At 39.5% G+C, this 72089-nt stretch overlaps 1 protein-coding gene and 1 long non-coding RNA gene across 2 annotated transcripts; one reads left to right on the top strand and one right to left on the bottom strand.

The window, feature by feature from the left end:
- Nucleotides 1-160: 160 nt before the first annotated feature.
- On the bottom strand, nucleotides 161-6603 carry LOC133831259 (uncharacterized). The gene is made up of 4 exons (XM_062261502.1): nucleotides 6219-6603; nucleotides 801-2629; nucleotides 392-720; nucleotides 161-212 (listed from the first exon to the last, which is right to left on the bottom strand). Exons 1-4 carry the CDS (start codon nucleotides 6601-6603, stop codon nucleotides 161-163), a joined length of 2595 nt encoding a protein of 864 aa, XP_062117486.1.
- Nucleotides 6604-58800: 52197 nt separating this feature from the next.
- On the top strand, nucleotides 58801-60051 carry LOC133829944 (uncharacterized). The gene is made up of 2 exons (XR_009891904.1): nucleotides 58801-59233; nucleotides 59424-60051. It is a non-coding gene; the product is annotated as an uncharacterized LOC133829944 (long non-coding RNA).
- The last annotated feature ends 12038 nt before the right edge of the window (nucleotides 60052-72089 follow it).

Genomic DNA, 72089 nt, shown 5'->3' with positions numbered 1-72089 from the left:
AACAATTATGTAACAAAATGTTACATTAATATTCATTTCAGATATATCTGTATCAAATATGTAACAAAAATTTACAGATAACGCCCTGAACATTAATTCTGATATATTGATGCAAATTTTTTCCTAAGTTTTTATAATATTGCATATATTCAATAAAATTTCATAATTCTTTATCACAAGTAATAGTGATAAGTAATGTTCCAATCACCGTACTGAAACATACAAAGTTTCAAAATTCAAATAAAAAGTATTTTCAATCTATAAGCTTTGAGTGCTTTTTTGTTTTTTTGTTCTCAATAGAGGCTGGTTTGTGCAGGTTTTTCGGTTGTGCCCAAGCTCTCCACACCTTCCACATTTAAGCTGATAAGACCCTTCTCTTGCTAAAACAAACCTTTTTTTCCTTGGCCTTCCACTTTTTCTGTTTCCCTTTGGAGGTAGTACTTCTATTTCCTCAACATCAGGCGGAACTCTCCATGTTTTTGGATCTCCCAATGGATGTATTGATGCATTATAGGTGTTCAACATGGCTTGTTTTGTGAAATAATATGAGCAATATTTTTTATACTGAAGGTTCATCTTTCTAATGACTGCCATGGCATGTTCACAAGGTAATTCATCCAAATCAAACTTGTTACAAGAGCAAGATTTCTTTGCAATGTCAACAATGTTTGTTGTTAAACCATTGTGCACACTGTAAATGAGTGTGCTAGCTGGTTCTACCTGCAATGAAATTATAATAATGAACAAGGAAGTATATTAATACAGAGGTATTTATAAATAAAGGAAATAGTTGTACTTACAGTCATTCTTAATGACTTGACAAAGTTCTTTCTTAAGTATTCCTCTTGTTTCTTTGGCAATTCTGTAAATGTTGCTTCTGCTTCTTTTTTGTTGTTGTAGCTCCATTTTTGAATCAGGTTTCTAAGGCACTCGAGTAATGTTGTTACTGGAAGCTCTCTCATTTCTTTTAGTGCTGCATTAATGGATTCAGCTATGTTTGAAGTCATAGCTGCATATCTACGACTTTTGGAGTGGATTCTTGCCCACTTTTCATATTTAACCTCATTGGCCAAAAAAGGATGGATTCCTTCATGTAAACTGTCCAAGTCCTTCATGTATTTTTCAAAATCTTCCATGTTATAAGCTTTTGCAGCAGCATGAAATGCAATACTGGTTGCCTCTGCATTTGTTTTAAACTTGGTCTTTATGTTGCAGAAAAGATGGTAGGAGCACACTCCATGAGTTACATTTGGAAAGACATTTTTTATAGCATTCTCTATGCTTTCGTGTCTATCTGAAACTATACACAACTCTTCTCTTTCTCCATAACATTCTTTTATTTTTCTGAAGAACCACTCCCATGAATCATTGTTTTCCGAATCTGTTATAGCAAAAGCCAATGGGAAGATGTGTCTATTTGCATCTTGTGTTGAAGCTGTGAGAAGTGTACCGCCAAATGCAGCTTTTAGGAATGTTCCATCAACAACAATTACTGGAATGCAATGTTTCCAACCTAGAATTGATTGTCCCATAGCCATATAAAGATATTTAAATATGTTTAGATTATCAATTTGCAAATCTGTTACAGTACCTGGATTTTTGTGCTTCAAAATGTGCAGATATCGTTGAATGTCTCGGTAGGAATCTTGACTTGAACCATGTACATAATTAACTGCTTTTTCCTTAGATCGCCATGCTTTTTGGTAACTCATGGAAACTCCATATCTGTCCAACATGTTTTTAGCTATATCTTTAGGTCTATAATTTGTTTTTGGATCTGTGAACTTGGTCTTCACAACATTCCCAACCATACTACTTGAAGCTTGTCGGTGATCTCCAAGAATAATGCCCAAGGAACATGTGTGGGCACGATTGAACTTCCTAAGTTGGAACATATCTGTCTTTCCATATCTTGCAGCACGAAATGACCATGTACATTCTGAATCAAGGCACTTCAACTGATATTCTTTTTTGCAAGATTTGTGGACCTTGAACTGAAAATTGTTTTTTATGGCATAGAGACCAATTGTTGTTGTAAGAACCTCTTTGTTTTTGTATACCTGTTTTTCTCTTATTCCATCAGAAATTGCATGAGTTATAATTGTAGTTTCTGTTCCGATATGTTCAGGAATTGATTCATGTCGTTCCTTCTCCAAAATCAAATCTGTAATTTGATCTGCCAACTGAATAAAATTTGGTAGTCCTTGAGGTTCATCTATAGAGAATGTCGATGTGTCCGAAATATCATTCTCTATATTATTACTACTTGAAGCAACAATAGAACTCATCTTTTGAAGTGCTCCACAGGTAATTGTTTGGTTGTTCTCTGTTACAGAAACTATCAAAGGGTATTTTGTGAGTGTTTTGTCATTTCTTTTGCACTCCAAGTAGAATTGTATAGAGCTATCACTATTGATCTTCAATGGAGGCAATGTTTCTGCAATCTGGTACTCAATTGTTGCATTTTCTGTTGACAGAATGGTAGACAACTCTGTAGACAAGATATTCATTAGTGTTGTAAATGAGCAATCTAATGGTATTAACACTCCCAGCATTTTGAAATCCTCATACACATTATTTTCATTCCAATGACCATCATAATATACCAAAGATGTTATTGGATTCATGTCTGCAGATGAATAAAAAGAAAAATTAGATTGATATGTAGAAATTTTATATTTTCATTATAAAACAAAATAGGATCATCACAGATTTAGCAAAGACAAATACCTTATGGGTTATAAACTACCCAATCCAGCACAAGCTATTCAATAACACATCCCCCAACAAAATGAGAATTTAGCATATAAACTCATCCCTTTATTGGTTTTTAAATGACCAAATTCTGCACAAGGAAGAGCAAATAACTTAAAGATGAGACAATCTAAGAAACATCTTTATAATATTGTAACAGTTTCTTTTTTTATAAAAGGTTTTCAGGATTTTCAAATGTTTCTATGGTAAAATTTGTATATGATTCTGTGGAGATATGTGTTAAAATATATGTTTTTGCTATAATTATCTTAATGATTTCCGAAAGCTATAAATTATGTTCCAAGAACAAAATAGAAGACCCATCGATTCAAGGAAACTTACCACAAAACAGATATCGTGTAATTGTTTTTGTAGACCCATCGATTCAAAAATTTTGCAGTAGATTGCAGAAGAAAATTTCTCATTTTTTCCCAGTTTTCTCGGTTTTGTAAGCTGAAATCCATGGAAATGTTGAGTACAGCATGTTACAAAAACTTTGGCTGAGTTGTGATGGTTGGGTTGGGTCTTCGGTATATAATGGTGGGAAATGTTGGGTCTTCTGTATTGGGTTGGGTCTTCCGTGAATTGTGGGCTTCACTTTTACCGTAATATTGTAAGAAATATGGATTACCGTATTTTTCGAATTCTTTTGGTGAAATGCCGTATATATAAAAATTTCCCTTTATTCATTACCATATAACATTTATTGCTGAATCAATTACTAAATAAAATTATAACTAAAATGATATTGATTATTTTTTCACATTTGTATTGTCAGATCATAGGGTACCGGCACCATAGGTGCGGATTAGCAATACTCTAAGAGAGAGAGAGATGTACTAAATAGGTAAAAAAAAGTACTTAAAAGAAAATAGAGCATATTTGTTTCCACTAAAAGACATTTGTCTACCCACCATCACCTCTTTTATAATACTACTATAAAAGTCTCAATTTTAAAATGAAATTGAGAATGGATCTTCATTCGAATTCCAATGTGTCATTTTCTTACCTACCATGAATTTTGTTTTAGGGAAATGTACAAAAATACATGTAGTTCATAATATATATATATTTGTTTACAAAATATGGTTGGAAAAATTAATTACAAAAATATGAAGTAGCAATTTTATAACAAACATTTATAGAAAAAAATAGTTACACATTCTAAACAATATTTATAGACTAATTTTTAACTAAAATACACATATTTTGTATCAAAGATTTACAAAACTAATTTCAAACTAAAAAAATACTTTTGTAACTAATATTATTAAGCAAATTTGTGGATTTAACTAAACATTTTTGTAGCTGAAGTTTACAGAAATGCTAGAATGCATAAAACAACTAAATCTATAATGAAAGTTTACAAAAAAAAAAATATATACAAATTTCAAATAAAATCTTTATCTTCTCCACCTATAGTGACTGGAAGTGAGTGGGCGATAGGACTTGAGCGTTGGAGTTTTCAGCAACTGACAAATACATTTGGGTGACATGGAAAGATGGGTAAGAGATAGATGGTCGAGAAGAAGAAGAAGAAAAGAAAAGGAGGAGAGAGAAAGAAAGGTGAACCTATAATATTTTTACTTATTGTTTATTACAAAAAAATTATTTTAGTTTGGATTATGTACTTTTTTCCATTTTTTATTGATATAAAAGTAATATAGAGAAAAATAATTACATAAATACCTATCTTTTCTACAACCAATTTATAAATAATTAATTATATCTATATGCTTTTTTTAGGAGAAAAACTATCTAAACTTTTTAAAATACAATCATTCCCATAACATATCTCACAAATTGTTAGTAAATCCCCCCAAAAGTGGGCATTTACTAGCTTAGTGCGCAAAAGATGGTAAGATTTTGACGCCCGAAGTTTCCATTTATTTTGGAATATTTAAATTACATTTTGTCTACCTTTTAAATTGTTAAAATTTATAGTAGTTACTGAAAATATGACTTAATTTTTAATTATATTATGGTAATTTATTATTGTGGTACTATTTAGTAGCTTATTATTACAGTTACTATTTTGTTGTAATTAATAATTGGTAAATATATTGTTGTAGTTACTTTTTTACCAATTTATTTAATTTTAATAAGTTATCTTTTAGTTACCTTAAAATCTATTAAATAATAACTTATTGTTGGGAAAGTGAGTAGTCACCATTCTAATTTTACAACTCCAAACCATAAGTACAATGTAAATATCAAAAGTAATAACATAAAAGAACATGGAAAACTAAAAAATGAAATCAAAACTTCCTATATTAGAGATACCAAAATCCTTGCAACAAAGCTTGCCACGACGAGAATTGTTGTCCTAATTCTCTATTACAAGTCTATCCCATGTTGCTTGAAGCTTCTACTATAGTGAAATGAGAATTGAGATTTTTTATACAAAAAATTCGGCACTTCCATGTGGCGGCCTACAAAGTGATGACGTGTCAAGACACAACAGCCACCACCAGCTGCCGCGAGGAGTGGCCCCCCCACTCTCCCAATACTATAGAAGAGGCAGGACTCGCCAAAGCCAACCTACTTCTCCCAAAGCATGAAGTCAAATGATTCCTAGATGGCCACACCAACACCAATTGTAAGAAGAAAAGCGCCCAAGCCAATCACCCTAGCCAGATGCACAAGTTAAACTAACACACATCACAAGGACAAGCTAAATTATCATCAGCCATAGCTGGTCACCCGAGGCCTTTGCCGGTCGCCAACTGTGCTCGAAGTTCGTCGAGGGTGCTCCCCGCTCGCCAGTGGCCCTCGCCACCTGAGCCTTCATACTAGAGTGTGCCATCAACCTTTAAATGAATAAGACATGTCAAATTACCATTTTTGGTGAGACAGAAACCTATCTTAAGCGAAGTGTACAAAAATGTAGCCTAATCGGGAAACAAGTTGCTACCGTCAGCTCTTCCAGTCTCCATGACTATAAATAATGCAAGTCAAAATGTAACAAGGGTTGAAAAACAAGTCAGTAACTGCCCCAAGAACTCCTACTCTCCTACTCTCCAGTAACTACCCCAAGAACAAGATCAAACTCAGCTTATTCTTGAGGGTTTAAAGTTCGTCATAAATAATGCTGACTAAAGTGGATGCATGCATCTTTTTTGGGCCAAAACACTCTAAATCTTTGTTTCATTCATTTATTATGACATTTATTTCTCTCTTCTTTGGCTCATTGTTCATCATTAAGTTTCGCTTTGAGATTTTACACACAAAACAACTCTTCATTTATTGCTCTGTGCAAGTTAACGAAATCATGAGTCAACATTTTGGTGCTTTCATTGAGAATGTGATTTTAAGAGTGTGATCTTCTTACCTACCACCCAAGGTGACCCACCCCCTTGTTGGTCGTGGCACCTAGGTGTGTTCTAGCCAAAGAAAACGACCCTATGGATCCACCAAATCCTCCTCCTCCTTCGAGAAACGTTTAGGGTGACCCTCATTAGTACCTGGATGAAGGCAATGGCGACCATATCCCCCAATAGCTTGAGGTGGCCCTGGGGGACGTCGCAAACCTGAGAGAAGAGATGGCACGGTTGCACGCCATGAACGCCGGCGCAATTGTTGAGATGGCTGCCCAATGATGGGACATGGAGCAGCAATAGAGAGAGGTGACCCTCGCCTTCGAAACGACAGTACGCATGGCGGTGAGGCATCGCCAAGTTCCTTCAAGACAACCCCATGCCTTGGACGAAGAAGGAGTGGAGTAGTTGACTGCTTGTCACTCCAAGAACACTGCAAATCCTGAGATATCTTGGTCCCAAGTGAGGCAACCCACTCAGCCTCCACACTAGGGAGAACAACGACCACCCCAAGAGCCCAGACTGGTAGCATTTTCACGCGTCTTGGAGAAAGAGTAAGACCACCCCATGGTGAAGGTTCGATTAGCCACTCACTTCATAGCTGACCACATAGGTGAGAAGAGGACACCAATAGCGCCCAAACTGGTAGCATTTTCACGCGTCTTGGAGAAAGAGTAAGACCCAGGAATGAACCTGACATGCGCGAAATCCTTAACGACCGATGAGGTGGCACCTAGGGTTAGAACGTGGAGATCCAAGGTGACTTGCAAGATCATCTGAACACTCAAATGGAAGATCAAGGAGACCACCATGGGCGACCCCAGTCACCAACGATCAAGGGGTCCTGGTCGCCAATGGTCGAGAGGTCCCGGTCGTCAATTCTTACCTAAATTGAGGAATTGAGAAGGGTGATCAGGGAAATGTGCGGGACCAAGAATGTCTAGCCGGCTTTGAATCCATGAAAGGAAAACCTCTTCTCTCCTGCCATCGCCGATGCATAAGTACCCGACAACTTTAGGATGTCGCTGATGGCGACCTACGGCGACAAGGGAGATCCCTTGGATCTCATCAACAACTTTGAGATTCAGATGGAGATTCACAAGGTATCAGACAACGTATGATGCAAGGTTTTCCCAGCCATGTTGGTTGGGGCCACGAAGTAGTGGTTTTGGAAATATCATCCTAGATCCATTGTCTATTGGGAACAACTCACTCAAGACTTTTACCAGCAGTTCTATGCCGCTTGTGTCCACCCCCGTGAGGCTAACCACCTCAACAACCTAAAGCAAGGCGAGAATGAGACTTTGAAGGACTATATCACGAGGTTCCAGGAGGAAGGCACTCGCACCAAGACAGTTACCGACGAGGGATGACTACTGGCGATAATGTTGGGCATCAGAGTCCAGAGCCCTCTGTGGAACAACTTGACCAAGGAGGCAGCCAATTTGATGCGTGATTTCTTGGACAGTGGAGATAAGTTCATCAAGCTAGATGAGGCGGTGAAGAATGTGGACCCGATTAAGACTGACAACCATGGACCGCAAGGGTAACGAGAACAACGGTAACGTGGAGAGAGCGATCAGTCACCAAGTGTCCCACAAGCAAGGGCAAGACTACAAGAACCCCAAGCAGGAGGGAAGACAACCTGCGTATGAGCCACACTTCACAAACTACACCGACTTGGCCCATACACATGAAGACATCTTCGTAGCGATCGAGAACCAAGCGCCATATAGAAAGCCAATTCCAATATAGAAGGATTTGAGCAGTCACAACCAGACCAAGTGGTATCGCTACCACAAGGACCATGGTCATGACACTAATGAATGTCATCAATTTAAAGAAAAGAGAGAGATCCTGGCCAGAAAGGAACATATGGCTCGTTTTGCCGATCATTGCTAACGCCAGAACCAAAATGATGGTTGAAACGACATAAGGCAAAGGTAGCGGTCGCTGCCAAACTGGCTGTAGTCGCCAGCCTACGTAGGAGAGGTGCCAGAGGTGATAGCTAGCATCGTCACAATTTGTGGAGGACCACAACTCGCAGGGGATGGTAACACGTGTCAGGAGAGGTATCCATGTGAGCTGCGACATCAGGAAGAAGAAGTGATGACGAATGAAGAGAGTCCAAGAAAGGTCTCATGCATGGAAGACCAAGACACTGCCTTCACGAGTGAAGACTCAAGACACGTTCACTACCCGGATAATGACCCCATGGTCATCGCAGGTCAAATCGCTAACCTAAAGGTTCTAAGAGTTCTAGTTTACAGCGAGAGTTTTGTCAATATCCTGTACAAGTCATGCATGGATAAAATAAAAATCTTCATTCGCAACCTCACACCATGCTCAACCATGATCTATGGGTTCAACGGTAAGGGCTTGACCCATATTGGATCCATCAAGCTCCTAGTGACTCTAGGCGATCACCCTCGAAGAGTCACTTGCACAGCGACGTTCATGGTTGTCAATTTCCCATCGGCGTACAACGTCATGCTAGGATGTTTTGTGATCATCGATCTGTGTGCCATAACGTCCATTTGGCACGTCACCATCAAGTTCCCCACGAGTGAAGGTATTTGCTGTGTGAGAAGAAACCAGCGAGAGGATCGCGAATGTTACAATGCGTCGATCAACAAATCTAGGAAATGAGGCACCGATTGCGCTAACATGATCTTTGACGACCAAGGAGTTCAAGGTATAAAGGAGTTATTCAACAAGAAGACCACTGCGAAGACAGAGAAATTTGATAGACGAGGCCTTGATGGTCGAGGCCGAGGTAGGTGAGGCCGTGATGGGCGAGGCCACAAAAGTAGGTGCTGTGGGAGGTGAGTCCCCGACTAGTGAGGCCACCCCTGGATTGATCTCCAATGGTGACCATAAGGACAACATCACACCCAATTACAAATGTAGGGATAGCATTGCCACCAACAACGACCTAAGTCCACACACTTTATGAAATGAGTCCCAAAGCAAGGAGGCCTTCTATCCCCAAGGACTGCTTTCTGCTTCCTTGGATTGACCAACTCATTGATGCCACCTCCGGATACAAGCTATTGTCATTCATGGATGCCTACTCTGGGTACAACCAGATAGTGATGCATCCCCTGGACCAAGAGCACACGTCATTCATTACAAACATGTGCATGTAATGCTATAGGGTTTTGCCCTTCGACTTAAAGAATGCTGGAGCCACCTACCGGCGAATAGTCAATAAGAATCGCAATGAACAAATCGGAAGGAACATGGAGGTTTACGTCAATGATATGCTAGTAAAATCCAAGAAGGTTGGGGGGCACATAGCTAATCTAGATGAGGCTTTCTCCATTCCGCGCTGGTAAAACATGAAGTTGAACCTGCAGAAGTGTTCATTCGGGGTCGCTTCTGGGAAGTTCCTGAGGTACATCGTCAATTCTAGAGGAATCGAACAAACCCTGACAAGATCAAGGCACTCATCGATATGAAGTCTCCTAAAACCAAAGACGTATAAATCCTGTCTAGGAGGGTCGCTACCCTCAGTCACTTCATTTCAAAGTCCACCCATAAATGCATTTATTTCTTCAACCTTCTTAGGGGAAGTAAGAAATTCGGATGGACAGAGGAATGTGAGCATGCCTTTTAGGCAATAAAACAACATTTGGCACAGCCACCCGTCCTGTCCAAACCCGTCAATGGTGAGGACTTGTATCTATATTTAGACGTTTCTAACCATACATTGAGTGCACCATTTTTTCGAAAGGAGGGTAACATACAACATCTCGTCTATTATGTCAGGAAGCGACTGATAGACGTAGAGACACGATACCCCGAAATGGAGAAGATTGCTTACTGTTTGGTTGTAGCTCCCAGGAAACTGCAATTGCACTTTCAAGCTCATCTGATCAAGGTACTGACAGACTAACCCCTCAGACAAGTCTTGCAGCGACTCAATGCCTCAGGTCACCTACCAGCCAAGGACAAAAATAAAGGGTCAGGCCTTCATTGACTTCATTGTCAAATACAATCGATGACCAAAGTTGATGGATGACGACCAGCGACCGAGGGAAGATTATTGGTAGGTTTATGCGGATGGCACCTTAAACGAACACAACGTTGGGGTTGACCTAATCTTAGTAACCCTGAAAGGCCACCGTATCCATTTCACACCGAGGTTTGGTTTCGTTGCCATAAACAATGAAGCCGAGTATGAGGCCCTATTAGCGGGATTGTGCATGGGGAAGGAATTGAAAGCTAAGTGCCTAAAGATCAGCCTGAACTTCCATGCTACCCATCGAGGTAGACATCCCGTCACACAGAATAATGAACTACGATCAGGAGAGGAATGAGGCACTACTTGCCGAGTCCCTAGATCTTTATGAAGAAAGGCGGGAGCAAGCTAACTTGCAACTGGTAGCCTACCAGCAGAAGGTTACTTGCTACATCAATGCTCGGGTCAAGGATAAAATGTTCTCCATTGGTGACCTCGTCCTGCGCCATGTCTTCTTTAACACACGAGACCCATATGTCAGGGTATTAGGTTTGAATTGGGAGGGTCCCTACTTGGTAGAGGGAGTCATTCTACCAGGAACGTACAAGCTAGTGAGGCTCAATGGCGAGGTTGTCCTGACGAATTGGAACAGAGAGAACCTAAAGAAATACTACCAGTAACAGGGTCGATTCGAAACTTTTGTAATCAAAGACCAGTCTTCAGGTGGTTGCTCTTAATATTATTAATTTTTGAGTTTTTGATGTCACTTTTGGTGACCTCTATGTGATGGCCTGTAGGCCACAATTAATGGGAATCAAAATAGACATCCTCAGGACAATATTGATTTCTCTAAGTCCCTTATAAGGTCTAATATTGAATGGAGACATCCGTTGAGTTAGGCCAATTAACCAAGAGAAAGTGACATTTACAAAGGACCTAAGGGGTCGTGACTCGATCTCAGGTTTGGTCGCGGAAACCTGAGAGCCATTGCAGGCGATTAGGTGAACACAAGCAACTTTCCCTCCGTGCTAGCCACTACAAGTAACCGGGAAAAAAAAGAAGTTCGCTCGAGATTCACGACACCGATCACAGGAGCGGGAGGGACCCCTCACATGTCGCCTCGTCAATCAGAGGCCTGGTCGCATCACAAGTGACTAGGTGCCCTCTCTCTCCTAGTCACTTGGGAGGCATAAGGGATATCATGCACATGGAACACAACAGACTACGTATAGAACACGTTAGAGTGCATGTAAAGTTCATGCAAGGCGCATACAAAATGAAGCGTGCAAACAAACAACAACAAAAGAGTGAAATTCAGAAACTTTTGCAAAGAACCATCATGCATGGATGCGAAAAGTAAGTGGAAGCCATCATCAACATACATAAAAAGGCAGTCTAGGTATGGCCAATGTTCATATAGACAGGAGCAAAGCTCAATGTAAAGAACAACAAAATAAAGAAAAAATAGCGATGAGAGCCTATGCAGGATCATTGGGGTTGTCGCCGTTGCCGAGACCTCCCTCGGCAATGGCGCCCTAACTAAGGGCCACCTCGCTGACACGATCCTCACCAGAAGTGACCCCCTCAGCACCACCTCACTCTGAAGCATCCTCATCAACGATCTCAATAACGACGTTCCCCAGACCCTCAGCGAAGCCATCAACAACCTCGCCCTCGCCCGTCCCCTCGGTTAGACTAATCTTGCAATATGCCAAGATGTTTATGGTAGCTGGCTCACCCATGAAGCTGAAGTCAAGACTACAGTTGAACCGTTAGAGAGAAAACAACATGTTGTTAGTCTTCTCGCTACCGCCCCTATGAGCTGCCTCAACCTCGCAATGGAACTTGCCACGATCCTCCACGAGGATCACGTCGTGCTAACTTCCAAGTATCAACATCCTACTGGGAACACTCTGCAGCTCAGGTGGTGTCCTCGCAGGCATAACGAGCCTTCACAAGCTCCTGCTCCGAGGACAACTCGATATGTGTTGGGCGTCACTTGAAAGGGCACCACCTAGAAGTAGTTGGCGATGCTGATCAAGTAATCATGTAGTGGAAGGATATCCCCATGATTACAATGTCAGGGGATCCACATCTGCCAGTCTTGTAACGACCCAAAATGCTAAAAAAGGTTTAGTGCCTTGATTAGCGTGCCGGGAGGGCATAATTGGATATATGTGTGATTTATTGATTAAATGCATGACTATGTTGCATGCATGATATATGTGATGATATGAATTTATATGCATATGAATACAAAATTGCCCTTTGTGGCACTTGAGGATTTAGATAGACCTAAGGGCCAATTTGGTCTTTTGGTTATGGGATAATGTTAATTGAAATCAAGGGAACAACCAGAATACTCTCAGTGCACTTAAACTCTCTCTCTCTCACTCATACGCGATCTCTCTCTCTCCCTCTCTTGAACCTAAGGGACTTTGAAGGAGGAAACTCAAGGATTTAGGCTGGGAAATCTGGAGAATTGAGGCCAGGCTAGACAAGGAACAACTAGGGAAATTCAAGTCACAAACAGAGGTAAGGTTTCAGGTCTTGTTGAATTCTGCTTAAGTTTGGACATGTTTGGGGATAATTGAGTTAGTTTCTGAGTTTAGAATTTTAGGGAAATTGAGCTGATGTTTTAGGTTATATATGTTGCTTCTAAAGTGATATTAGGAATTCTGGACTTGGTATGGGTTTGGGTGTATAATTAGGTTGGGTTTTAGGCCTTTGAGTTAGGAAAAAAACATTGGAAATCCAGGGATTTCTGGGTTCATGGGGGCACGTGCGACCTAGTTCATGGGCGCCGCGGCCCGCGTGCCCAGAATGCCTTGAGAGGGCTTGCTGACTTTAGGGCGCGCTGCAACCCTAGGGGGCAAGTCGCGGCCCACCTCCCACCCCCCCCCCCCCCAAGAAGCAAGAGGCTACGCCTCTAACTTGAGGCGAGCCGTGACCCTCAGGGCCAGGTCGCAGCCCGCCTAGATAGTTATGGCCTAGGTTTGTTTTTAGACTCAGGAAGGCTTGGGGATTTAAACCTAAGCACTCGGGATGAATTCTACTACCCAGTTTATTATGAGGTTTCACAGGCTAGTATTTGTTTCCAATACATTTAATGCGATTAGAATTTGATGGTTATCCATTGTTGCTTATGACTAGGGTTACCGTTAAGGCTCAGGACTGAGGATCGTGCTCGGGACCACTCATAATCCATCGCTTGAGATTCAAGGTAAGAAAACTTCACCCATGTGGTTGTGAACGGGACTGAGATTCCCTGAATTGAATGTATGTGTGTCCTATAACTTATATGACTGCTATGTGTAATGTAAAAGTACGACCTAAGGGAGCCGGGGCTGTTGATAAGCGTATCGAACGTAGCTCGGCCTAAGCGAGCCAGGATCAGCTAAATAACCAGAGGGCTCGGCCTAAGGGCGCCGACACCTAAATATTTGTATTACAGATTAGGTTATATGCTTGAAAGTATATGTTTATCATCGTCTAGTTTAATACTTGTATTCTGTTGCTATTGAACTGATTGATATGAGGTTTGCTATGTATGCTCTGTTACTACCTATGTTTTGTTGAATTTAGTGTTCTTGTTGGGCCTTGGCTCATAGGTGCTACGTGGTGTAGGTAAAGGCAAAGGAAAGTTGGACCAGCCATGAGTTGGAGAGCTTTGGGGGCGGAGTGTACATCGACAGCTGCTTGACTGCATACGGCCGAGGGAATTATAGGGACTAGAGCTCAAACTTGTATTTTGTCATTTAGACTGGCTACAACTGTATTAATTTTTTATAGCTGTTTCCGCTATGTAAACCTTATTTTTGGGATCCCATGTATAAAACTTTTATCATAATGAAAGTCAATCATTTTTCAATCAAAATCCTTTAACCCTAACTTGTCAAATGACTTTAGAAACACATTTATGTATAAACGACTTGATTAACATGTCTTGAACTATTTTAAACACACAGTGTAACGGTCTAGGCTACCCAGGCGTTGACGCCATTTTTCGTCAACTTAAAAAGGAGAGCAATTAAATAAGAATATATCAGAGGAAATGAAATAAAAAGATGAAAACCGGATCTTTTTACGTGGTTCAACAGTTAAAATCTGCCTAGTCCACGGGTTTGTGTTATTAGCACTTGGGAGTCTTCTGGAAACTTTCAAAGAATAGTGGCCTAGAGTTTTCTCTCAAGATCTCAAAAATTCCTCCCCTTACAAATGGAGCTTCCTTGTCTATTTATAGAGATGGTTTCAGAATTCATTCCCACATATTTCAGGAAGATATTATGTGAATCAAATAATATAATGCTAATTAATGCATTATTTTCTACGTGCATGATAATATCCCATAGAATGTGGGATCGGATAACTAATTACATTATATCCCTTAAAGATAGGGATTTTACAAAAATAAACACATTCACACACAACCGACTAGCTTAGATACTGGATTCATTACGCCTTCGAGACCATTTGTCTATCACGAGCTCGTCATCTTGCTTCGCCGATACTCCCAACAAGTAACCTTTGACGAAGTCATCACATTCAAGCTTACATTTCTCAAGCTCGAACCATCTTGTCTAAGGGCAAGTGTTGAACCCTTGCTATTGCGAGTTGCAAGCCTATCTCATAAGCTCAGTGAATCTTCGAGGCTACACACTGCTCGAGCTCACATGGTCGTCATTTACAGTGAAATTGTCTCTAACTAGTGGATCAAATGATGACTGTGCTTATTTTGAGCTTACACCTAATGAGCCTAGATTTCGGGATCATAATTCCTCATGCTCAAAATTTGGCTATAACATTTTCCCCCCTCAAAAGTATCAGTTCGAATCCTATGAGAAGGAAACTTTTGAACTGCCCTCCTTGGAAACTGAACCATCTAATGTACTCAAGAATGGACATGCGTCAGCCGGGGGTTGCTCAACTAGAGTACTTGAGTGCTTTTGTACCATGCCCACTTCTATTCATCTGCCACCTTTATGCCACCATCATCACATCCGATCAAATACTGAATTCGGCCAACGGTCCAGATCAGTTCGACGTTTGACATTCTTTAGAGCCTATAAATATGTCCATATCATCTTTTTCCCTTCACTTTTGCATTTTGAACTTTTAGAGAAAAAAGGAGAAAAGACCAGAACCCAAACTTTGTTTTGTTCTTGCATGTTTTCTAAACCGAGAAAGCAAAATAATTTTGGCTTGTTCGACTTTGTGAGATCATTTTTGCAACCACTCCTCCATTCGTCAATCTCTCTGTATCCGCAAGCTACTATGTGTAAGTTTCTGTTATTGATCCCATATGTTTATATATATTTTGTTTTTACATTTGTGTGTTCCTGTTGCACCGTGAGCATATTTACTAGTTTTGTACTAGGATATTTGTAGCGATTAGTAACTTCAACCATATAGTTTAGCTGATATTGCGCAGACTTTGGGTTCCAAAAATTTCTAAAATCATGGGTTTCAAACCCAAATTCAGTGTAAAGGATGCAAATGTAGCTTTTTTATTGTTATTTTTTGTTTATGGGTAATGTACCGTGTAGACCATGAAATGGGGTATTGATTTAGGGTTTTAAATTGCACGTTTCCCAAATTATCACCTTTTTTTTTAGTAACTGTCAAATTTTTCCCTGAAAATCCAGGATTCTTAAAATGAATCCACTTTCCCTTCTCTGCGTCAAATACACGCTCGAAGCCCGAGCCTTACAATGGCTCGGGGTTTTCCTCGAGTTAGACCCATTCTTTTGAGATTTCAATCTTGATCGAGCTTGTCCCACGATTTCGAGCCTTCGAGCTCGAACTGCTTAGAATTTTACTCTTATTTCTTGTGTGCCTAGCCCTCACCCTTTTCTTTCTTGCTAGATGTCGTAGAATCTTGAAAAACAGTGGGGGTCTGTGCTTGCAATTCCTTATTCTCTGACAACTCCAAGCCCTGAATTGCCCTTCACCCGAAATCAGCAGCTAGTTCGCGGGCATAAAGTGAGGTGTGAGCAAGAAGATATTCGAGCTCATTTCTGACGCCAAATCAACGAGGTTGAGGAGAGGAAAAGGAAAAAACTTTGGATCGCTATCCATCCAAACCCAAACCCCCGGCTTAGACCGATCCCTCTCGACCCTACACTCAAAGTAACTATTTCCTTCAAGCCTGGTGATCTTGTATTCTCGCTGATGGAGGAGTCATCAAATCGTCCGTCCACCTCGCAATCAACTACCATTCCTACCTCAAGGGGAGAATTTTTTGAGCTCAAGCATTGCTGGAGCTCAGTTTCTTCATTAGGACAAATCACCAACATTCTGGCTCATCATGGCCTAGGATTATCAGGCTTGCTGAGGTGTTGAGCTCCTACCTCCAACGAGCAAAGCTGCTACGCTCCGGGCGATGGCCGCCCCAACAATAAACTTAAACTCGTGGCCTGGATTCGCGAGCATATGAAGGTAGGGGATCTATTACCCTTGAAATCCTTTTTTTAAGACTTTTTGGATTTTTTTGGGCTCGCACCCTTCCAACTCCATACCAATTCATACACGGTCTTGTCAGCCCTGAGGTCACTATACTACGAACTGAAGTGGAATGGACCTGCGCCAAGAGAGATCCTATATCTCGTTTGCCTGAAGAGCAACCCCTCTTGAGCTCGGGTTGGAGATGGCTTCTATTACTTGTTGAGCTATCCCCAGGCAAAGAAGATCTTTGAGGACATTCCCAACCATCCCCCCAACTTCAAGCTAGCCTTCTTTTGGATAGATGGCCTGGCTCCTTCAAAGTTCTATTCGTTTTAATGAATTCGTAAGTATAAATTCTTCTTTCTTTTCGTGCTCGATTAATGTTTAGGCTCAAACTAATTATTATACATTCGATTCTACAGCCAATTACCACCTTCCTACCCCTATGGACACAATGAAGGAGCACAAGGAGGCACTGCTCTAGCCGCCCTACGGTAGGCGTTCCCTATCTTACCTTCTCCACGAAGATAAACTCCGAGCCTACGGCCTTTTGGAGAAGAATCAAACAACGGATGACGCCACTTACCGAAAATATATCATGTGGGAGCATGTACCACTCCCCACTGATAAACTTCCTCTGAGGCAGAGGTCAACGAGCTTGAGGGCCCGATCCCCAGCTCATCGCCACATGAGTCGTGTTCGGGGAATGATGCAAATGACGAGGCTTCAAGCTCGAGTGATAGAGATAAAGTCATCCTCGGCTCAGCCTTGTGGTCTCCTTCCCTTCTAAAATATAGACCCGACACCCTGATCCTATTCCCAAATTATAGGGATAATTTCCATGTATGGTCTTGGGTAGACGATAGGGTCCATAGATTTGATAGCTGGCTGGGGAAATACCAAACCATGTATAGTCTGAATGAAGTTTGGGAATAGCCGTTCAATATGGAACAAATGATTATAGAGACCTTTCGAGGTTAACTTCCATGTATAGGGAAGGGACTACCCCAACTTCTTTTGAAGATAAGGGGATAACTTGGTCGCCGAGCACGAGCTCAGGGGAGAGTTCCAGTTAGTCTTCTCATCACTTGTCCCTTTGTTTCCATTAGATGTTTGCTTCACATTTACTTTAGTATTTTTAAACTCGTACACTAATGCATGACTTGATTATGTAGGCAACATGGATTCTAACCTTGAAAACGTGCACAACAGCTGCTTGGGAGCCAAGCAGAGCAAGCACCCGAGAGCGTCAACAAAAGTAGGACGGCCTGCTAAAGTCCCCAAAAAGACCAAGGTGACAACTCCTTTTCTGAACCCCCAGGTCCCGAGCCAAGTTCCTGCAGAAGTTGTTCCTTCCCTGCCTCCTGCCACCCAAACCCTTCAAACGGCCACACCAGCTCCAAAGACGCCAGTTCCCACTTGGGAGCGCCTGCTGTCGATTTCGACTCATTCTGATGAGTATGTCATCGACAGAGCTATGGGGACTCACAGAGCCACTCTCGACTTGGATGTCCTGTCTCGAGTGGGCCAAAGCTTCAGCAATCTTGGGGCTCCTTAGTGGTAGTTTCTGATCAAAACTCGGGACTCCAATGTCCTTTACGACAATAGTACCGAGCTCATCTCCTCAATAATTTTTCTTACTCTGTTATTCGTTCGAGCTTTACTTGGAACATGTTCTGACTTAATTTGTTGTGTATTAGGCTCTTGCTGCAGTTGCTCACTTGAATTACAAGCTGAATAATGAGGTTCATGCGAGCATGTCTTATGTTCAGGAGTTGAAGAATCTTCAGCTTAAGCTCGCTGACGAGTTCGAAGCTGCCAAGTTGAAGTTGGTGGTTGAGCTTGAAGAGAAGAACTCAAGGATCAGGGAGCTCGAGGAGAAGAACTCAAGGGTCAAGAAGCTTGAAAAACTAAACGCCAAGCTCGAGGAGGAGAAAAAGGCCACCTTCGACATAATGGAGGGTGGCCCGACTCCTTGAAAAATTCAAGCAAAGGAAGGATCGAGTAGTGGACATGGCCATGTATAGGATCTGGGCCAACAATGCCGATCTCGACACAAGCTTCTTGGGTACCCTGGAAGACGAGCTCCTGGCTAAGTGGCAAGCTCAGCTAGTGGCCGAGGAAGTTGAGGAGGAGGCTGAGAAGGCTAAAGAGGGGTTGAATGCTGCCAAGGGGAGTGCTCTTGCTTCCTAGAAACTCGATCATGGGCTGTGTCCCATTTAAAATTTTTGTAATAGTTAGAACTTTTCTTTTTTATGCCCTCGGGGCAGAAATAATTTACAGCTCGTAAAAGAGCTATTTTTTTGTTTAGCCAAGCTTACACTTGATATTTTTAATGTAATGCTTGACTTTACTTTAATATTTTTGCCTCACATTTCATAAATCAAAATATTTTAAGCAATTTATATTAAAATTTTGTAGCCTCGATCTCGACTTAACTCGAAGTAGGTTTATCTTTTTCCCAACTTGTGTCGATTAGTTTTAGCTGGTTTGTTCCAAACCTATTCAGGTCGTGTTTGGTTTGTAATCCATACACTTATTTTTTAATAATCTAGTTACGTCCAAATTATCTTAGCTCGCGCATCTGATTATGTCCAGATACTTATTTCGAGCATATACTTATAACTTCTATGTCGGGTTAATGGTCTAGACATTTGCTAGTATTCGTGTATGCTATATTTTCATGTCGGGTTAACCATCCAAACATTTTTCTTTTTATGTTATTTATTTTTTCAAACTTATGGTATGTATACCACTGACGCCCCCTTAATATCCTATGAGTGCGATCGTAGGTTATTAAATTAAGAGAGTTTGCAAAAAATACAACATAAAAAGAAAAAGAATGACTTTTGCTTAAAATTGAATATTTTATTAATAAAAATTATGTAAAAACAAAAATGCTTGGTTACAGTGAGACATCATTCCTACACTATTGATAGTAGAGTCATAGATGCTCGCCATTCCAAGCTCGCGGTACCAATTCTTTGTTTAATCTCGCCAATTTATAGACTCTAGGTCGAATAATTGAGTCGATCTGGTAAGGTCCTTCCCAATTAGGTCCAAGTACGCTAGTAGCCGGGTCTTTGTAGCTAGGAACACACATCTTAAAACTAAGTCTCCCAATCCGAACTTCCCATCCCGAACCTTTTTATTAAAATATCGGGTAGCTCGCTGCTGATATGCTCCATTTCTTAGTTGAGCTTCATCTCATCTTTCTTCAATAAGGTCCAGACTTACTTCGAGTTGGGATTGGTTCGAGGCTTGATCATAAGCATGCCAGAAGTATCCTTGTCTTATGATTTTCTTTGATAGACTATGCCCCCCAGTGTGGTCTCCACAAAATCCTTCATAAATTTCTTCTAGGATTTTCTTTGACTCGGTTGGAGTCACACATCAGAGTAATGGCATAGAATATCCTCTCTAATACAACCTTCCCTCCACAATAGTGTATCTCAGAATTTGATACATTAATTTTTGAGCCTTGTTTCGTTCTGCTGGGAGAATGCCGGTTTCGAGGTAATAAACTATTAGGGTCATCCAGGTTGGTTCAGAGTCAATCATGCATAAGTCTTCCTCTTCAGGCTTGCTGATACTGGGAATCGATAGGTACTTTATTGGTACTACATTTAGTGTGTCGGCCTTGTTGGGTGTGGCGAGCCTGGCTAAGGCGTCCGCATTTGAGTTTTGTTCTCGGGGAACTTGCTCTATGGCGTACAACTCGAAATGTTCGAGTGCAGCCTTAGCCTTTTTTAAATATGCAGCCATCCTTATACCACGAGCCTGATATTCCCCTAGAATTTGGTTAACCATCAACTGCGAGTGATTGTAGCAGTGTATAGCTTTGGCCTTGAGTTCCTTGGATATTTGGAGTCTTGCCAATAAAGCTTCGTACTCAGCCTCATTGTTAGATGCTTCAAAGATAAACCTCAAGCCGGAGTGAAATCGCTTCCTTTTGGAGTGATTAATATGATTCCTACCCCCGATCCATTTTCGTTGGAAGGTCCATCGACATAAATTTTCCACTGCTTGCGGGCTGGGGTTATAACTTCGTCTTCGGATACTCCTGTACATTCCACGATGAAGTCTGCCAGGGCCTGCCCCTTTATGGTTGTTTTTGGATGATAAGTTATCTTGAACTGTTTGAGTTCAACATCCCATTTTAACAATCTTCCCGAGGCCTCTGGTTTGGACAAGACTTGTTGTAGTGGTTGGTCAGTCAACACATGGATGGGGTGCGCTTGGAAGTAAGGTCGGAGCTTTTGAGATGAGTGGATTAGGTTGAGGGCCAGTTTTTCCATTAAAGGGTATCTCAATTCTGCCCCCAGTAACCTCTTTCTGACATAGTACACAGGTTTTCATACCTTTTTGTCTTCTCGGACGAGCACAACACTGATGGCGTGCTCGGTTGTAGTGAGATATAAGTATAAGACTTCTCCTGTGATAGGTTTTGGTAAGATCAGAGGTTCCGTGAGGTGTTTCTTTAAATCTTGGAATGCGAGCTCGCATTCCTCTAACCATTCGAATTTTTTGCCTCCTCTCAAAAGGAAGACAGTGGTCTGCAGATTTAGAAACAAACCTACTTAATGCCGCCATCCGTCTAGTTAAACTCTGGACATCTTTATGCTTTCGAGGTGAGGGCATATCAATTAACGCCTTGATCTTGTTAGGATTAACCTCTATTCCTTGCGCGTTTACTATGAAGCCTAGAAACTTCCCCGACGATACTGCAAAAGTGCATTTTTGGGGGTTGAGTTTCATGTTTTACTTTCGTAATACGACAAAGCATTCTTCGAGGTCATCTACATGGTTATCGTTATGTTTAGATTTGACTAACTTATCATCAACATAAACTTCCATGTTATTACCTATTTGTTTGGAGAACATTCTGTTCACGAGTCTTTGGTACGTCGCTCTAGCATTTTTAAGCCCAAAAACCATGACATTGTAACAGTACAACCCTTTATCGGTTACAAAGCTCGTATGCTCTTGGTCCGGTGAGTGCATGGCAATCTGGTTATTTCTAGAATAAGCATTCATGAATGACATAAGATCGTGCCCAGCTGTTGCTTCTACGAGCTGATCGATCCGAGGTAGGGAAAACAATCCTTTGGGCATGCCTTGTTGAGGTCGGAGTAATCAATGCAAGTTCGCCATGTTCCGTTGGGTTTCAGAACCAATACTGGATTGGTGATCCAATTAGGATAGAAGGCATCTCGTATGAACTGATTTGCCTTTAACCTGTTGATGTAACGCCCTACTTCCTTAGAGCCGTTACTAAGTGAGTTTTTAAGACAAAACAGTGTGCAATGGCCTCGCTAACCGAGGCTTTGAAACAAAAGTGTGTCTAATTAAAAGTTAAGGCTGTAATCTTTGAAAATACGTCATTTCATTAAAACTTCTATTATTAAACATTTGGGATCCCAAAATAAGGTTTGAAAACTAATTACATCTTGAAATAAGGTTACAGTTGAGAAATCATAAAATCATAGATTATTACAGCCATTTTCGATTAAACCCCCAACCAAAGCAGTCGGGCAGACCAAACATGTACACGTCGCTTCACGCTCTCCGTACTCATGGTTGGTTGACTCAGTCATTGCCCTTACCTGCAACACAGAGCACCCGTGAGCCGAAGCCCAGCAAGAAAACTCATGCAGAACATAACATATGCAATGTATACAGTTTTATCATAACAGATAATCCACAAATAGATAAGTCAACCATTTAGACTAAGCAAACACATGTATCCACCGCGCCCCGCCCTGATTATAGCATAACACATGAATCCACCGGGCCCCGCCCTGATTATAGCATCCCATGTGCTAGGTGTTACTTTCGGCCCACGGCCGCCCCGGCTTACGCCGTACTCGGCCCACGGCCGCCCCGGCTTACGCCGTACTCGGCCCACGGCCGCTCATTTCATCATATTCACACATATAGTACATTCGAAATAATCATTCACACACATCATGATTCATTTAAGGTTTAAACATTTGCACATAATACAATCTGGGGCCATGCCCTAACCTCGGGTGTTATAGTTTTCTTACCTGTATTCCGAGCCTCCTGATGCACTAAAGCTGCGAGCACGGTCCTCTAGCACGAGCCTCACCAACAACCTAGTCACAACACACAAGAAACATCCCTCAATACTAATCAACCCAAAACCACTTCCCGGGACCAATCCCGCACTCTCGGGACCTCTAAAACCTTAAAACAACACCCCGGAGACATCCCCCGAACCCCCGGAGCAAAGGCCTAAAATTGCCAAAAATGTGAACCTGAAATTTGCCTTGTGCCGCGGCACAACTTTCTTGTGCCACGGCACACATCAGTCAGGGACTCCTTCGCCGCGGCACGAAAAACCCGTGTCGTGGCACGCCTTCGCAGACCCAGAATTCTGGGTTTTTCCCCTGCATTTTCTCCGAGCTAAAACCTCCCAAATCGTCCCAAACTCACACCCAAGCTCCAAAACCAACTCAAAACTCCAAATAGACCATACATCAACCCATAAACATCATAACCCAACTCAATAACACAATCACACTCAAAATCACCCATTTGATTCCAAATTTCAGAAAACTCAAACCCAAAGGCCAAAAACACAACCCAAGCTTGACAAACCTAAACCATGGCTTCAAAATCTTAAACCACAACAGAAAAGAAAACCCAAGGATGTTTAAAACTCTTACCTCAATCAAGAATCCAACCTTAGGCTTCCTTGGTTCATCCCCTTAGTCTTCAAGTTTCAGCTCCCTTCTTCTTCTTCATGCCCTAGCTTTTTCCCTCTCCTTCTTCTTCTCTTCAAATTATCAAAGCATCAAATGACCAAGCCCCAAACCGTGTACCCCTTAATACCCAGCTGCCATATATCCAATTCCCAGCCAAATGACCATTTTACCCCTCCTTGCCTATCCTTTCCCAACTAACCTCAAGGGCACTTAAGTCCTTTTACTTCTATTTCATTTCTACCATTTTCTATCTAGAACTTGTTACTCTAAGTAGTAACTAATGGTTACCCAGGTTACTCAATCACCAATAACCATTACCCGCTAAATCTCAATCTTAGCCATAAAATTCCCGAAGTACCCCTAGGCTCCTCCCGAGCCGGGTATAGAAATCCCGTTGTGACTCTTAAGTTAATTTGCTCTCTAGGACCGTCTCGGCACGTGCATCAAAATAATACCACCACACTCACGTGGTACAAATCACAGAATACAATTATCACATATATGCCCTCAGCGGCTAAAATTACAATTATGCCCTTCAAACACAATCAGGGCCTACATGCATACTAATACACATAGTCATGCATCTCAGATAAACAATTAGTCAAATAACATGCTTTAAATCATAACCATGCATTTAACTCATAAAATCACACATAAATCCCAACATGCCCTCCTGGCACACTAATCAAGGCCCTTAAGCCTTAATAGCGATTTTGGGTCGTTACAGTTGACCTCTTCCTTTAAGGCTTTTTAGTGATCATTGCCTTTAAGGCTTTAACCTGTCAACCTCTTCCGTTTTTACTGCTTTGGGGGGAAGCTCTTGTCAATATTGAGTGCATGGCTTATCACATTTGGACATATCCCTACCATGTCCAAATGTGACCATGTAAGAACATCCTGGTTCTTCTTTAAGAAGCAAATTAATTGCTACTTTGCTTTTTCAGAAAGGTTTTTCCCCACCTTCATAGTCTTCAGGAGATCGACTTCTTCGAGCTTGACCTCTTCAAGCTCTTCTAGCGGCTTGAGGTCAGCCCTCTCCTCTACTCTAGGGTCAATTTCTTTGTCTATTTTGAACACCGTGTCGTCCTTATTCTGAATTATGACAAGTGCCTGTGCACTTGTTTGTTTCTTCCTTTTAACGAAAATGTTATAGCATTCCCTCCCAGCGAGCTGGTCCCCTTTCAGAGTCCCGATGCCACTAGAATTTGGGAACTTGATGGCCAAATGTCTAACAGATGAAACTGCCCCCAGCCCCACTAGGGTGGGTCTCTGGAGCAGTATGTTGTAGGCAGATGGAAGATCCACTATGACGAACTCCATCATCTTGGTTATAGAGACTGGATAATCTCCCAAGGTCACAGAGAGTTCAATGGATCCCATGTAGCCAATCCCTTCTCCTAAAATGTTGTACAACGTGGTTGCACAGGCTTTTAGGCCGCGAAGCATGAGTCCCATCTTTTCTAAAGTTGCTTTATAGAGGATATTCACCGAGCTCCCGTTATCAATCAGGACTAGGTGCACCCTCTTGTTCGTGAGCTGAAGGGTGATGACCAGGGGGTCATTATGGGGAAACTAGACATGAGACGCGCCCTCTTCAGTGAAAGTTATGGGTTGAGTTTCAACCTTATGTTGTTTCGGGGCTATAGGTTTGGGTTCGTAGGGAGAACCGTCACCAGTTTTTAGCTCATTCACAAATCTTTTCTCGGCATTCTTGCCCGATCCTGTGATATGGGGTCCCCCCGAGATGGTTATGAAATCTTCTCCGTCAATCGGAGGGGGTCGTTCATCTTCTCGAGCTCGGGAGTTACTGTTCTGGGCAGGTGGTGCAGTTGCTACCCTCTGGTTGGTGGAAGCCCGGTTTCTTACATACTGCTCGAAATATCCCCTCAAGATCAATCCTTCGATCTCGTCTTTTAACTATCGACATTCATCGGTTGTATGTCCGATATCTTTATGGAATCTATAGTACTTACTAGAGTTTCTTTTTGCCTTTTGGTTCCTCATGGGATCAAGTCGTCTGAAAGGGACCTGGTTTTCATTAGCCAGGTAGATATTCTCTCGAGACTTGCTGAGCTCGGTATACACTTTGTATACGGAGAAGTATCTTTCCCCTTTCTTATTTTTTCCCCCATCCACCTCGGGGTTACTCCCTTCATTTTTCTTTCTGTTAGAAGGGTTATCCCTGGGGGTTTTTGAAGTTGTAGGGTCCGCCGAGGTCGAGGCAGAGTTTGTGTTTGTTGTTATAGTTATGGGCTGCGAGGTCATATTTAATGCTGACCTCGACTCCTCTACATTAACAAACCTCTGAGCTCTTCGATTGAACTCGGTTAAGGAACTGACATGCTTTCTTTGCAAGTCTTCCCAGAGAGGACTTCCAGGCATTACTCTGGCTCGAACGACCATTAAATGACCACTATCGTCCACATCTCGGGCTCGGGCCACTTCTAGGTTAAACCTTGTCAGGTAACCTTTTAGTGACTCGTTTGGCTATTGTCGGACATTGGTTAAGGCTGAAACCTCGGGCTTAATGCCGACCATAGCTTTAAATTGTTTTTTGAAATCTCTCGATACTTGATCCTAGGATGCGATTGAATCTCTTTTGAACTTTTTGAACCAATTCTTTGTTGGTCCCGTGAGAGTGGTTGGGAACAACATACACCTGAGCTCGTAGCCCACATTGTTGGCTAGCATAATTGTGTTGAATGTGCTTAGATGGCTGTAGGGATCGTAATTTCCGTCAAATGGCGAGACATGAGGAATCCTAAACCCTTGAGGAAAAGGAGTATTAGAGATGTGCGGGGCAAACAGCTCGAGTTCTTCATCGAACTCTTCACCCCATTCTCGGCTGCTCTCATTCTGCAAGTGCCTGAAAGCTCTTTCCAACTGTTCAATCCTCTTTTGGACTGGATCTATAGGAGGCCTGACCTAGACCTAAGGGGGCTGGTTATCGTTGATAACAACTCCAGCTCCTTGTCTTGGTGCAGGATTGTAAATTGGCTGCTTGCGACCTTTCAGATGATCCCGTAGATCTGGGTTCGGGGGATTATCACGCTCCCGATTATGGTTTAAATGTTCCCGTAGATCCGGGTGATCTCCTCGATTCCTGACATTTCTTGGCTCCGTGTTACATATACTCACAAACTTGGTGTAATCTGAAATTTCACTGACATAGCTCGTTGCTTGGTTATTATGAGGTGGGTTTCCTATCAGTCTCCTCGTCTCGAGAGTTTGAGACTGTGAAATTTGGCTCCGCATAGGGTGGGGAGCCCTGCACTCTTGAGCAGCTTCTTCATTTCCACGTATACACCCAACTCACCTATCCCTGTCTTGGTGGGCAAGTCGTGGAACCCTCTGGATTGGCGAGGGATGACTTATCGGTGATGGTGGGTGCCTTATTGGAGAAGGTGGCTGCCTCCCATTATGGGACCTAGATGGTCCCAAATTTTCCCGATCAGGTTCCGGAATGTTCTGCGTGGCACCAGGATTTAGGGTTTGAGTCACTGAGGGGGCTCAGTTATTCCCTATTCCCGTTTGTGCTTCTGCAGTCGGGTTCGCAGCACCCTCAGCCCGGTTACTCCTCTGGGGTCTTGGTGGAGCAGGAGGGCCGTCAGTGGCAGAACTTGTTCTGCCCTCCTGGTGGCCGCATTCTTGCGAGGGCGCCCCCTAGGCCTGCGAGGTAGGACTTGAATGTCTCGAGGAGGTGGGGCTTGAGTGTCTTGGGGAGGCGCCTGTGCTTTTGCAGCTAGTCTGGCTAGCTCTTCATTGCGTTTTGTAGCTTCCACCAACTATTTGCGCAGTTGGCGATTCTCAAGTTCCACAATCGGAACATATATCTTGGGATTATAGTACATATCTTCATCGGTGCTAGGAGTAGGTGGTGCCTGGGAGTTAGACGAGTCACTCCTCTCGTTGGGATCCACCATAGGCTGCTTCCCAAGTCGTCGGGGGTATTTGTCTTCAACAGGAATTTCCTCCTCAGGTATATTGGGATCATTTGCAGCCATTGCTAATCCGAGAGGCTCTCTGACTAAACAGACTCAAGCATTGTTTAATGGCTCTCAATAAAAGCACCAAACTGTTGATGCCGTTTTTCGTCAACTTAAAAAGGAGAGAAATTAAAAAAGAATATATCAGAGGAAATGAAATAAAAAGATGAAAACTGGATCTTTTTATGTGGTTCAGCAATAAAAATCTGCCTAGTCCACGAGTCTGTGTTATTAGTTTTAACGCCCTGGGTAACCAAGACTGTTACACTGTGTGTTTGAAATAGTGTGAGACTTGCTAATCAAGCCATTTAGATAAAAATGTGAATCTAATGGCACAAACAGGTTAGGTTTAAAAGATTTTGGTTGTAAACAAAATAATTTTCATTAAAATAAGTGTTTGGTACATGGGATCCCAAATCAGGATTTAAATAACGTAACTACAGAATTTCCAAACTTTATAAACAGTCAAGCCACTCTAATGGAAAAATACATGTTTTAGGTTCTCGTTCCTGTACAATCCCTCGACTGTGGCTGCCAAGCAGCTGACAATGTACACCTCGCCCCCAGAGCTCTGCAACCCATGGCCAACTTGTCTTACCCTAGCCTTTACCTACACCACGTAGCACCTGTGAGCCAAGGCCCAGCAAGAAAACATAACATTTAAAACACAATCAATATTTATAACCAACTATTTCACAAGACATAACCAGGTACTCAATAGTACACAACATTCATCTACTCAACGATAACAGTTAACAAACTAACAATCTGTCATTCAAATAACCGGCATATCATATTCATCAGAATAATAACAATCAAATCACATGATAATTAGGGCCGAGAACTTAGGCTGCACCCCCTGTTTATCCCACTGACTACGGCCCGCTTAAATCGAGCTCAGTGCATATTAAGCTGTCCTCGGCTACCAGTGGCCGAGCCGCGCCCTGTGCGCAAGTGTAAACTCTGGTGCTCTTAGGCCACTCGTTTACTATTTGCATGGCATGATACCATCCATTTACAATTCACATGGCATAATACCATCCTCTTAAAGAGCATACAAGACAGGGAACCCTTAATCCCAATATAAATCCACAACCGGGTGTAGTTTTCTTACCTTTAATCTCCAAGTGCTTTAACTAGTAAAGACGACCCCCGAGCACGATCCTGCCGCGAGCTTAAGCGTAAACCTTCATTGAAGAATCCATCCTCCAAACACTCACTGAGCTATCTCCCAAGCTTTCTGCCCAAATTCAACCTTAACTCTTGATTAGATCCTTTAGCTAACCCTGAGCTAATCCCCAAAGTCTCAGCTCAATTTCTCTGAATTTCTAGTCAATCTCCTCTTGCTTTTGTGGTCCCTTTGAGAGAGAAAGAGAGATAGAAGAAGAAGGTCGGTTCTAACCTTTGTTCCACCGAGTTCTACAATTTACTTAATATATCATTAACTAGTTAAATCAATCCCAAGGCTTGGGGTACTGAAACGTCCCCGAGGGCAAAATGGTAAAATTCCCCAGTATTTCCACCTAAGCTTCCTAACCTCAAATATATCTCCAATTATTTATTTTCATAACCCGATAACCCAGATAACCACCTAATATCCCAAATACCCCTTGACTCACCCCGAGTCGAGTATCGGGTCCCATTGTGACTTTCTCGCTTCCTGCTCCCTAGGATCGCCTCGTGCCGAAAACTGCAAACACACATATGCACAGACATATGCACAGACATATATATATCCACATAATAATGTGGTCTCAACAATTTATCATAGATAATCACGTTTATGCCCTAACGGGCCAAAATTACAATTATGACCTTACCATCCAAACAGGGACCGCATGCTTATCCAGTACCCATAAACATGCTTTCTTACCATTAATCCTCATAGCCTCCAGTTATGCCCTCCCGACACACTAATCAAGGCATATTCTCTATATCTGAATCTCTTTTGGGACACTCTCAACACTGAACTCTTCTAGCTCGTTACGTAACTAGGAAGGTGAACCATCCAGCTAACCAATCATCTTCGAGGAACTAGCCTCGAACTTCGAATGTAACAAGGCATTCCAGTCTTTCGTTCCCTAACCATGGGTAATCCATCCTAACGTATCAAATCACTCGTGTAGAAGTCGTGCCCTCTCCTGACATCCTTCCAGGTGGCGTCCTCTGCCTCAGGTGCATACCAAACAACTTCACTGGTTCCCGTCACCATCCTGACGACTACCTTCACAATCAGACCCTTCCTTATCAAAACTAAGTGCCATAGCATTGCTTGGGGTTCTTCTACCTTGATAACCGAGAATCTATCCTTACTACATTCTACCACTAGAAGTACTGTCTTTTACATCTCTTGCCCTACAACATTCATGCTTCATACCTCATTTCCTAGACCTCAATGGACATGGCCTTCTTTGAAGTCAAAATACCGACGAAAATCTCATACATTGGAGCGGCCCTACACCCTGGACCATTCCAGAGTTTAGTCCTTATATGGGTCATCCTTTCTAGCTACACCCACCTATATCAATTTCCAAACCTAATAACCCAACTCACAAAATTCACTGACATACACTGTCGTTACCTTATTATTCCAGATTAAGCTTAAAAGCCTAATAGTCTCCACAGCTCAGACTATGCCTTTATAACCTCTATTATCAAATCACCCTCTGAGTTCTTTCCAACCCATCGTGCCAATATCTCGGTCTGAATACCATTTCCTGGCATCCTTCTGCCATAAGTACTTAGCGCAACTCCTTATTTATGACCTTTCATCTTCATATACCCAATGGATGGAATTAGCTTTGCCCATCCACTAACCAATTCTTAGGCAAACCCAAACTTTCCTCCTTAAACCAGAGGATAACACCTTTTAAGCCTTCCATTTAATACTCTTTATTTTTCTGTACCCTTATATCAAGCCAACACCGGCAACCTTACTGTCAAAATATACAAAGCAGCTCATTCTCCAAAAAGTCTGCTGCTCTACCATCTAGCCTCAGCTATTAAATCCCACAACTTACTCATATACTAGCGACATCTGCTGCGACTTTCAGGGGCGGATGGAGGTTTCCAACTCCAACTATCATCTGCAACCCCCTGTGATACAATGCCAAATCTACTTAACCATTCTGGACGCTAACAATTTGAATTCATCTGCCACTGCTGACTGAACTTCTCAGGCCTGAGGTTCATACTCCGAACCAAACCGCAACCAGGTCCAAATAATCACAACAATCTTGCACACAAAAAACATAATAACCACTATCCATAATTCTACACATTTATCTACCACATTTTATTACAACCAAGTATACTCATACTTTATCATGATTCCTATAAGCCAACAAACAAGTATAACATATAAATTCAATCTAGGCAGTTAACCATATACAATCAACATGCAAAACATTATCCGAATATTCATTCACATGCAATAGCAATGCTGATCAGCACGCCTCAATCTCATCACACAATAGTCAAGGGCCAGGCCCTATCAGTTCTCATGCTCCCTATAGTCATAAAGCATAATACATTCATATTTCAATCAAAAATTAAACATATAGTCTCATATATTCAATTACAGAACCTTGAATCGAGCTTGTCTTTAGCGGCGAGTGTACATGTCCAGCCTATCTCCAAGAACCCTTAAACCTAGGACGCTCTGATACCAAGTTGTAATGCCCTGGGTAACCAGACCGTTACACTGTGTGTTTGAAATAGTGTGAGACTTGCTAATCAAGACATTTAGATAAAAACGTGAATCTAATGACACAAACAGGCTAGGTTTAAAAGATTTTGGTTGTAAACAAAATAATTTTCATTAAAATAAGTGTTTGGTACATGGGATCCCAAATCAGGATTTAAATAACGTAACTACAGAATTTCCAAACTTTATAAATAGTCAAGCCACTCTAATGGAAAAATACATGTTTTAGGTTCTCGTTCCTGTACAGTCCCTCGATTGTGGCTGCCAAGCAGCTGACAATGTACACCTCGCCCCTAGAGCTCTGCAACCTATGGCCAACTCGTCTTACCCTAGCCTTTACCTGCACCAAGTAGCACCTGTGAGCCAAGGCCCAGCAAGAAAACATAACATTTAAAACACAATCAATATTTATAACCAACTATTTCACAAGACATAACCAGGTACTCAATAGTACACAACATTCATCTACTCAACGATAACAGTTAACAAACTAACAATCTGACATTCAAATAACCGGCATATCATATTCATCAGAATAATAACAATCAAATCACATGATAATTAGGGCCGAGCACTTAGGCCACACCCCCTGTTTATCCCACTGACTCTGGCCCACTTAAACCAAGCTCAGTGCATATTAATCTGTCCTCGGCTACCAGTGGCCGAGCCGCGCCCTGTGCGCAAGTGTAAACTCCGGCGCTCTTAGGCCGCTCGTTTACTATTTGCATGGCATGATACCATCCATTTACAATTCAAATGGCATAATACCATCCTCTTAAAGAGCATACAAGATAGGGAACCCTTAGTCCCAATATAAATCCACAACCGAGTGTCGTTTTCTTACCTTTAATCTCCAAGTGCTTTAACTAGTAAAGACGACCCCCGAGCGCGATCTTGTCGTGAACTTAAGCGTAAACCTTCATTGAAGAATCCATCCTCCGAACACTCACTGAGCTATCTCCCAAGATTTCTGCCCAAATTCAACCTTAACTCTTGATTAGATCCTTTAGCTAATCCTGAGCTAAACCCTAAAGTCTCAGCTCAATTTCTCTGAATTTCCAGCCAATCTCCTCTTGCTTCTGTGGTCCCTTTGAGAGAGAAAGAGAGACAGAAGAAGAAGGTCAGTTCTAACCTTTGTTCCACCGAGTTCTACACTTTACTTAATCTATCATTAACTAGTTAAATCAATCCCAAGGCTCGGGATACTGAAACGTCCCCGAGGGAAAAATGGTAAAATTCCCCAGTATTTCCACCTAAGCTTCCTAACCTCAAATATATCTCCAATTATTTATTTTCATAACTCGATAACCCAGATAACCACCTAATATCCCAAATACCCCTTGACTCACCCCAAGTCGAGTATCGAGTCCTGTTGTGACTTTCCCGCTACCTGCTCCCTAGGATCGCCTCGTGCTGAAAACTGCAAACACACATATGCACAGACATATATATATCCACATAATAATGTGGTCTCAACAATTTATCATAGATAATCACGTTTATGCCCTAACGGGCCAAAATTACAATTATGCCATTACCATCCAAACAGGGACCGCATGCTTATCCAGTACCCATAAACATGCTTTCTTACCATTAACCCTCATAGCCTCCAATTATGCCCTCCCGGCACACTAATCAAGGCCCTAAAGCCTTATTAGTAATTTTGGGTCGTTACATTAGCACTTGGGAGTCTTCTGGAAACTTTCAAAGAATAGTTTCCCAGAGTTTTCTCTCAAGATCTCAAAACTTCCTCCCCTTACAAATGGAGCTTCCTTCTCTATTTATAGAGATGGTTTCAGAATTCATTCCCACATATTTCTGGAAGATATTCAGTGAATCAAATAATATAATGCTAATTAATGCATTATTTGCTACGTGCATGATAATATCCCATAGAATGTGGGATCAGATAACTAATTACATTAGATCCCTTACACATAAGGATTTTACAACAATAAACACATTCACACACAACCGACTAGCTTAGATAATGGATTCATTACACCTTCAAGACCATTTGTCTATCACAAGCTCATCATATTGCTTCGCCTATACTCCCAACATGTAACCTTTGACGAAGTCATCACATTCAAGCTTTAACCATCTTGTTTGAGGGCAAGTGTTGAACCCTTGCTATTGCAAGTTGCGAGCCTATCTCATAAGCTCGGAGCATATTCGAGGCTACACACTGCTTGAGCTCACGAGGTCATCATTTACAACGAAATTGTCTCTGACTGGTGGATCAAATGATGACTGTGCTTATTTCAAGCTTACACCTAACGAGCCTAGATTTCGGGATCATAATTCCTCATGCTCAAAATCTGGGTGTAACACCAGGGTTGTGCACCTTGGTATCAGAGCGGTCTAGGTTTAAGGGTTCCTGAAGACTGGTTGGGCATGTACACTCGTAGCTAAAGACAAGCTCGACTTAGGGTTCGGTAACTACATATGTGATTATATGCTTAAATGTTTAAATGAAATATAAATGCTTTATCTGCATGATTAATAGGAAGCATGAGATATACTGATAGGGCCTGACCCTTGCCTGCTATGTGAATATGTTAGGGCATGCTTATTAGCATTGCTACTATATGTGAATAATTATTTAATGTCTGTTTGCATCATGATTGTGCTTTGTGGCCTGGATATTAGCATTAGGCCATGGAATGAATATAAACCTGCTATCATGGCTTGACCAGCCGAGTCATTGATTGTAGATAAATTTGGATAGTTATGCGTCCAAGGAGATCAATACAACTAGCCGACACTAGGACCGAGGCTAGAGATGATGAGCAGGGCCAAGACCCTCTACCAGTCCATGAGAACTGACAGTAGTTGCTTGCTGATATACAAGTTAGACTTCAGAGTCAGGAAGAGAAAATTCGCCTTATGAGGCAGCAGGCTCCGTCAGGGAGTACTGCACCTAACTTTCCACCTATTGTGGTACTAGCTGCATAGCCACATGAAATAGGAAACAGGTGGGAGCCACTCTATGAAAGATTTAGGAGACAACATCCTCCAATCTTTGAGGGAGGACCAGATCTATTGAAGGTTGAACAGTGGATGAGTATGATCACCTCCATCCTGGACTTTATAGGGTTGAAGGTAATGATAGGGTGGCCTTTCCACCTATATTCTTATAGAGGATGTCCGTATTTGGTGGGAGGTGGCATCACAGACTTGAGATGCTTCTACTATGAGTTGGGATGGGTTCAAAGATTTGTTCAACTAGAAATATTATAACATTGTCGTCAGGGCAGCAAAGGTGAATGAGTTCGCTGGGTTGGTACAGGGCAGCATGACAGTTACTGAGTATACCCTGAAGTTTGGCAGGCTAGCAAAATTTGCACCAGATCTAGTGCCTACAGATGCAGCTAGACAAGACAAATTTGTTCGAGGGCTTAATGCTATGATAGCCCGAGATGTGAGGATCACATCGGTACCTGGGGAGACAACTTATGCCCAGGCTACTGAGAAGGCTCTTACTGCTGAGGAGGCAGAGAACAAGATCTAGAGGGAGAATGTTGCGAGACGGGATGTTCTCAGGGCATTGCCTCCATATACAGGATCCGATAGGGGCGAAGGCCCCAGTGATCAAAAGAGAAAGACCCCTGACACCTCGACCACTGCCGGTCCTGATAGGAGGGGCCAGGGTACCCAAGGTGGCCACCAGGGATGCGGTGAGTCATGGAGGAGTTACCCAGAGTGCACTAGATGTAGAAAGTGCCATCTAGGCAAATTTCGAGCAAAGGCCTGTTACTTGTGCGGGGTGGTTGGACACCTCAAGAAGGATTGCCTAACGATGAAGAAAGAGGAACAAGGGAAGGTGGGCAGCTTGACTCCAGCTCAAGTGTTCACCTTGACGCAAGCAGAGGCCGAGGATAGTCCTTCGGTAGTGACAGGTCAGCTTTCTACCGCTGGCTCTTCATATACTGTATTGATTGACTCTGGTGCTACACATTAATTTGTTTGTAGTAATGTGATTGATAGATTTTGTAGGCCTAATGAGTATTATACTTCGGGGTTTGGGACTATACTGCCTATAGGGGAGCTGGTAGTTTCCAGGAGATGAATTAGAGCATTGCCACTGATGGTGGATAGTAGGGAACTATCAGTATATTTGATTGAGTTTGGTATGGACAATTTTGATATGATTTTGGGGATGGATTGGCTAGTCAGATACGGGGCCACGATAGATTACATGAAGAAGATGGTGATTTTTGAGCCTAAGGGTTAGGACCCCTTTGTTTTCGTGGGTGTTATGCATGGACCCTGCATTCCCATGATATCAACATTGAGTGCTAGGGACATATTCCAAGGAGGGTGTATAGGTTTTCTAGGTAGTGTGGTGGACACCACTAGAGTTATGCCAGTGGGGCCAGGAGAGACTAGACTAGTATGCGAGTTCTTAGACGTGTTTCCTGAGGACTTACCGGGACTGTCGCCGCACAGGGAAATTCAATTCGTTATTGAGTTAGCATCAGGTACAGAGCCAGTGTCGAGGGCACCATATAGGATGGCTTCAGTAGAGTTAAAGGAGTTGAAGATGTAGTTGCAGGAGCTTCTAGACTTGAGATTTATCAGACCTAGCTTCTTGCCATTGGGGTGCTTCGGTTTTATTTGTGAAGAAGAAGGACGAGACTCTGAGAATGTGTATAGACTACAGGGAGTTGAACAAGTTGACCATCAAGAACAAGTACCCCCTACCAAGGATAGATGACCTGTTGGACTAGCTGCAGGGTAAGACAGTATTCTTGAAGATTGATCTTTGACCTGGTTATCACCAGCTGAGGATCAAGGACGAGGCTATTCCAAAGACGACCTTCCATATGAGGTATGGGCGTTATGAGTTTTTGTTCATGTCGTTTGGTTTGACCATGGCCCAGCAGTGTTTATGGATATGATGAACAAGGCGTTCAAGGACTTCTTAGATCAGTTTATGATTGTCTTCATCGACGACATCCTAGTTTACTCCAGTTCAGAGGCAGTGTAACACCCTGGATAGCCAGGACCATTACACTGTGTGTTTGTAAAGTGCCAGACTTGCTAATCAAGTCAATCAATTGAAAGCGTGTCATCGAAACTATAAAGGAACTAGGGTTTAAAATGTTTTGGTCTCAAAAGCCACATTTTCATTAAGAAACATTATTTATTTACACGGGATCCCAAAAATATCAGTTTAAAGGCCATTTACAAAAGTTATAAGGTTCAGATACAATAACCAGCCATACTAAGGCAGAACGAGCAGTTAGGTAATCCCTGTCCTGACTCACTCCTCGACCATGGTGATCGAATAGCTGGCTATGTACATTCCACCTCAGAGCTCTCCATCTTAGGCTTGGTCCAGCTTGCCCATGCCTTTACCTGCACCACGTAGCACCCATGAGCCAAGGCCCAGCAAGAAAACACAACAACAGAGCATAAGCAGTTAGCAGACAAGTCAATATCTCACATTGCATTACATAATCTCAACCATATAACCAATCGGTACAATCGAGTATTTCACATACTAAGCATGTCAACACATATCAAATGCAGTTCACAAATGACAACGAGGGCTGGCGCCCTCAGGCTGCCCCCTCCGTTATCCCATTGTCCTTGGCTACCAGTGGCCAATCCGCGCCCCATACGCTAATATCATGTATGGCACTCTTAGACCGCTTTTACATGTCCCATGGCGTAATACCAACGTTGACACGATACAATTCTCGGGAGCACTTAGTCCCATGACAATCATACAACCGGGTGCAGTTTTCTTACCTTTTAGTTCACTAGCTTCCGATGCCCCCAAGCCGCGAGCACGGTCCTCTACCCCGAGCCTCTCCAAAGACCTAGTCACAACACAAATGAAACATCCTTTGTCACTAACCAATCAAAAACTATCTCCCGGAACCAACCCCACACTCTCGGAACCCCCAAATCCCTAAAACAATGCACCGAGGACATCCCCCGAACCCCTGGAGCAAAGGCTCAAAATTGCAAAATCCCATGCTCTGAAATTAGCCTAGCGCTGCGGCGCTGCCCTAGAGGGCCGCGGCGCCCAACAAGTCAGAGAGCTTGCCCTGCCCAGAATCAGCCTTGCGCCGCGGCGCCCAAGAACAGGGCTGCGGCGCTCCTTCGCGAGCCCAGAAATATGGGTTTTCCCCTGCGTTTTTCCCGAACCCAAATCACTCCAAATCATCCTAAACTCATACCTAAGCTCCAAAACCAATTCAAAACCCCAAATAGACCATTCAAAAATCTATAAACATCATAATCTAGCTCAATTACACAACCACTCCCAAAATTCATACTTAAGTTTCAGATTCAAACACTTAAACCAAAACTTGAGAAAAGTGCAAACCAGACCTTTAGATTCTTAAACCATAACAGTTATAAGATTTCAAACATGTTTAATACCCTTACCTCAATCAAAAATTCAACTTGAGCTTCCTCCAATCCAAGCTTTAAACTGAATTTCCCCCTTGACAAACCAGCTGAGTTCCCATGCAAAACAAGCCATGGCTATCTCTCAATTCCTTCCAAAATCAAATTCAGAACTTAGCAAAACAGGGACTAAATCCTTACCTCAGTGTAGACCTTGATCTGTGTTTGATTCCACACCCTTAAGCCCTTTACTAGCCTCAAAGAACACAGCTTAACTCCTCTTTCACTTTGCCTTCTAGGTTCTTAATTCTCCCTTTTTCCTTCTTGATTCCTCTAGCCTTCCAAACCTTAATGTCAGTTACACTTAGCATAAAAGAATCGTGTATATCCATTTCCCTCAGCCAAAGCCATCTAAACCACTACCAAAAGACCACCTTATCCCTCCATTAATATCCCTTCCTAACTAAACCTCAAGGGCACTCTTGTCCTTTTACTTACATTACAATTCTACCACTTTTCCAACAAAACCTGTTACTCTCTATGGTTACTAACAGTTACACAAGTTACCATATTACCAGTTACCATTATCTCTCAAGAACTAATTTACAAAATCCCCAAAGTACCCCTAGACTCCTCCTGAGCCGGGTATAAAATCCCTTTGTGACTTTGAGTTATCTAGCTCTCTAGGACCGTCTCGGCATGTGCATCACATTGATATCACCACACCCACGTGGTACAAATCACATAACATAATTATCACGTTTATGCCCTCAACGGGCTAAAATTATCACATAACATTACACACATAGTCATGTATCTCAAATACTCAAATAGTCATATAGCATGCTTTAAATCATAATCATGCATCTTAATCATTAAATTCACACATACTTCCCATTATGCCCTCCAGGCACACTAATCAAGGCCCTTAAGCCTTATTAGCAAATTTGGGTCGTTACAGGCAGAGCATGAGCAGCATCTCCGACGGGTATTACAGAGATTGAGAGAGCATCAGTTATATGCTAAATTTAAGAAGTGTGAGTTTTGGCTACTGGAGGTGACATTCCTTGGACACATTGTTATTGGAGATGGGATGAAGGTAGATCCGACCAAGGTAAAGGTAGTTAGGGATTGGACGAGGCCAAGGAACGCCTCAGAGGTTAGGAGCTTCCTTGGATTAGCAGGATATTATAGACAGTTCGTGGAGGGGTTTTCAAAGATTGCCACACCATTGACTGAGTTAACACGGAAGAATCTAAGGTTCACCTGGTCAAATAAGTGTGAGGGTAGCTTTCAGGAGTTGAAACGATGATTGATTACTTCTCTTGTGTTGAGCCTCCCTTTGGAGGGAGGGAAGTTTGTATTGTACTGTGACGCTCTGAGACTGGGATTTGGATGCGTGTTGATGCAGAATGAGAAGGCTATTGCCTATGCACCGCAAAAATTGAAGGATTATGAACAATGATATCATACCCACGATCTGGAACTAGCAGCGGTGGTGTTTGCACTAATAGTATGGTGACATTATTTGTATGGGGAGAAGTGCGAGACATACACCGACCATAAGAGTTTAGAGTATTTCTTTACCCAGAAAGACCTAAACACGAGACAGAGATGTTGGCTAGAATTGGTGAAGGACTATGACTGTGACATCCTTTACCACCTAAGAAAGGTCAATGTAGTGGCAGATGCGTTGAGTCAAAAGGGCCCAGGAAAGTTATTTAGTTTGAAGCAAATATCAAAGGAATTGGCAAAGGAGATGGCTAGAGTGAGGATAGAGCTAGTTGTGGGCTGGTTTTCCAATATCACCTTACAGTATACCCTCATAGAGAGGATAAGAGAGGGTCATTTGGATGATGCACAATTGCAGGAGCTTAGAGGAAATGTCCTAGCTGGAGTGGCTAAGGATTATTCTATTTCAGAGATGAGTTTACTGCGGTACAAGGATCGAATCTGTGTTCTGATGGATATAGGTATTAGGCGAGAGATACTTGATGAATCCCATACTACACCATACTCACTCCATCCAGGCACCACGAAGATGTATAAGGATTTGCGGACTTTATATTGGTGGCCTGGGATGAAGAAGGAAATGGTTGAATACATGGCCATGTGTTTGACTTGTCAGCAGGTAAAGGCTAAACATCAGCGACCAATGGGATTGTTACAGCCTTTGGGTATTCCCGAGCGAAAGTGGGAAGACATTACTATGGATTTCATGGGAGATTTACCCAGGACGGTGGGGCTACACGACTCGGTGTGGGTGATAGTAGACATATACACCAAGTCAGCTCACTTTCTGCCAGTGAGAATGACCTATACAGAAGATCAATATGCAGAGTTATATGTAATGGAGATTGTACGTCTCCATGGGGTTCATAAATCTATATTATCGGACCAGGATCCCATATTTACCTCAAAGTTTTGGGGTGGTTTGCAGAAGGCTATGGGAACTCAGCTCAAGTTCAGTACAACCTTTCATCCTCAGATAGACAGATAGTCTGAGAGGATAAGTTAGATACTGGTAGACATGCTTAGAGCATGTGTGTTAGACTTTGAGGGGCCATGGAGTAAGTGTGTCATGTTGATTGAGTTTTCGTACAACAACAGTTATCAATCAACGGTTAGAGTAGCCTCATATGAGATGTTATATGGAAAAAAGTGTAGATCACCCATTCATTGGAATGAGATGGGGGAGAGGAAGTATTTGGGATCGGAGATGGTTCAGAAGACTAATGAAGCTATTGAGAAGATTTGAGCTCGAATGCTCGCTTCGCAGAGCAGATAGAAAAGGTACGCTGATCCTAAGTGTAGGGACATGGGGTTCCAGATAGGGGACCACATGTTTATGCGAATTTCACCATTGCGAGGGGTGAGCAGGTTGGGGAAAAATGGCAAGCTGAGCCCTAGATTCATAGGATCTTTTGAGATCTTGGAGAGGATCAGGCAAGTAGCCTATAGATTAGGTTTGCCACCGTCGTTATTAGGAGTTCACGACATATTCAACATCTCTATGCTTCGGAAGTACGTCTCAGTTACGACTCATGTATTGGGATATGAGGGTCTAGAGCTACAGACCGATTTCGTATGAGGAGTGACCAGTTCAAATCCTAGATAGGAAGAATAAATTTTTGAGGAATAAGATGATTCCTCTAGTCAAAGTCTTATGGAGGAATAACAAGGTTGAGGAAGCGACCTGGGAGCTTGAGTTAGCTATGTGGGATCAGTAATTATTTAGGTAAATTTCGAGGATGAAATTCTCAATAGGAGGAAATAGTTGTAATGACCCAAAATGTTAATAAGGTTTAGTGCCTTGATTAGCGTGCAGGGAGGGCATAATTGGACATGTGTGTGATTTATTGATTAAATGCGTGACTATGTGGCATGCTTGATATATGTGATGATATGAATATATTTAGATGCATGTTTATGAGTATTAAATATGCATGTGGGCCCATTCTTGTTTATAGGGGAAAATTTGTAATTTGGCCCGTTAAGGGCGTAAATGTGATTATATGTGTTAAATGATTCAGGCCACATTATTATGTGGATATATTTGCAGTATACAGTCAGGGCGATCCTAGTGAGCAGATTAGCGGAATAGTCACAACATGGTTTAATACCCGGCTCGGGGTGAGCTTAGCGATATTTTGGGAAGTTTAATGCATATTTTGGGGGTTTATTGAGTAACAGGTAGTAAGTTAGCAATTATTTGGACATGTTGGGATTGAACGAGGATTTATAGGAACATTTGAGGACTTAGCGGGATATGGCATATGACGAAATTGCCCTTTATGGCACTTGAGGATTTAGATAGACCTAAGGGGCAATTTGGTCTTTTGGTTAGGGGATAAGATTAATTAAACTCAGGAGAATAACCAGAATACTCTTAATACACTTAAACTCTCTCTCTCTCTCACTCATATACGATCTCTCTCTCTCCCTCTCTAGAACCTAAGGGACTTTGAAGCTTTGAAGGAGGAAACTCAAGGATTTGGGCTGGGAAATCTGGAGAATTGAGGCTAGGCTAGAGAAGGAACAGCTGGGGAAATTCAAGCCACTAATAGAGGTAAGGTTTCAGGTCTTGACTTGTTGAATTCTGCTTAAGTTTGGACATGTTTGGGGATAATTGAGTTAGTTTCTGAGTTTAGGATTTTAAGGAAATTGAGCTGAATTTTTAGGTCAAATATGTTGTTTTTTAAGTGATATTAGGAATTCTGGACATGGTATGGGTTTGGGTGTACAATTAGGTTGGATTTTAGGCATTTAAGTTGGGGAAAAAAAATTGGAAACTAAGGGATTTCTTGGTTCGCGGGGGCGCGCCGCGACCCTGTTCATGGGCGCCGCGGCCCACGTGCCCAGAATGCCCTAGGAGGAGGCGCGCCGTGATCCTAAGGACCAGGTCGTGGCTCGCCTAGATAGTTATGGCCTGGCTTTGTTTTCAGGCTTGGTAAGGCTCGGGGATATAAACCTAAGCGCTCATGACGAATTCTACTACCCGGTTTAGTAGAATTCGAGGTCCCGGAGGCTAGTATTTGTTTCCAAAAACATTTAATGGGGTTAGAATTTGATGGTTATCCATTGATGCTTCTGACAAGGGTTACCATTAAGGCTAAGGACTAAGGATTGTGCTCGGGACCGCTCATAATTCATCGCTCGGGATTCAACATAAGAAAACTGCACCCATGTGGTTGTGAATGGGATTGAGATTCCCTTAATTGAACGTATGTGTGTTCTGTAACTTATATGACTGCTATGTGTAATGTAAAAGTACAGCCTAAGGGAGCCGGGGCTGATGATAAGCATACTAAACGTAGCTTGGCCTAAGCAAGCCGGGATCAGCTAAATAACTAGAGGGCTCTGCCTAAGGCTGCCGACACCTAAATATTGTATTACAGATTGGGTTATATGCTTGAAAATATATGTTTATCATCGTCTAGTTTAATACTTGTATTCTGTATCTATTGAACTGATTGATATGAGGTTTGCTATGTATGCTCTGTTACTACCTATGTTTTGTTGAATTTAGTTTTCTTGTTGGGCATTGGCTCACGGGTGCTACGTGGTGTAGGTAAAGGCAAAGGAAAGCTGGACCAGCCATGAGTTGGAGAGCTTTGGGGGCGGAGTGTACATTGCCAGCTGCTCGACCGCCACGACCGAAGGAATTACAGGGACTAGAGCTCAAACTTGTATTTTGCCATTTAGACTGGCTACATCTGTATTAATATTTTAGAGTTGTTTCCGCTATGTAAACCTTATTTTTGGGATCCCATGTATAAAAATTTTATCTTAATGAAAGTCAATCATTTTTAAATCAAAATCATTTAATGCTAACTTGTCAAATGACTTTAGAAACACATTTATGTACAAACGACCTATTTAGCAGGTCTTGCACTATTTTAAACACACAGTGTAGCGGTCTTGGCTACCTAGGGCATTACAAGTCTTTAGGAGGGTGATCTGCACACTCTTCAATCATGGGTAGTCAGCACTCGACTGTATCCAAAATGACATGGCGGGAAATTATCTGCTCCAATTGCACCTTGCTCATGATAGATGGGTTGGCAGAAGTTACCATCAACTGATGAGGGTGGTGTGTCACAAATCTGCCTAACGACCATGGTAGAATCTCCTATAGAAGATGATCCAGACTCTATAATAACTGGACAAACCATACCTTGCCTCGGACAAGACTGATCCCGAGAAAGGTGTCAGGGAGCCATGATAACATAGTTGGCTGGAGGGCCACTGTCTTGAAAGGGTACCTGGGACAAGTGACATGCATAGTAAGAACCAAGACCTCAAAAATTATTCACATGATGGGCGCACTCTCCTTTAACGAAAAGTGTGACAACCCGCAGAAGAAAATTAAAAAAAATACGCAAAGTGCGTCACCCATCATCCCCAAAAGTTGGCGAGGAGGTACGAGACCTTGGTGGCTTGATCGATGGATGACTCTTTTGCACGGCAGAACCACCTCTTTCAAAAAAGTGCAAATTTCAAGAACTCCCATTGCCACACGAGAAAGTGGTAAGTTGAGCAACTAAGTTCCAGGAGCCTGAGCTAGGTGTGAGTCTGCCCCATCACTAGCTAGGCATGAACCTTAGTACTAGGCACGAATGCGTCCCATCACAAGTGAGCGCACCCCAGTGCCAGCTAGGGCACCCAGTTTCCTAGGCACCAATCACAAAAGCCCCGCTTGCCAGACCATGCCCCTTGCCAGCGCACCCAGCTCGCCAAGCCGCACCCCTCGCACTAGCACCGTAAGCGCTGTTAGGATTAGTGCCCTTTAAAGCATATGTTTTGAGCAATATTTTATGAAATAACTAATTGAAATGAAATTTTGCATATATTATTTGTTTATTATTATTATTATTAGAATAATATTATATGAATATCAGAAATTTCCCAAATTCGTTATTGTGACTATAATTTTGTATTGGTACAAGAAGATTAAGATTGTAGGGAACAAATTTAAATAGTTCGCAGTAAAACAAAGCTATGCGGAATATTTGGATTAAATATTGTAAGTATGGTTCACTAGTATTATGAATACATGTAATCTAGATCCGGATTACTGATGTAGTAGGACATCATAGTGGAGGTACTTTGTATAAAGTGGTTATACATGAACGAGACCCGATATGTTATTAATACATATTAATATCGTTTACTTTATAAGTATTAATTAAACATATCAATAAGATGATCAAATACAAATTGATCTTAATCTTGAAGTTATTATGAACTCATGTTTATGTCATATAAGTTCTTTGATTCACTCATCACCAGTCATAGGAATTATAGCATTGATCGACCACCAAACATTGCATAGTAATGGCAGTACTGATCTACGGTGATCAGATCCATTGCCTATAAATGCGGGTACTCATGCACCCCCCAGAAAAAATGACCTGCTCGAGAAATCTAGCATACTCTTTCTATGTTCAGCACTACACTACTCACAAAATCCATCTCAAAGAACATGATCAGAATCTGGGTACAAGTTAGAAAGCGATGATGAGAGAAAGCCAACTCCCTCCATGAAGAGCAATCAATGCCGAGCAAATTTGGGGAAATAACGTGCTAGCCAGCACGAAGACAAATCAGGTCCGAGCTTGCGGTCAGATGAAGTTATTTCCTAGCCTCAGTGCAGTCGCTGTAGCGACCCAAATTTGCTAATAAGGCTTAGGCCCTTGATTAGCGTGCCTAGAGGGCAATAAGTGCTTTAATATTATTATATGTGAATTTTCATGAGTATGTGGTTAGAGATGCATGTTTAGGTGAATTAAATATGCATGTGGGCCCCATCTGGTTATTAGGGGCATGATTGTAATTTTAGCTCGCGGAGAGCATAAATGTGATAAATGTGAATAATTGTGATATGTTTGTGATATATATGTGTTGCACGATCCGAGACAGTCCTAGGGAGCGGTTAGCTAGAAAGTCACAACAGGGTCGAAAATCCGACTTAGGGCGAGTGGAGGGGTACTTCCGGAAATTAGACGTTTTATTGGGTTATCGGGTTATGGAAATAAATATTTGAAGATATATTTGAGGTTAGAATGTTTAGGAGGGAAAATTGGGGAAATTTACCATTTTTCCCTCAGGGACGTTTTTGGCACCCCGAGTCTTTGAGGTAACCTTATAGACTTAAGCTAAATAAAACAAAATATAGGAAACCCTCAGAATTCTCTAAACCGACCCTGTTTCTTTCTCTATCTCTCTCTTGTCCTCTCTCCTTTGGAAGCTTAGGGAAACCTTGGTGAATCTAGTCAAAGACTAAGGAATTTCAGCAGGGATTTTGGGAGCTAGAGGCTTGGAGCTTAGGGAACTGATTTAGGGATTCATTTCTGCCCAAGGTAAGCTTCTGAATATGTTTAGTTGTGTTGAATTGTAGCTGGTTTTCTGGTGAAATTCTGGAGTATTTCATGTTGGATAGGTGAAGGATCATTCTTGAGATTTGATGAGGATTTGAGCTAGTTCTTTGTTAGGTTTTATTACTGAAAACATAGTAGAGCTTATGTGATTAATGGTTTGGATTGTTGGTTTGATTTTGGGGTTAATTGAATTTGTTTTCATGGTAATAATGGATGATTTTTTTGGGTTCGAAGGGTCGGGCCGTTGCATTCTTCTTGCTAAGCCGCGACCCTTTGTAGCAGAATGGTAGCCTGGAAGAGGGGCGGGCTGCGACATGCCCTAGCTAGGGCCACGGCGCGCCTGCCCTATTTTGGGGCTGCTCTCGGGTTTGGGGGCGGGCCACGACATGGCCTCATGGGGCCACGGCTCTTAGTACATTTTTGGGCCTTAAAGTGTGTTTAGGCTTGGGAACTCAAAGGTTAAGGCTCGGGATGGATTTTATCACCCGGATTGATAGAATTCAAGGTCTCAGAGACTAGAATTATGACCCAACGTTATTTAATGGATTAAAACTTGATGGATGGATATTGTTGGTGCGTTGTGACTAGGGTTTCAGCGAGGCTCAGACTAGGGTACTGTGCTCGGGACATCGGTCTTGGAAAGCTCGGGGCACATGTATGAAAACTATTGTTCCCGTAGAGCTTGTGTTGTAGGGCACGACCCATATGATTGTGTTGTAGGGCTCGACCCAATATGATTGTATTGCAGGGCATTGCCCCTTTGATTGAGCCTATTCATGTTTAAGTATCTGTTTAATTATGCTATGTGTGCATATTTGTGAATGAACGACAAGAGCTGGGAATGGCGAGGGCTAGGAACGGCAAAGGCCGAGAGCGGCAAGGCCGAGAACAGCAAGGGGTCGGGAGCAGCGTTTAGCACACGGAGTGCGAGTTTCCAGGGCGAGACCCTAAAGGATACCTAGGATATCCTCACGGTGTGGACCGCGAACCCAGGTCCTGGTAAAGCGCCTGGGACGGCATGGCCGTACGTGTATAGCTTGAGGATTGATTGTTTTCATGTTAAGTGTTGGATATGCATATGTTATCTGCTTGTGAGGGTTTTCTTGTTGGGCTTCGGCTCATGGGTGCTCTATGGTGCAGGTAAGGGCAAGGGGAAAATTGACCAACCATGATTACAGAGAGCGTGAAGCGGCGCGTACATGTTTGGCCTGCCTGGCTGCCACGACCAGGGGTATTTTGGGAGATGGTTGTACTAAACCTAGATTTTGTTGTTTAGCTGACTTTTGATATATTTTTTAATTGTAAATATTTCTAAATAGTATTTTGGGATCCCATATGTTAAATGTTTTATGTTTTTCAATGAATGGAATTATTTTCAAAGTTTGTGACTCTGTTTATGGTTTACTTACACTTTTGCCCTAAAACCTCGATTAGCGAGATAATTGCACGTTTTAAACTCACTTAGTAACGACTCTAAAGCAGTAGGGCGTTACAGTCACCAAGCTGAGGGATTGGCGAGACTGGGTGAGTCCCTGTTACCGTAGAAACTCTCTAGTACTACGTAGCTGTGAATAAGCCGTTGACAAAAGTCGCACCCCACTTGATGCCAAGTCACTCATAACGAAAAATGTCGCTCCGCTATGAATGGAAGATCTCGTCCCAGCAATAGATGAAGTCAGTGACCACCTCATTGGTCTCGGCTTCCACCTTTTGGTCTGCTGGCTCCCTCAACACAAGGAGCCTAAGTTAGAGGACAAGTTGAGAGGTCTACCTAATGGCTATGGACGAGGATGAGTAACTCAGACGCAGAGTTTCAATTCCACCTGGTCTGGCTCAATGACTTCCCTAACAAAAGGAGTTGAAGCCAAAACGAGCCCAAAGACGACGGAGTGATGGACTACAGCAAAAGGGACCGCCCCTCACCTATGTAAGTTAACCCCACACAAGCATGAAGCCTAACTTAGGGAGTAAATGTTATACCCAAAATTTGGCACTTCCACGTGGCGGCCTGCAAAGCGATGATGTGTCAAAACAAAGTGGCAAGACACAATAGTCACCACTAGACACTGAGAGTAGTGGCTCTCACCCCTCGCCCATCACTTAAGAAGAGGCAGGCCTCTCCAGAGCTGACATACTTCTCCCATCGCATGAAGCCAAATGATCCTAGATAGCCATGCCAACACCAATCGTAAGAAGAAAAGGGCCCTAGCCAATCGCCTTGCTGGATGCACAAGTTAGACTAAAACACATCACAAGGACCAACTAAGTCATCATAAGCCACAGTTGGTCACACGAGGCCCTCACCGGTCTCCAGCCATGGTTGTCGGTCGCCAGCCATGCTCACCGGTCACCGAGGGTGCTCCCCGCTCTGTAAAGAAGCCCATATTCTATTACTTTATAAAAAGATCGCTCAACTCACATGTATTAGAAAAATACCATTGTAAAGGAAAGTTCAGTGGGGCCTTGATAGAACATGCAATTTGGTCCCAATAGTTTGAAATAAAAATGTTGTGTCCTTATGCAGTATTTGGAAATAAAATAAAATAATAAGTCCCACTGCCTTAGTTTGAAATACAAACCATAACATAAGTTCTTATTTATTCTTGGCGCTCATCTTGATTGTTATTCATTCATAGGACACCCTGCGTCACACATGCCTAGAATTCAGAACCTCCCACATCACTGTGCATGCCAAGGAGAAACCCTATTGCCTACCTGAAAGGGAGAAAGTAATGAGGTGAGCTAAAAGCCCAGTAAGGAAGTATAAACAAATGCAACAATATTCAAGGAAACACAAGAAGACTAAATTAGTATCATAAACTCATGGCAAAGCATATCGTAACTATATCATATTCATATTCATATGTCATAATCATAAGAATTCATATTCATAATCATAATCATATTCATACATCATGTGATCATGGCACCCCTATTGTCCATGTCACATCATGAGGTTACCAGCAAAAACATAAACTAGTAAGACCTCCTCTATGAGGTAAACAAGATCTCAGATCCTCGAATAACCTCGGCGTGTCCGCCCTATGAGTTACATCATATCCTTAGTAACTCATTTGTTGTGTCGCGTTCAGCATGCTAACAACCTATTGCTTTTCATACAACATACAAGCAGACATACAACAATTCATATCATAACATAGTAATTCGTACATTCCATAACACTTTAGCTTACCGTAGCTCATACTTTCAATAACACCATAACTCTTGCAATCATATTAGTTCATACTTTTCATAACATAATAGCACTTACGACACATTACCTCATACTTTTCGTAACATAATGCATATAAATTCTAGCTTTCTTCCTTACCTCATCTTCAAGCAATATTCAAAGAGCTGGACACTTCACAAAGGGACTAGAATTGTAACAAAATACGCGTGTTAATACCACATAAAATCACCTGAATATTCAGAAGTATTTCCCACATTTGCATGGGCCATGCAGCATGACTACCACCTTAGGACCAAACACACAATACTAGGTATGTTTCTACTATCGACTTAGAACTCATATTTGATTCAATTACTTGAAAATAAACCAATTAGAAACTAAAGCCTAGGACGAAACTATCATAGGCACACACAACACTTAAACATGCTAGCATAATTTATAAGGTCATGACAACAACATCACAAGTCATGTCAAAATTCATAGTAGATCTTATGGCTCATATTTGGTAAATTTCTCAAGAAAGAAACAGAACAATGTGGGCAAACATGCATGCTGAAACCTCATGTGCCCTTACTGCCAAAACATGATGACAAAATCATACACAAGCTTTCATAATCAACCAAAGTGATAGAAACAATACCAATTAGCATACTAGGCATCTAGGTCGAAACCCTAACCTCACATAAAGAAACATACAAACATATCATGTCAATGGAACCTTAAAAAATTAGTATGCATGTTGTAATATCAAAACATTTTAAAATCATGTCATAATAACACATAACTTTGAATATTTTTTAACAATTTCCAACTTAGTGAAATAGCCTTGGCCGAAACATATATATAGCTTAAGCATAAAATTTTAACACCAAATAGATAGTGACAAGGCATCCATCATGTTTCTATAATTAAGGAAAATTCTATGGCATTTCTCACAATTTAATTTAGCACTTTTATCAAATACCTCTAAAGTCAAATATACATATACATTCATGCATCTCAACCCTAGCTATATACATATTGTGTTTTAAATCACGTAGTAGAATCCCAAGTTCGACACTAGCATGCATACCTAATATTCAGTCAGTTTTCATGCATTTATAAGACATATATCATAGCCATATACATGAACTGAAAAATACATTATTTCCACAAACAAGTTAAAATCACATTTTGTCTTTCATCATAAAACAACATTTCACTACACACACATGTATATATATACCTATTTACCTCTACTACATATACCCACATATGTATATAATACAAACAATATTATATACACTCTATCATATACATATATATCTTTTAATCTCCTCATGCATGTACAAAATATACACACACGCATACATATGAATCAATATACCACATTCATATATTTATAAATGGATTTATTCATAGAAAATACTCATGCATAAAAACCACATGTACAACCCTAGCATGTTTCCATGAATTTAAAATAGAGAAGCATAGAACAACATCAAAATACATAGAGAAAGAAAACTCAAAACAACAAACAGAGAACACAAACCTCTTGACAATTTCGCTTAGCCCAAAAACTCTAGAAATGTGTCCCTTGAGACCCTCATTGCTTATAACGAAAAACCTAGATGCGAAACACCCCAAAGCATATATGTTTTTGAATTTGGAAAGAAAGATAAGAAGAAGGAAAAAAAATGAACACCATCTTACCTTTTCTAAACCTAACAACCTTAACTTTCTTGCCTTGAAGAATAGTAAAAGAGAGATGAAAATGAAATTTATCTTTTGTACTAATGGGTGGAACACGTTGGTAGCAATTTGGAGATGAAAGAAACTCTTTTCTAATACCTCCTTGGAGGTGGTCAGCATTGGAAGAGTAGAGAGAGATTGAATATCTTGATTTTCCCTCTTTGGTGTTGGGCGGCTACAAGTGATGATGAGAGGAAGAAGAAGAGAACCAAGAAAAGAAAATAAAAAGAAAGCAAATACTTAAGCCCTTACCCTTGCCAAAACGCTAGCGTCATTGGACCCAAATCATGTTTTGATTTATTGATTGATTTTTTTCTAGCTATGAGGATCACTGACTTATCAAGAATAATGAAAAATGAAACTAAATCCCTTCTTATCCCTACCATGGCTGCCCGAAACTCACTCACTCATAAGGTCATTCATGCTTTTAAATTCCCATATCAAAGGCCAATAAAATAATAAAAAAAGGACTTAACCTTGTAATCAATTTATTTTTTGGAATATCAAGTATTTTTCTACCATTAGTCAAGTGATTCTTAAAAGGGAAACTAACAATTTCCTTTGTTATCTTACACTTTCCAACCCACGTTCATACCATTGCACCATAAAAATTGGCTAGCATGTGTACATGACAACTCATGCCATTCATTCTCTTCAATTTCTTTTACTTCTCATTTAAAACAAATATCACAAGAAATCAAATAATATCTCACACATTTCATAATATTACATGTAAGAAATGATTTATAAAAGGAAAAAAAAACTTAGTTTCCTTCACTTTGCTACTAACGCACAACCAAGGTCCATAGTGCACACCAATCCAAACATATTTAAATAATACAATATCACTCATTGCGATAATAATATAAGCATGCACATCTTTGTAAACAATCCAATCTCTAGAATTCACAAAATGAAATAATTAAATAAAATAATTAACAATTTTAAATTCACATAATTTCTACCAAAAAATTCAAACAATTTAAAAGCTAACTCCTAACACTTAACAATTAATAATAAAATAAAGCAAACAAATTAATAAAATATAAAAAAAAATATTTAGTGCGCTACATGCTCGCCTGGCCCTCGTCACTCGAGACTTCTTCCGCACCAGAGTGTGGCTTCAGCCTTTAAATGAATACAACACGTCAAAGTGCCATTTTTGGTGAGACAAAAACCTATCTCCAGCCAAGTGTATCAAAATTTAGCCTGATCGGGAAACAAGTTGCAACCGTCAGCTCTTCCCATCTCCGCAACTATAAATAGTGCAAATTGAAATGAAACAAGGGTCGAAAAAAAAGTGAATAAATGTTCATTTTCGGACAGAGCTCCTACTCTCTCCATTACTGTAACTGCCCCAAGAACAAGATCAAACTCAACTTGTTCTTGACGGTTTAAAGTTCATCATAAATAATACTACTAAAGTGGACGTATGTCATCTCTTTTGGGCCGAACAACTATTAATCTTTGTCTCATTCATTTATTTCTCCATTTGTTTCTCTTTTCTTTGGCTCACTATTCATCATTTAGTTCCACTTTGAGATAATACAAACAAAACAACTCTTCATTTATTGCTCTATGCAAGTTGACGAAAATATGAGTCAACATGATCCAGCAAGCCTTGAAAATCACACAAGTCAAGAAATTCTTAGTTATTTTTGTAGAGAAAAATTTATTGTTGAGAGCTAACGAGAGAGAGAGGTTAGACAGAATTGAGAAGTGTGATCACGAACTTTAAACTCTAATTGACCCCTTTTATAGTGTAAGTATCATCACGAACTCTAAACAATAGGATTAGAGCTTTGGGGTTTTAAATATGGAGCCTAAAACATTTTCTCCACATCAGGAACAGGCGACATGTCGACTGTTGTATGGAGACATATTGCTGGTCACAGATGACATATCTCCTAGCAACAAGTGACATATCGCCTGCTGCTTTTAGGCATTTTGTGTGTTTTAGGCATGGGATAGGCGACATGTTGCCTAGTGACCTGCAACATATCGCCTAACCTTTGGTCAAGTTGCTCAAAATGGACATTAGACAACTATAATTGCTCCCAAAAAATTTGGGCATGCTTAGATGATAATTCTATTTTAGTACCATTTTAGAGTAGGTTTTAAGGGTATGTTTTTAATCTTTTAAGTTGTTTTGGTGCATAATTATGCTTGTGTTTTGTGTGTTTTCAGGTTTTAGTGATTATTCAAGGGTTGGTGTTGATGTGGTGTAACTAAGGGCTAATTTGAAGATAAATGACGGATTTCATGCGTTAAACGGTGGTTGGTCGCAAGGAAGCTTTAAAACTTTATTTTTTTGTAAAAAGGAGATATTTTGAGCTGCGCCTCTTGAAGTTGGGCCGCGATGCTGGCTTAGTCCAAACGCCTGTTATACGTCCATATTTTGAGCCGCAGTAGTATCCTTTTAAGCCATGACACAAAAATACTGGGCCGCGACGCCATCGAAGTCAGAGGCTCCTCAATTGGGGCTATCGTGCTAGGGCTATAGCGCATGAAAGTTGAGTCACGACGCTTGGGTCCATACGCGTTTTGAAAATAAGGGAAATTGTGACTTTTAACATAATTTTTTTGGGTGAAAGAGTTTTAAAAAGAACGTTCTGGAAAAAGAAAAATGGGGGGGGGGGGGGGGGGGAGAAAACTAGGAAGGAGGCAAGAGGCTTATTTTTTATTAGAGGAGGCAAGGAGAACATTTTGGAAGCAATTTCAGAGATTGAATCTACAGTTCTTTTCCTTCTTCTTTAATTTTCTTTATGTTAAACTCTAGTATTATGAATTTCTTTGCCATGTTAATGAACTAATTTTATTCTTACGATATTTAATTGAATTTTTTGGAACTTTACATTGATTTAATGCAAAGTTTATACTTCTTTCTTCTTCTTTAAGATCTTTTCAATTTGTGTTTATTATATGTGATTGATTGGCCATCTTTACATAATCCATATGACTTTGAGTCAAAATCTGAAAGGTGAGATTTAAACATGCTATAATTGATTGGACATAGATTTTAATATTGAACGAGAGTATCAATATAATTTATGAAATTTTTGAGTTTTTGATCTTAATGCTTCTTATATGTGAGTTTATCATAGAAATATAGAAAATTCAGATCTAGGTCAAGTTTTATATATCTTAATGTGAATATAAAATGCTTTTGTAAACTTGTTGTCTTAATAAGAAGAGTGATTGTGAAATCTAGCATTAATGAAATAGTAGAGTGGATAGAAGAGGATACTAAATTCCCTAATTCGTTATATATTGAATTAATTCTCTTTTGTTTCTTTAATTTCAGTGTTAAACTTGTGTTCTTTTTATTAGTTTTTTTTTTTGCAATTTACATTTGTTTATGCTTTATTCGTTTTAAACTTTACAAACATAATTGGTTAGCCAAATAGAAATTAGAAATTAATTATTTGGTAATTGATAAATCAATCTTCGTGGGACGATACTCGTTCTTACCAAGATTTATTATAAATTGCGATTACGTATACTTGCGTAGCTTAAAAAAATTCACAACATTAGATACCTTATTGTATCACTTTAGAACCAAGAAAACAATATTTGAATGTTGGACAACATTTTTCCTAAGTGAGCAGTGGAATGCAATATATGTCCTAGTTAATTACAAGAAATTAATATATAAAACCATTTTATATACATAAGATCCTATGATTTATATATATTAATCTAATAGAAGAAGATTTACCTCTTGATACCTATCAAATGTCCTTGCTATATTCTCGTATAATTTCGATCATCCTATCCATGCGTATAAGACTCACACCAAAGCCTTCTAGATCGTAATTCCAACATAACGAGATGTGTGTGTGCACGTAGGTATTCAATAGGACAATCTAGGACTCCATTGATATTCTCAACAATGAGATCAATGGAGATTGGGTAAAGAGAAGGGTGGAAACTATTTATTTTCTGCTTGAGAAAACTCTCTTTTTCAGTCAGACTAAATATTAAGTTTTGTATCTTGTCAAGAGAAATATAATAATATACATTTATATTAGTCATCTAGAGTTTCATTAATTAAAACAATTTTAATTAATAATAATAAAATAAGACAGAAAAAATTACAATAGTGATTGGCATTTAATTCTTGTACACTTACGATACATATTTTTCAAATTTATTTTCTTTAATTAGTTCAATTAAAATATATCTTATCTATTACTATATTAATTGAATTTAAATCGATTCAAAATCAATATAACAACCGAGATAAGATATTTGATTTATTTCAAACTAGTTATCAAAATTTAAATTTATGAAATTTAAATATTAAATTAATTTCTCAAACTAATTTAAAATAAGATGACATAATTAATTCAAAAGTAATTATTTTATTTAATTAATTAATAATTACAAAAATTACAATTAATTAAATAATAAATATATTTTGCATAATTATCTCATAATTATGTATTTGCCCAGAAACTAATTTTCTTGACAAATATACCCATACTTGTTCTGTTGCTACTCTTACCCTGTACAATGTTTATAAAGCCAATCTAGGGACCTATGGACCTATAATTCTAAGCTCTTATAAATTTAGATTATTAATTAAACACTTTGATATAATAATCATATTTATTAATCCCAATATTTTCCACTATAAATATGGGATTGTACTCTTAGAATTATAGACATTTCATTTACTAAGTACTTATTAGAAGGGCAATTTTGATAATTTGGCCTATTATGGGCATAATTATATATATGTGCATATATGTGTGAGACCGCATTATTATGTGGTTTTATTTGAATTACTCAGCACGAGACGATCTCTGGGAGCAGGTTAGCGGGAAAGTCACAACGGGACCCAATACCCGACTCGGGGCGATTCAAGGGGTATTTGACATTTAATTGGGTTGCCGGGTAATGGGAGTGAATAATTGGGGATATATTGGGAGTTAGTGAGTTTAGGAGGGAATCCTGGAAAATTTGACCATTTTTCCCTCGGGAATGTTTTTGGTACCCCAAGCCTCGGGATTAGCTTAAGTTAACTTAATCCTTAGGAAAAACAACAGAACACTCAAACACTGAAACAAATCTTTCTGTCTCTTCCTCTCATTTTCTCTAAGCTTCCTTAAGCTAGTTTTGAAGAGTTTAAGAAGGATTTTGGCTAGAAACCAAAGAATTGAAGGCTCGAGATTGGGATTTGGATAGCTTGTGGCTAGGGGATCATCATTCACAACTAAGGTAACAATTTAACCTTTGTGTTTAACTAATTTATGTAAGAATTTGCAGCTGCTTTTTGAGGTGTTTTTGAACCTTATAGCTCAAGAGTGAATTTGGTGTTTTGATGAGTTTTATAACTAGATTTTTGTTGGGGTTTTGCTGCTGGGATGATGTTAGAATTGTTTTGGTGATTGAAATATTGTTTTGGGGTCAAATTGGGATAGTTTGGGTTGGATTTGGCTGCTGGAAAATGAGGAAAATCTGGGTTCGCAGGGCCAAGTCGCGGTTTTGTTCTTGAGGGGCCGCGACTAAGCCGAACCCAGGGCCCTGGGAGGCCTCTGTCTGGGAGGCGCATCGTGACCCTCTTGGGCAGGCCGCGACCCGCATCCCTTTGGCAGAGGGAGAGGGCATCAGATTAGAGGGGCGTGCCGCGAGTTGAAGAACATGACCAGCCATGAGTTGGAGAGCTTCGGTGGTGGCATGTACATATGCGGCTGATTGACCACCACGGTCGAGGATATTTAAGAGGAACTAGGATTGTAGCCTTGTTTTTGCCGCTTAGGTCAGTTAGATGTAATTTTTGATGTATATACACCTTTTTAAAAGTTTAATTTTAATATTTTGGGATCCCATGAATGTATGAAACTTTTTAAATAAAATTCAACGGTTCCTTTGACCAAGTTTTTTAACCCCAACCCTTGACATTAACCATAGTTACACATTTTAAGCCAAATGACTTGATTAGCAAGTCTGACACAATTTAAAGTACGCAGTGTAACGGTCCTGGATTAGGAGGACGTTACACTAACATTCCTTCACTTGGTTAAAAAAAATCTCAATCTCTAACTCAACAGTATTGATGCATAAAGTAAATTATCTTTCGATTCAAACTTTACCTTAGTGAAAATATTACAAATCTTTATCGAAATCCTTGATTGCTTACTAGCTTAAACCAAAAGTTCCTAGTGATAAAACCGATAATACTTCACACACCTCTACTTGACCACTCTTTTTCCCACTTTGCATGCTCATCACTTTTAATGGCTTTGTACTTATCCATTCATGGCCTTTCCGAGAAGAAACTCTAACTCCCAAGAGAGGCGGTACCACTTCTAAGTTCATATAGGTGAAGTTCTTATAGCATCTTTGCCATCTTTAGAGATGCCTTTTGCACACAACTGAACTTCATTAAAAGCTTTAAGCTTAATCATCATGTCTGGCAGCAACCAACACTAACCATCTTTAAATGGAACTCAATAATATGTTAGTGTTGAAACTATCCACTTATCAATGACTTGTTCTTACCCATTGAACTCTACACTCAATGTTGATGGGATTTAGGTTGAGTTTCCATCATTGGTGAATCTATATTTCTAGGAGTTTTAGTCTCATCCCTATAGATGTAGAACTAACCATATCTCTTGTAAGAATTTTGTGAATTGATCTGCTAGGTTCTCACTAATTCTAACATATGAGATCGATATGCCTTAGACTTATATATCTAGACATTCTATTATACACTTTATTATACACCTTAGATAAAGTGGCTTGATTATCACAATATATCAAGATTGTGGATACGTCACTCAGCCTCAGCCTCTTATGGTATACATAACATAAGATCTCTAACCCACTCAACCTCTTTGTTGGTTGCTGCTAATACTATAAACTTTTCTTCCATGGTTTAGTGAGAAATACAATTTTGTTTACTAGAATCCCAAGACACCGAACCCCATCAAGTGTAAACACCCAATCTATGGTGGAGAGATTGTTTCCCACACCCGATATCCAACTTGCATTGGAATATCCTTTAAGTATCTTTGGAAATGTACGGTAATGAAGGCTAAGTTCCTTGGTTCTTTTAACATATCCAAGAACTCTCTCAATAGCTTTCCAATGCTAGATACTTAGATTGCTAGAAAAGTTATTAAGTTTAATAACCACATACACTATAGTACAATGAGCAACGTGCATTAGGCTACCTATTGCACTTGCATATTCTAATTGAGCCACCGTTCTAGCTTCATTCTTTTCAAGCTTTTCGATTGAATCGATGATGTATTTTCCTCTTTGATTTTGAGATAAGTAAACTTCTCAATATAGTGGACTTGACTTAAGGCATACCCTTCATAATTTCTTCTAATTTTGATACCTAAAATGGTATTAACCTCTCAAGATTCTTCATTTGAAATGTAGAGGAAATGGACCCCTTTGTTTTTATGATGTTTCTCATGTCATTGCTCAAAATTAGAATATCATTAACATAGTGACACACTAAGATGAGATAGTCATCACAAGTCTTAGAATATAAACACATGTCCACATTTTTGTGTCTAAACAATGACTTCATCAAACTTCATCAAACTTCTCATTCGAAACAATGACTTCATCAAACTTCTCATGCCATTGTTTTAAACCATATAATGATTTAACAAGCCCACACATTTTATCTTCATTTTCTTTTAAGAAGGTTGTTCCATATAGACCTCCTCATTGAGATTTCCATTTAGGAATGTCATTTTGATATCTATTTGATAAACATAAATGTTATGTATTAATGATAAGGAAAATAACAATCTAATAGAAATAGGCATAGCTATCGGTGCATGTGTGTCAAAGTAATCTATTCCTTCATTTTGGCTAAACCCTTAAACTACTAATCTAGCCTTAAATGTTTGTATAGTGCCATTAGTATGATATTTCTCTCAAAATACCCACTTGCACCCAATTGGTTTTGAACCTTGTGGAAGATCAACAAATTGCAAAGTGTAGTTTAACATAATTGAATCAATTTCTTCATTTATTGCCTTTTTTCAAAATGTAGTCTCTTGAAGATATAGCTTCTTGGTAAGTTTTGGGAACATCCTCAATTTGAAGTACTGTAGGAAACTTCCACGTGACTTCTTCAAGGTTTCCCTCTACTAGGTAGAGTACTTCTACTTGAGAAGAATTTCTCACTTGATCCCAATTCTTTGAGCCTTTGGATTCTTCCAGACAATATGGGTTTCTCTTCAACCCTGGATGCTGTCTCCTCTCGAAATCCTTTAAGTAGAATAAGTTCGTGAGGGTTCACTACAAGAAATCTGACATTTACCTAGTATGTTATACCTACATTTAATTATTGGTAGGTAAAAATCATTTTTACCTACACTTTATATATTGGTCCTAATTATTGGTAGGTGATTATTTTATACATAGTACAATTATTGAAAATATTATTCACCTACCAATAGTATTCGTAAGTATTTAGCATTACCTATATACTTCTTGGAGGGAAATATTTTAGTAATTACTTTTCATTTTTACCTCCTCTTTTAATATGATTTTTATATATTTCTTATTGTGAATGATGATGCGTGTGCCTAGGTGTACGAAAATGTGCTAATTTTTCAAACATACTTGACACGTGTATGCCACATTATTGAATACATGTCACTTATAATTATATAATATATATTTTTTTTAAAATTAAAATTTTTAAATTTAGAATGTGATTTTTTTTTAAATTTAAGGTTTTTATATAAGCCTAAAATCTCCTAAACCTAGTCCCATGCAGTAGCCGAACCCTAAACCTAATTTCTTCTTCATTTCTTATCTCTTCCTCCCCTCTTCCATATTTGAGGCTCCAACCTCCATACCATCTTTGTTTATGCATTCTCTCAGGAATTAATCTCCCAATCTCTACTCCCCCCCTTCGTCTATTCAATCTTAGTTTCATTTCTCTCAACTTGTAACTCGCGCAAGCCTTCACCTTCGTCAAATCCTATCCAGCTACTGCTATTGTCTCAATTGAAGATCACTAATTGCCACCACCATCGTTCTACAAATCTCTGAGTTGCCACCATCCATGGTTTCCTCAGTCTTCCTTTAATATTTATGGTCGTTGGTATGGTTCTCTCCACCGTACCTGTGTTAGCTTAAAATTTTGAGTGGTATATATTGGTTGAAGACAAATTTGGGTAATTTTTCTTTTTCAGAGTTTTTGTAATACTTCTGTGATTATTTTTTTGTTAAGCTTCTGATTCTTTTGTTATAACTCTCTGATTATTCTCAATAAACAAGATTACAGTTAGAAATGTCAATGTATTTTTTTTTTAAGGTTTGATATTTGTTTGTTTAGAGTTTGATTATATCAAATTTATTGGATAGGCATGACTTTGAGATATTCTGGTGGCTTGGTGGCTTTGATATTTTAGATTCTTTGTCTTGGTGGCTTCAAGGTATATTTCTATGATTAATAGCGATTAAATTCCCAATATTATGAAGGATTGATGATGATTCATTATTTTGAGGCAGTTGTTTGAGACATATTTTCTTAATATTTTGTATACTTGATTTAAGGTTTCTTATTGTTATTTATTTTTTTTATTTTTTTTTGCATTTTGACTCTAATTTTGGATCTCTATACTGTGTTATTGGTAGTTTCATTTTTGCATTCTTTGGCATTAAGCACTCAATATATATATAGAAAGAAATTCATTATTGCAAATCCATCTCTTTTTAAGTTTGGTTTAGTCTCTATTTTGCCTTTTGCCAATGATATTTGAATAATGAGTATGATTATCTTATGTTGCCGATTACGAGACTTGGTGTGCTCATATTTTATTTTTTAAAATAAGACTCTATACCAAGTGTAGTCACGAATGCCCATAATAGGTCATTACTTTTATGAAATCCTTGTGATGATTAAATTTGGAGATATTTTATTTTTTTGTATTTGTAACATCGTTGACCTCCAACTCTTTGAAACATTGTCAAAGTCCATCTCAAAAACTCTCATTATCAAGTGAAGCAAACTTTACTCTTTGAATGCCATTATATTTTACCTTTTTAAGTCATTTATTTTTCTCATGAAGTGACCATCAATCCTAAGGTTATGCTGAAGCAGTTAAAGTGACCATGAAGCAAATAACTTTCTTGATACAAAGATGAAACTATCTCTTTGAGATTTTAAATCTATTTGGCTTGGTGGTTTGGTAACTTTGAGGTATATTTTTATGATTAATATTGAATAAATTCCCAATAATTTGAAGGATTCATGATGATTAACTGTTTTGAGGCATTTTGTTTTGTAATGCTTGCTATATTTAGTATAGGATTCAGACTAATGATTTTGAGGCGATTCTATTTTGGTGATTTATGGGCTTTATTGGTCTGGGGTATTGAGTTGTGTTTCATTTCTCTATAGTTTTATTTCATTGTCTGGATTATTGTTTCATTGTTCTAATGCAAATTTAAAGTGATTTCTGCATGTTCAAAGTTTTAAAGTTTATAACATTAGTTTGCAGGCTGAATACTTGGTTCTCGGTTCATGTTAATTTGGGTATGTTTTCTTCATGTCTATTATTGTTTCTGAATGCTTGATTTAGGTGTGTAGATTTTTAAGAATAGTTTCTAGTTTTGGATGATTTATAATGTTAAATGCTTGATTCATGCTATATTTATTTGTACATATCTACATGAAGTACACTTTTTATTTTGTCACTTCATGTTCTTTTGCCTTTGTTTTCTTCTGGCTAGCTTAGTGTCAAATTTTTTTTATGTTTATTTCATTTTATACTTTTCATATCTTGGTTTTCAAATATATAAATGTGTTTATAGTCCTGTGGATCGATGATGATTCGATGCTATGTTTTTTATCCTAATTTTTCTATGATTCAAGGCTATATATTTTAAGAACTTTGTAACCTATGTGGAAATCTGGTTTTTAAATCTGCTTGGGAAATGATTAACGATCTTTTTTTTCTACCTACAATGTTCAAGAATAGGTATACTTGTTATAATTTTTAAGTCTATTCTCACGACTCAAGTCAAAATTTATTTTAAAATTTTACTTTATAGAATATAAATTATTTATATTTTGTTAAATTAAATGTCCTAATGATACTATTAAAAAGTGGCTTTAATGTTAAAATTTAATGAAAGTCTCGTTATAATTTTTAAGTCTATTTTCATGACAAAACTTAAAATTTATTTTAAGGGCTCAACACACTCCAGAAGAATTGTCTGACAAAGAAATTATGGAACGTATTCTTGGATGTTCTTTTGTACACTTGAAATGTTGTGGTCGATCTTTTTCAAGAACAACAACTACTTCCCAGTGCAATACAACTAAGTCAAATAAGCCAATATATGAGGAGCTAGCCCAACGCCTTGAAGAAGCAAACAATCGTCTTGATTCTACAAATGACCAACTAAATGTTGTTGTGGAAATACTAAAGAAAAATAATTTGATGGCATCGCCTCCATCAAATCCATGTTCTAATGAAAATTTCATAAATTCTCCCGTCCCTTATGCTAAAGGAACAAGGTGATTTGTAGTCTTTTTATGTTTTACTTTATTAGTTCAAAACTTTAAAGTTAACTTATTATGGACATCTATTTATGAACATTTTACATTCTATTTTTTTCTTCATGAACATTTTATAATATATGTTTGTTTCATATTTTATAAAAATGATATATTTTTTATTAATTAATTTTATTTATCATCTATAATTAACTAAATTTAAATATTTTCCAAAAAAAAAAATTATTTAACAATACCTACCAATAAATTGTATCATTACCTACACATATATAAGCATAGGTAAATCTGGGAACACAAGAGCATTCCATGTGGACCAAGGCAAGTACCACATGTTAAAATGCTCACCAAGTCATGTGCCGCATCAGGTGCCAAATAAGTCGCCGCAGTATCTATAATATGACATGTATTTCGCTATGTCATGCGCCACGTATGATGCCATGTCAAATAACAGGTCAGGGACGCTAAGTCATTTTTGTGGGATCCACGCAAGTTTTACCTACCGATATACCAATGTAGGCAATGGTGCATTCTCGACTAAGTATTACCTACCAATACATTGGTAGAAATTCGTAGGTAAAGTGATTTGCCTACCGATACGCTATTTTTTCCCACGATTAATATTGGTAGGTAAATGTCGAATTTCTTGTAGTGGTTGTTGTCACTATACAACATCTCAAAGAACTCTATATCTCTAGATTCAGTTATTACATTGGATTCCAAGTCCAATAGTCAATAGACTTTGCTATTTGAGTCATATACTACAAATACACACCTTATAGCCCTAGGACCCAATTTGGTCCGTTTATGATCCATGCTCTTACAATAAGGAAGGCACCTCGATACTTTAAGATAACCTAAATTAGGTTTATTTCCTTTTCATAACTCATAATATTTTATTTTTCTTTAAATGAATACGGTTTAAAATATGACACGCAGATAGTAAGACTTCACCCTATAATGCAAAACTCTCTTTTGCATGTAGTAGCATAGTGCTAACAATTTCTAGATAAGTTTTATTCTTTCTTTTTACTATACCATTTTGTTGGGGGCGTATAAGGGGCTGTACATTCATGTATTATACCGTATTCTTCACAAAATTCATTGAAGTCATTTGAAAAATATTCACCACCTCTATCACTTCTAAATACTTTTATCTTTCTATCTAGTTGATTTTCAACTTCGACCTTGTATACTTTAAATAATTAAATGCTTCATCTTTACTCTTAAGAAAATAGACATAAGTATACCTAGAATAATCATATAGAAAAATGATAAAGTATTTATATCCACTTCTAGTTAACATTCTATTCAATTCACACAAGTTACTATGTATTAAATCTAGCAAATTAAAATTCCTATCAACACTAGGAAACTATTTTAGATTTCACACATAGCACACATTTATCATACTCAAAATTATCACAATTAATCAATCAACATTTATTCACCCTCTTAATAGTACTAAAATCTACATGGGCTAATCTATTATGCCACAAAGTGATAGAATTTGAATCAACCGTATAAGTAGAAGATGTAGATGTTTTATTATTGTCAATCAAGTAATTGGAAGTACAAAGTTTAATAATTCCATCACAAGGATATTCATAACCTACAAAGTTTCTCCCTTGGATAAAATTAGTTTACCAGACTCAAACACTGCCTTGATACCCAATTTGCTCAACAAATTTCCTCTTATGAGGTTCCTATTCATGTCTGGCACATAGAGGACATTGGATATTGGTGAGAAGAACCTTCTTGCTGGAGGTGAAAATGAGATAATTTTTTCCCTTGCCTTCAACCTTTGATCTCATCTCATTCCCCATTTGAATCTCATGATCATCCCTTTTCTCTTCAAAAGTTTTGAAAATGGACCTATCATATGTCACATGAATGGTGGCACAAGTATCATACCACCACCATTGTATCTTCCCTTGAATGGAATTGACTTCACTCAATGTTGTAACTAATTCTTCTTCGGTGTTATTAACCTTAAATCCATTGTTGTTATTGTTGGACTTTCTAAACCTAAATTCCTTGGCTAAGTGGCTTCCTTTGTCACACAAAAAAAGGCCCATTAGAACTCTTGAATTGCTCATCATTCCTCTTAGGACTTATTGAGCTTTCTCTTTTGCTTTAGGGCTTCTTATGACTCTTACCCTTGGGGTGAGTAGGTTTGTCCATAGTATTGGCCTTGGAGGTCCCTTTATTGGACTCATCCAAAGATTTGTCTCTAGAGCAAGACTCCTCCTCAATCCTCAAATGTTTGAGAATCTTTTCAAAATAAATTTCTCATTTTTATGGAACATTTTCTTCCTATAGCCTCTCCATGATAGAGGTAGTTTGGCTATGATTGTACCCATAAGGAAAGCTTTCGACAATGTGATTTTAAGAGTAGATAACATGTTCACAGTATTTTGGAGCTCATAAACTTAGGGGAGAAGGGGATTTTCATCAAAGAATTTTAAATTCCATGTACTAGGTGATAAGGAATTTTGTAGTACCTTCTTTATCTACTTTATACTTGTTTTCTAGTGCCTCCCAAATCTCCTCTGTGGAAGTGGTATTGATGTAGAGATCATATAAGCAATCTCAGAGAGCATTGAGAATATAACCACAACATATTAGTTCATCTTCTTCCCTTTTCTTCTTTTGTTTGACCAACTATTGAGAATCACCCTCCTTTGATGGATCTCAGGCCTTAAAGTCTCTATCCAAAATTTATGAGGCCTTCAAGGTAGTGAGAAGTAATTTGATCTTATATTTTCAATGAGAAAAATTCGACCTTTCGAAGTGATCTAGAAGAACAAAATTCTGTGATATAAACTTAAGAGCGGAGAAGGAGAAACTTTCTTCCATGGTGGTTAGACTTAAAACTCAAAATCAAGAAATTAGAGAATTAGAATGTTGGGAAGGTGAATAGTCACCACCTTAATTTTACAACTCTAAACAGTAAGTACAATGTAAATATCAAAAGTAATAATACAAATGAAGATGGGAAACTAAAAAATGAAATCAAAACTTCTTATCTCAGAGATACTGACATCCTTGCAACAAAACTTGCCACGATGAAAATCGTTCTCCAAATTCTTTATTCCAAGTCTTTCCTAAGTTGCTTGAAGATTTTACAGTAGCAAAATGAGAATTGGGAATCAACAAGCCTTGAAAATCGCACAAGTCAAGAAATTCTTGGTGATTTTCTTGGAGAAAGATGTGTTCTTGAGAGCTAGAGAAAGAGAGAGAAAGGTTAGAGAGAGAATTAAGAAGTGTGATCAGAGCGAATCAACTCCAATTGACTTTTTTTTTATAGTATAAGCACTGTCATTAACTCTAACCAATAGGATTAGAGCTTTTTCGATTTAAATTTGGAGCCAAAAAACATTTTTGCCACATCAAGAACACGCGATCTATAGTCTGTTGTATGGTGACATTTTTATGATTACAGGTGGCATATCACTTGTTGCTTTTTGGGCAATACATGTGTTTTATGCATGGGATATAGGCGATATGTCGCCTAGTGACATGCGACATATTGCCTAACCTCTGGTCAAGTTGCTCAAAATTGACCTTAGATAGCTCAAATTGCTCCCAAACTTTCTGGGCATGCTTACATACCTCATTGTATCACTTTAGACCCAAAAATATAATTTTTGAATGCCTGCAACTCAAAATCAATTTTCCATTATGTGAAATCGTTAAGGATTTTAAACTACCATGTGTAAACCTATTTAGGCTTTGTGTTTAACTAATCCTAACACTTATCATTATATGTAATATATAGTAAAGTATTATTGAAGTTTAGTAACTTATAATTGAAGGAAAGAACTTGTCAATGATATAACGTCGGAAAACTCAAAGCTTGTTACGAAAACTACATAAATAGAACTTATGAAAAAATTGAGAGAGAAAAGTGTAGAACAAAAATGGAGGAAATGCTCGTATATTACTCAATAGTCTACGTATACAATAAATTTTCCAACCCCTTAGTTTGAGGGATGAAGGTCTATTTATAGCTAGGCTCTAATGGCCCCTCATAAATGGTGGTCCCTGGGGACAAAATAGTACACGGGTACACTATCAGGGTAGTGACAAAGGTCGTGGTGGAGCAGAGGGTTGTGGTGTCGATGTTTGTACATGGTCAGAGACATGCAGGTCATGCCACCACTTCTCATAATAATTTGTATCACCACTACTTGTCTGCTACGGATGTCAGAGTCACTCCTGTGTGCTCTTAAGGGTCGTACAACCTGTACCCGTACTCGCACTTGGTACCTGGTTGTTGCTCTCATATATCTAAGGTCTATCTTTTCTCCAAATTTTGTAACATTTTGCTAAGTGTAGGAAAGCTTGCGAGTTATCATGAATGACATACTTAGTCGTCTTTACGAATTCTAGCTTAACACCAAATGATGATTGGGCCTTTACTAGTGTTCCTCATATGTATATTCGGGAAGCTTTAGACTTTACATTTTGTGAAAATCCACGGTGGGGATGTGCCTCCCTGGTGGCATTTACTCCAAGAGGATACGTAGGGTCTCTTCAACGAGGTATGGATTGATGTGACGAGATAAGGCGCCTCTCGTGGATCCTCGGGTGCAAGATAGGTGTTCTCGGCATTTGCACGCATTAGGCCTCGCTATGCAAGGCCCTTATTCTCAGATAGGCATCCTCGACATCTGCGTGCATTGGGCCTCGCATAGTGAGGCCCTTATAGTTTGGTGCACTGTCGCGAGGCGATGTCATGTAAAGACTAGTTGGGCGTTGCGTAGCGAGGCCCTTGTACATTGGAGACTTAGGAAACTCAGCATTTTGGCATCTAACATCTGACCACATCGCGCAATGTGCAGAGCACTCCCTTAGGCGCATGAGGATGTTGGGCCTCTCTAGTTGTGAGGCCCTCCTTATGCCATGCATGCGTCTCAGTCTTAAGGCACACAAGGGTAACGGAACTCATGTAGTGAGTTGGGCCTAGCATAGCGAGGCCCTTGCCTATCGAGGGGATCTTCAAGTCGTCGCGGGGGAGTATATGCGCACACATAAGGTGAGTTGGGCCTTGCTATGCGAGGCCCTCGCCCTATTGAGGTTCACGTACATATGTGCCTTGCACACTTGGTTATTTTAGGGGTTTGGACATGTGGGCCTTGCTATGCGAGACCCCTTTCTTCCCTAGCCTTGTACCTTCATCGCAAAATGCTTTAAGAGAAATTATCCCATATACACACTTGCTCCCGAGTCTATAAGTATACTTTTAAGTGTTTTTGTAGACTCCTTCCTACATTCCTCTTGTGATATGAATGATATTTGACGTTTGCTTTACTTTAAGAGGTTTAGAAGGCTCGTGTGTTATCTTGTGGTGTATGAAGAAACACAAAATGTATTTGGGTGGTGTGTTTGTTTGTATTGTATAAAGAAACACAAAATCCAAATAGCTAGGGTGGTGATCCAAGTACATCCTTGTAATTGAGTGGTGATCCAAGTACATTCTCCCAAAGTTGCCAAGGCTCTTGATCTCCACCCTTCACCCTAGACTTGATCCAAAGGCTAGGAAGTCTTGACTCTCCTTATAAATACCTCAAGGCTTGGATTTATTTTTTCACACCAAAACTTAGCCTTGTGGTATCTCGTTGAAGCTATTTCCAAGGGCTCCAAAGTTCTATCCTCCATAGAAGCACTCTTGAGGTAATTTTCACCCAATCTAATTAAATTCATATTTTTTTGAACTTATTCTTCCTTGTCCCATGTTTGCATTGCAAGGAGAATAAAATGTTTTCACTTAGGAGAATGTCTTCGCACCCCCCAAGGTCCACCCCTCAAATACTCGAGGATTCATTTTCACACATCCAAAGGTTTGCCCTCGCACATCCAAGGACTAGCATATACACATCCTAGTATGCCTTCCTTCGTTGATGACCTGTGTATCCTTTCTTCTGCTTTTATACGAGGGTAGAGGCCGTAGATCTGTAATAATTTTTTTAAAAAGAATCCCATGTGTCATAGGTATGCCAGATGTGTATGCGTAGGGTCTTATTTAAAAAAAAAAGAATTACACCCTTTTCATATTGTAGATATAAAGTTGTTTTCATGCACACACATCTGTCGAGCCTTAGTTTGTCCATGGAGTCTGGACAATTCTTTAAAGTCCCTCATGGTGTTGAACCCATCGAGTTGTCATCGTCTAACTCTGAAGCCAATACACACAAACCCTCTGCGAACGCGAGTGTACAAATGCTCTACCTGCAGCAGTTATCCGACCTTAAGCAAAAGGTATGGGGCCCTGAGAGTGAACTCGAATTCATCACTAGTTGTGAGGGTTTAGGTTTCTCTCCCTTGCACGAGACATATGTAGCCAGCTAAAATCGACCCTTCAGGAATGTATAGATGAGATTGGTTTCCTAAAGGAAAATTTTCCTCCCGAACCTCCACCCCTATATGGCGAATATGGTTCGGGAGTTCCTGACGTCGAGGGCCCTACCCATAGGGGTGCTGAGGGTGATCAATATGAACATGAGTTTCTCTCCATAGATTTTCCTTCATTTCTTCCCCTATCTATGGCTAGACATTATAGAGTTAAGCAGTATGTGGGTAGACATAGGACACACATGGAGCCTTCTAGGGGGTTGAAGAAGTCAGTCACTGACAAACCGCATCTTGTTTCTATTCAAGTATGAAGCATGCCAAGGAGGATTCATAATGATTTTGAGATTATGAACATCGAGTCTACTATGAATCGGACTAAGCTTTCCAACATGTTGAAGGCCCATCAACTTTCCCTGAACATCAATTACACTATTCTGACCTGCAACGGCCATGCATACAACCTGCAAGAGGGGCTTGTAGCTTTTAGCGATTTGTGATTAGGTCTGGTGGGGCCTTGCCACTCCACCCCTTTTTAGTGAATGTCCTTAACTATTTTGAACTAGCGACTCTCTAGTTGTCACCCAACTCATGGGTTGTGTTGAGTTGTCTATATGTGTTTTATAAGCAAGGGCATTTGCATGAACTCTCGATGAATGAGGTCCATTATTTGTTCACCTTGAGGGTGAAACCACCAGCTTCTGGCTTCTATTAGATTCAAAAAGTTGTGGACCTCATAGGGTACCCTCTCGTGGAGGGTTCCATCTCCAACCGGGGTTCATGGAAGAGTGACTTTTTCTTCACCGATAGTGTGTCTACACATCATACTCATTGTAACCAGTCGCGTAAGTTCGTTGTCCTCTACTTTCTTCCTTATTTATTTATCTTTATCTTTTTCCTCAAATTTTCCTTAATACGTTCTTTTATTTTTCTTAGCTTTAGGTCTTGAGGGAGTAATTGGCCCTAACTTGCTTTCTGCAGCACTTGATTGCGTGGCGAAGGTCTTGGCCATGGCATTCACATGCAAGCAGGCTAGCAATCATTTAACTGAGGGCAACCACTATTCATCCAAGTTCTTATCTTTTGATGAGACACTTTCCTTGTGCTCCATCTCATCCAAATCTTTTGACCTGAAGGATGTAGATGCTGATAATGTTGAAGTCTACCACTAATCCAAGGACGATGTCATAGACACAAAGGGAGAGGTTGAGGTGGAATCCAAGAATTACTCATGTTTGAGGTCCTTGGCTAATAGGGACGGGGAGGTTGCAGATGATGGATGTATCAATGATGTCACTTCCCGAATCCTGTCGTCGGCAACAGGTGGCGAGTTTACCTTCGTCTCTCCTCCTCCTGATCCTTCTATTCCGAGGAGGAACTTCGTCCTACCTTCCTTTGATGATGCTCTTCCACCCTTAGGGGTGCACTTGGGACAGATCTCCTCGGGTAATTCACTTCCCAAAGAGAAGACTCCACACCCTTTTGCTCCTCGTGCTTCAATTGATGGATTAAGACCCTCCCAATCCCCTTCTTTTTGTAGGCACGCATCAACAAGTGTGCATGTTTCACCTCATCAAGTCTATACCTCCATTTCTTGGGGGTATCCTTTGGCGACCCAATATAGAGAGGTCATGAACCATCACATGGGGAAGATGTTGGAAAAAAAATCAGAGTGCGCAGCAAGATTGGCGTGGTGGGCCCAGTGAAATAACACAAAAAATTTCCATCTCTCATATAAACAATTTATATGTTCAAGAAAACACCCAGACAAAAACATTATTATGAAATATTATAATCATGCAACATATATATAACTATACACATATATACAAATATTCGAGAACATAGATATTTACTTCTTGAAGCCTATCAAGTTTCCTTGAGTCTTTTCGTATATACATATATATATCGATCTTCCTATCCAACACTTTGAGTATTCAAACCACGATCTTCTGTAGTGTTCTCTACACTTCAAGATGTGTGTGGGCACATCGAGAACATTGGTTTATAATTTAGAAATCATAAGTATATCTCAACACATGAGAACTTGGATTATGGCTTGAGAATGGTTAGAATAAAAGAAGAAGATTATGACAATTTCTTGTTTGACAAATTCTAAATCTTTTCTCTCTTGTTTTTCGTCTTTCATAATATACACATATATATATTATATATTACCTTATTATTCCTAATCATAATAGTAATATATTAATAATATCATAATGATGATATGAATTGATTTAGGAAAATATATAACTTACCAAATTTGAAAATATTTATTTTCAAATTATTAATTAAATAAATAATAATAAAAAAAATACTCATACTTTATAAGTATACTGCTACACGCATGGCACAGTCCCTGGAGTGTGTCATGCGTGAATAGTAGTATTTCTTTTTTAGGGATATTGTATTTTTCTTTTATTTATTTATTTAATTAAAATCAATCTTTCCACAAAATATGGCATTATCTTTTTAAGTAAAAGATCACAACTATATTTCAAAATTTAAATCTTAAATTCAAAATTCAAATTCAAATTCAAATTGATGATCATCTTTTAAAATTCAATAAATCAAAACTATTTTGACTTACCGATTTTATTTTCTCCCACTAAAATAAAATAATTAATTTCAAAATTTTATTTATATATATATTTCGAAATTATATATTTAAATTAATAAACATATTTTCAAAAATTTAATATTTAGTTTCAAATTAATTATTCAACCTCAATTATCATATAATTATATATTTGAGCCGAAGAATGACTTTCTTCTCAAATTTCTAAATTACGGATTTACCCTTGTATCAACTCTTACCTTGATATGGTGTTGATAGTGCCACCTTGGGGACCTATGGACCTATAATATCAAGCTCCAATAAATATTAGATTATTAATCAAAGCTCTTTGATTAAATAATCGTATTTATTAATCTCATGATTATTCCATTGTAAATATGAGAATAAACTGTTGATAATTATAGACATTTATTTACAGAGTACTTTATTAAAGAATAAAGTGTCAATTGATATAATCATTACATACAACGTTAATGCTCTATTAGTTGTTCATCATTAAAAGGGAATAAAATTACTGTTTTACCTTTTTAACTATATCTTGTTCCTAGGGTACTATTGACTTTACTAGTGAAGGTTGTGTCACAACAAGTTTGCTACGTGAGCTCTCATAAACTTTTCAGTTCCAAAAGTCAACCCAATAGGGAATCATTATTCTATCTATAAGAATGTATAGATTTCGTATCTGTTAAACTATGTCCCCAACCATATACATCATTGAGTCCCCAAAACATTTGTTCTTCGCCTGTTCATTTTGACAAACTTTAACGCATGAATCAAATGATCAGATGACATATATAAGAGTTCATAGTAACCTCAGAATTAAGATCATCGAGTATATGATCATCATTTGGTGTGTTTGATTAATACTATGAAATGGTGTTTAAACAAGTATTAACAAATTTGATCTGGTCCAATTCTATATATCACTATATATAAAGTACATTCACTAAAGTGTCCTACTACACTAGTGACCCGGATCTAGGTCACTAGTACTCATAATACTAGCGAATTGTACTAGTAGTAATTAATCTAATGATTCCATAATTTTATTTTATTGCGAACTGTTTCAAGTTTATTATCTTAATCTTGATCCTCTCATACCAATATGAGATTAATACCACATAGATAAACTTTGGAATTTTATGATATTTACTTAATATTATCAACATAATATTGGACATATTCTATACATATATAATAATTCAATTCAATTATTTATTTCATTTAAAATATTTTTCAACTACAATTGCATTAAGGGCATTATTCCAAACAATCTCTCATTTGCCTTAAAGCAAATTAAGGCATCTCTCTTAATGTGTCAATCACATTATCCTGAAGGAATTTGTCTAACAAAGTCTTTGTAAATAGTTTTGTAAGAAACTATTTTGAAGCTATCTTCAAGATCATTACATCAATTATGTAAAATTGTCTTGAATTAAATAATACTTCATTTCATGTGTTACACCCTTTCATGATTTCTAGTTCTTCTAGAATAGTTGTATCTCCATTGCTTTTGCAATGAGATACTCGTAGTTTATACTAGTCTGAAACCTTTTCCAGAATGGTAAATGAC

Source organism: Humulus lupulus, chromosome 1, assembly GCF_963169125.1.
Source record: "Humulus lupulus chromosome 1, drHumLupu1.1, whole genome shotgun sequence".
In the NCBI taxonomy this organism is placed as follows: Eukaryota; Viridiplantae; Streptophyta; class Magnoliopsida; order Rosales; family Cannabaceae; genus Humulus; species Humulus lupulus.
This window is presented reverse-complemented; position numbering and strand designations above follow the sequence as displayed.

Bases quoted from the DNA above. Each gene is read 5' to 3' on its own strand.
- LOC133831259 (XM_062261502.1), bottom strand. From the start codon at position 6,603: ATGCTACCAGTCTGGGCTCTTGGGGTGGTCGTTGTTCTCCCTAGTGTG. The intron at 2,630-6,218 runs GTACTAATGAGG...ATTCATCTGCAG, and splicing joins TCGCCATTGCCTTCATCCAG to ACATGAATCCAATAACATCT. The intron at 213-391 runs GTTTGTTTTAGC...TGTATGTTTCAG, and splicing joins GGAAGGCCAAGGAAAAAAAG to TACGGTGATTGGAACATTAC.